General features: G+C 37.5%; 1 protein-coding gene and 2 long non-coding RNA genes across 3 annotated transcripts; all 3 read left to right on the forward strand.

Moving 5' to 3' along the window:
- Window positions 1-11951: 11951 nt before the first annotated feature.
- On the forward strand, window positions 11952-26222 carry LOC134665835 (netrin receptor unc-5-like). Its single transcript, XM_063522854.1, has 10 exons — window positions 11952-12293; window positions 13011-13463; window positions 16441-16619; window positions 17475-17553; window positions 18247-18417; window positions 20195-20347; window positions 20573-20707; window positions 21340-21463; window positions 21999-22114; window positions 23261-26222. Exons 1-10 carry the CDS (start codon window positions 12218-12220, stop codon window positions 23419-23421), a joined length of 1647 nt encoding a protein of 548 aa, XP_063378924.1. The 5' UTR covers window positions 11952-12217; the 3' UTR covers window positions 23422-26222.
- Window positions 26223-67183: 40961 nt separating this feature from the next.
- LOC134666303 (uncharacterized) lies at window positions 67184-68378 on the forward strand. The gene is made up of 2 exons (XR_010098476.1): window positions 67184-67833; window positions 67920-68378. It is a non-coding gene; the product is annotated as an uncharacterized LOC134666303 (long non-coding RNA).
- Window positions 68379-70649: 2271 nt separating this feature from the next.
- Window positions 70650-71537, forward strand: LOC134666304 (uncharacterized). Its single transcript, XR_010098477.1, has 2 exons — window positions 70650-70992; window positions 71079-71537. It is a non-coding gene; the product is annotated as an uncharacterized LOC134666304 (long non-coding RNA).
- Window positions 71538-72089: the final 552 nt, after the last annotated feature.

Here is a 72089-nt window from a genome sequence, read left to right on the forward strand (position 1 = left end):
ACCAAATCTATTTAGTTGTTTCTGTGTCGAACATTCATATTTATAGTGAAGGTTATTAAGATGAAACTTGCTGCTGTTATACAACTGAAGCCACGGGAGGCTCGATAGTTTTCTCTATTCTCCGAAGCGGGCTCCTAAGGCAGCTAAGAATATGCCGGCCAAAGCACGGCAGCGGGAGATAGCGTGCCAATCCGCCGGGAAGATGGCCGCGAGAAAAATAAAGACGTGCCGTTCGTCTTTATTAATATTGGTTGGGTGTTGGGTTCTCCTTAGGTGACGTTTGTGGTAGATTAGGGGGTTAGGTACCTAACGATATGTTACGGGTTCAGTTTGGACACGTGACGTTAGTTCCCTCGAATGAAAGGTTACTTTGATGAGCTTTGAGGATTTATTTCAAGTCGTTGTTTGTTACTAGAAGAGATCTACGAGTATACCTACATTCCGTGCTGACAAACAGAACTACGGATGGAAAGCGGAGACTTTTCGTACCGTTTGGGTACGGAAGCCTAAAAATGAGGGGTGTTAGTTTATGCGGACATACTTACCAATAGTATTGTCTTGTAACATTAACCTTTTAAACGCCACAGACGGCAATTGACGTCAACGCAAAATCGTGACAACAACGTCAAAGACGGCATTTGACGTCGACCGTTTTTAGGGTTCCGTACCCAAAGGGTAAAACGGGACCCTATTACTAAGACTTCGTTGTCCGTCCGTCCGTCCGTCCGTCCGTCCGTCTGTCACCAGGCTGTATCTCACGAACCGTGATAGCTAGAGAGTTGAAATTTTCACAGATGATGTATTTCTGTTGCCGCTATAACAACAAATACTAAAAACAGAATAAAATAAAGATTTAATTGGGGCTCCCATACAACAAACGTGATTTTTGACCAAAGTTAAGCAACGTCGGGAGAGGTCAGTACTTGGATGGGTGGTGACCGTTTTCTTTTTTGCTTTTTTTTGTTTTTTTTTTGAGTTATGGTACGGAACCCTTCGTGCGCGAGTCCGACTCGCACTTGCCCGGTTTTTTGATGAGAATGTACCTACTGAAAAACACCCCACTTTTAGGTTGGCATTATTTATTCACAAAACAAAATTTTTCCCCCGTGCATGGCGTCAGTGGCACGGCCAATGGATGCGCCGTTTGGCGTTCAAAAGGTTAAGTATTTTGTTGATGTTTCTCTAAAGTTAAAGGCCAAACCACACCGGATGCGTGTGCGTGACGTGCGCGTGCACGTACGCGTCCCGCTGCGTTGTAGAATATGAAAACTCATAAGAGAGGACACACCGCTTGCGTGACGTGTGCGTGACGTGCGCGTACGCGTGACTTGCACGCAACGCAGCTCCGACGAGACAAACCGGCTGCGTGCTGCGTGCACGCGTCCACGCAGCGGAGCGGCAACGTCGCTTCGTTGCGTGCAGTGATGACGTTGTGTTTAACTGCGTTCCCTATGAGAGGGCGAACCGAGCAGGTTCGGACACGCACAGCTCGGTGCTGCATAGGTGCTGTGCGTGTACACGCGCAGCCACTTGTATTTATTTACAACTCGGCCGGTGCGCGTGCTGGTTTTTAATACGGATTCAGTGATAAAAGAAAAACTAATTAAAATATATCGTTAAAATGAATGTATATTTACAATATAGCACAAAGATTACCACAAATACGTCTTAAAAAAAATAATTTGGCCTGTGGGAAAGAATCGATTTTAGGTATTAACGATACTATTGGAAAACAAGGTTGTTGTATTGTGAACTATTTGGCGTCGGTGAACAATATTATGTACTCTCAACTATCTCGATTCAAATATGAGACATTTTTTTCTTCTAATTGCAATGGCGGCATTAGGTGAGCAGCTTCCATTTGCAACGGGAGTTATAATAACATGATGTAGGTACTGTCGCAGGAGTATTTTATTTTACTGCTCGCATGACTGAGCTGCAGCGTGCGCCTGCGTGGCGTGTGCAGCACGTTGCGTGGCGTGCGCTGCGTGACGTGCGCGTCACCCGGTGTGACAGGGGTGCTGCGCACGTCACGCAGCGCACGCCACGCAACGTGCTGCACACGCAGCCGGTGTGGCTCGGCCTTAAGACTTATCAGAAATACTCAGACCCAATTAGTTATTAAATTTGACATGCCTGGATCACTTGGAACAGTTATTACTTTACGTAAAGTATCCATTTTAAACGTTCCGTATCGTAACTATTTTAAATGTTTGCCCAGCTTCATTTCAATCCGATTCCCAATAACAAGTAGGAACAGCAATCACACCGTTCCCACAATCCGATTGGTATTAATTTCAAAATGCCTCGCTGCCGCACTCAACTCAATTTCAAGTGTGCTTGCTGCCGCGTTCCTGCCATTAATGTTTTTGATAACCACTTATACCCCCAGGCACAGTTATATTTTCACATATGACATACGAAAACCTCTTTTATTTATAGCCCTGTAGGGTGCAACTCTTTTGTTTACGATTTTGTTTAAAGTTGGTAAAGCTCTTGACGTTGGCGATGAAAATATAATAAAGAAATAAATTAATTGTTGTAATAGACACCGCCTCGGTGGGTTTTTAAGCGTTTTCCTTTGTTTTTGGGCGGTTTTTCGCCATGTGTCTGGTGGTAGGGTGTAAGAGCAGTTCTTTCCTATGAGAATATTGGATTCGAGTGGTTTTTGATTCTTAAAAATGTGGTTCGTATTATTAAATAAGTGGTTAGTCAAATTTATTATTTTTATATGGTTTAACTAGGTTCTCGTCGTACCTAGATTGTGTTTTTACATGAAAATCAACAAATCGACCAAATGAAAGGTAGGATTGCAAACAATGTGTGCATTTAATATTAATGTAATTAATTTATTATAAGGAAGATGGTAAGGTATTAAATATATATAAAAAATTAAATACCAAAAAATGGTTTCATTAAATTCGAAGAATTCAGCTAATTTTAATAATAAGTTCTGCACGTTACACACTTGTTAGAGTTGCAGTGCAAAGATGAGCAAAATGCACAAAGATGGCTGTCATCGATGCAAAATATTCGTTTTCCAATGACACGTCCATGCAATTCTCTTTCATGTGTCGACCATTATACAACTTTATAAGATTTAGGATATTTTAAGGCTATTCTCGTTCCACTTAAAGTCCGTGTCCCCGGACACAGTATTTCAATCAGAAATCAATCAGCACCGGCGGCGCGGACCCAATATTTCCCGGCGACCGACAGCTAAAAACCCGATACGGTATTGCTATCACAGCGAAGTGGCTTGGTTAGAAATTGTGTGGATAAGCTCTAATGAAAATGGTAACTTAAGAGCCTACCAACGTGCAGACTAGCGCCACTGCTAAATAATCGTGATTATTTAAAAACCAACCAAATACAAAACCACCTGAATCTGTCACTGAACGACCTGACTTTAACCTACATTCTTTGATCATGTAATGTTTTCATCTACCCTCAACTGGCTTAAGAAGCCATTTTGTTTGCTCTTTTTTAAATACCTAAAGATACAGATTATAAGTACATCGCTGATAGTACAAGTGGGGTAGGTTACACTGGAAAGTCCATCTGTAAATTCGCCAACACCACGTCGCATCCCGCCTACTCCCCCGACTGCTGGGTCAGCGCCGCGTAACGAGTTTAACAGAATATGATTTGCCGAATGAGAGACGTTTTAGCGACGCTTTTTATCCCCGAGAGGATGCGCAGACGGCCGCGAATATGGAAGGGTTGGGTTACGACGTTCTGTTGCTGGATGTGTGGGAGTTAAGGATGACTCACGTTAGACGAGGCCGTGTCCGGACCGGAGCTTCCGACGCATCGTTTTCTATGGAAAGCATCACGTGCCTGTCATGTCATAGAGAAGTAAGCGCCCGAAGCTACGGCCCGGACAGGCGGACACGGCCCGGTGTAATGTGAGTCATCCTTTATGGCTTTCTCTGATATACACTGTATCTCTAGGTATTTAAATAAAAGTAAACAAAATCTACACTCAAATGGCACCTTAAGGCTAGATTCATACGGTGTAAATTTTTCCCGTATACCATATACGGGATTTTATCGAATACCGTAGTGACAGCAAAATTTGTATAGAGACGTTCAAAATCATTCAGACGGCTAGACGGCTTTCCCGCATAGACGCCGTGTGAACGACTTTGATCGTTTCCTTACATATTTGGCTGTCACTACGGTATTCGATAAAATCCCGTATGCAGTATACGGGAAAAAAATTACGCCGTGTGAACCTAGCCTAAGCCATTATTAATTAAAGTAATGTAAGTTAAAGGGGGAGGCCTATGTTCAGCAGTGGACGTCTTATGGCTGAGATGATGATGATGATGAATTAAAGTCAGGTCGTTCAGTTGACAGATCCAGGAGGTTTTGTATTTGGTTGGTTAACGAATAAATCTTATATCTACCCGAAAATGTAAAAAAATGTTTTTTTGATTTTATTTAAATACCTAAATATACAGACTAATAATATGTGAAATTGTAAAGTATACAGTTTCTCATTCGTTTTCCTTTCTTTCAGCTGGTGATGAAATAATAAATATTTCCCACAAGTAGGTACAAGCCTCTATACCGGGTGTGGGCTGTAATATGAGCAAAAAATTAAACTGTAGGCTGTACTCCTCATACTGACCAACATTTCTTCAGCGACTTTTAAAAATAACTTGTAGTTTGATTTTTAATACACTTTAAAGTTTATTCTAAGACGCAATGTATTGCGAATTTTGATATGTTAAGGACGTGACAAGCAACGTCAATCACAATGATATGGCATGGCGATGGCGTCCATTGAATAATATTTATTTTGTATAAAAAATAGGGAGTCTAAAAACTTCATAATTTTTAAAAGTTGTTGAACAAAAGTGCCACCGTTTGAGGAGTACAATCTATGTTTTGATTATTTGCTCGTGTTACAGGCCACACCCGGTATATTATGTTCGAACCTCCAGTTTGGAACTCGCATGCCTAACCGCTAAATTACCAGCGATTTGATAAAAAAGGTATGAAATTTAAATGCTACGTTAATATTATAATGTTGCCATGAAAAAATCGCATTGTTAATTAAACGTTGAAAGGCAATTTAAAGTTTGCTTAGATAGTAAAGTTTGTTCTGTAATATAAATGTTAGAGGTGTAAGTACTGTACTCGTAAGTAGAGCAAACTACTCGCAGGGTGTTGGCACTATCGATTCGAGCGGACGGCGACAGGATAAGTCAATTATAGCGGGGGCCGTTTGATGAACTGGTAAAAAAATCCACTTCAATAAACTAAATAGGTCGCCAGTTTCAGTTGTGAGGCAGTAGGGTGACTTTCACCCTTATTATGGTTGCTATGCTCAACCACATGTGTATTTTAACTAGGTACGAAAATAAGCAGCTACATGGTGTGTAGGTACAACTGTAACAACTCGCTTATACCCGTCTTGTAACCTCAACGAACTCTTTCGGTGTGAAGTTACTCATAGTCTCCTCCCTCTTAGATGATCAGCATAGCGTAGATGTTTAAAACCATATTAAAACACGCCTTCATCCGAAACTGTTCATTTAAAATTTTCGCTAAACCCCAGAACACACTTAAAGCGATTATCGCAGCGCAATATCATAACACGGAGGACGTCCTAAGCCGTGTTAATTCGTCGGGCAGCGTCAAATACAATTTTACGGCACGGTGGACACTGAGCCGATTGTGGGCGACGCGAGACAAGCCTGCCGGGGGCGCAGGGATGCATGATCTGTGGATAAGGTACAACACTATCCTAAGTTGTACCATGTAGCCAGGGGTTAATCTTGTGTAGGCCCATCTTAAACTATGATAGGGCCCTTGGGCACATAAGAATTTGGGGCCCTTTTGGTAAGTAAAGAAAGCGGCTTTAACTAACATTTTTCTACTATAATCTTCTATTTATTATGGGTAATCAAATATTTGTTACTGTGTGTCCTTCGGGGCCCCCTGAGGATGGGGCCCTGGGCACGGACCCTGTGACGGTACTGACTTGTGGCTAGGACGCCAGATTAGCATAGTTTGAGCCAATAAAGGAACAATCGTGCCAAGCGGCGTCGCCTGAGTCCTGAGACTAAAGTGTAAATTGTTCCGACTTCCGTACATTTCTGTTACTAGTACATACCTATAGTGCTCCCAGTAAGAAGAAACTAGTTTTAAACTAAATTAAAGGTAACCTATAACCGGAAGTGAATTGAAAGTTAGTAAATGAAATAAATAGGATGTTAATTTACTATAAAGTGCAGGGCGGCAATTTAGACTGCGGGGTAATTTAAACTAATCGAAATATTTTCCATGTTTTACATTATTAACTAGAGTCGCACATAATACACACAACACATCGTTTTAGCTATCTGGACATAAATGACACTATAGTTCATAATGTAAAATAAGGAAGATCTTTCGATTAGTTTAAATTATCCCGCAGTCTAAATTGCCCCCTGCACCTTACCTATACATATGTAATTTTTTTGACCTTACTGTAACCAGGCGTGTCTTACTCCGCGATTTCGTCGCTTTGCTATAGGCAGCAAAAAGAGTGCATCCGTTCGGCCCCAATTTTGGGGTTTGCCATAAGCCATCGCCACCTAGCGGCCATATCTGTGCTGATCGTAACAGACGCGTTTTGTTAGAGAGTGAGTCTTCTGTACTTAGTACTATTATTTATTCTGTGCTGTAACAAAGAATTTAAAGACTTGTAAAATCAATTATTTCGTACTTATATTAAACCATTGATTTACCATCATAAGTTGACATTGTAAGAGATATAATGCCGTATCCATGTCCTCATTGATCTAATGGCAGCGGTCACGTATTGGTTAAAGTGTAGGCGAATGTTCGCAGATTATACCGTGGCCGTACTATCACTGCATCGCGAAATTTACGCTGTTCTGAATTCAAATTTAACGCTTATGTCTTAGCTGAAATTTAATTAGCGACCTCTGCTGGAGAGTTAAATAAAAATATATTTGGGTTTGGAATCTACTTAGTCTTCGACGTCTGAGTGTCGCTAACTATCCTTAGTCTTGGGGACAATGGAGATCAAAAATTTTCTTTTCATAATTTACGAACACGTAAGGAAGCTATATATTGTAACGTAGATGCAATTGTAAAATATTACACAGATACAGTGGCATTTGTAACCATTTTTGTGTAAACATTTTAGAAGACACTAGTACCTAACTCATTAATTTGCTTATTGACATCATGCAATCAAAATTTTGAATGATATCTCAAGTGAATAACTTGGAAGCATTCAGCTTATTCAATCAAATATGTTAGTTAACATTGTTTAGTTGGCACTGCATTTTTATATACATATTAATTAAATAGTATATAAAAAGTAACAATATCGTAAAAACTTCATACAAACCCACTTACCGTGAAACCGCATCAGCTTACATAGCAAATAAATTACTTTATACATTTTATCGGTTCGATAAAAGATAATCAGATTGTTTTAATTCCTCGGTAAAAAATAAATGCTGGGAATCGTTGCACTTGTGTTTTGTGAGAAAGAGAGGTGATTCTTTATTTATTGGCAGGAGTGAGAGAGATAGCGAATATTAAACAACAAGTGTCGTCATATTCTGAACTACAGACAGTGCATATTAATAATATTGCATTATACTCAACTATTGGCCTGCTGACTGAATGTTTTTTTTTAAATATATGCAAATTGATCAATTTTGAATTAAGAATATACGTATTATGTTCTTATGAACTTACACAATAAAAAAAAGAATTTGGGATATTAATTAAATAATTACAAATATATTATTTTGGTAGCAAATTAATTGATTTAATCAATAAAAACAAAAAATATGTATTACTGTAACGTAAAATAAATGCATTGTTAATGTGTATATATACTTTGTGTAGATAAGTTACTTACACTGAAGTATTTTTAGCAATGATTTAATTTCTATTATGATAATAATACTGCTAGGCATACAACTTGACAAACGGATTATTTTATCATCTATGTGGGACACAAAAATCGGTACTTAAGAAATTGCGTATCACAACAATAAACTAAATATTTCCCCAATAATCTCCCCAAACTGTCCACTTAGTTGTCCCTAAGCCCTAATCAGCAAAAGGCGTAAGCGGGTTAGTGGCAGCCCTGGCCGAGTTAGTCCCCAAGATTCGAACAATTGAGGGGCAGTGAGACGCGCTGTAGTTCGTGCTACGTGCTAGGGTTAGCGATGCGGCACGTGAGGACTTTTAGATTTAAAAGTATTTGATAAGACATTTTAGGTTTTATTAATTGTTAGCATTGATTTTTTTAAATCTGTGACAAGACAAAAAATGGATATACGAAAAACAAAACATACCAACGTATAATTAAAACGGCCACATATTCGATAATATTTTTACCAAACTTGTTGTAACAGAAACGCTTCATTCTACCCTTATATATATTTAAAAAACCGGTCAAGTGCAACTCGGACTCATGCACCATTATTACACAAATAACGACAAAAAATCACGTTCGTTGTATGGGAGCGCCACTTAGATATTTATTTTATTATGTTTTTAGTATTTGTTGGTATAACGGCAACAAAAATACACCATATGTGAAAATTTTAACTGTCTTAGCTCTCACGGTTCATGAGATACAGCCTGGTGACACACAGACGGACGGACAGACGGAAGGACGGACAGACGGACAGGCGGACAGACGGACAAGCAGACGGACAGAGGAGTCTTAGTAATAGGGTCCCGTTTTTACCCTTTGGGTATGGAACCATAAAAATTAACTGTCATAGGGACCATCAATCGACGCGAGAGGTAGTAGAGTTAAGTCAAAAGTAATATTAATTAGAATCCTTCCATACAATTAAAAATGGTGAAATACTCGTCGTCGTTTTTGTCGTAGGAACCTAACTACATGGTTATTCACTCGCTTCGCTTACGCGGCTCGTGCGTGTTTTGATCGTCGTATCGGTCGTATGATGTAAATGTCTTCAAATCACTCGTGGACTCGACCGGCGTACCTTACTGGAGTGCTCACAATTTGTCCACCCGCGCCCACTGCCCACGAAATAAGGATTAACTTAAGTTTTACTTGTCTCCTTTAGCGGATTTCTTCCCAAGCAACCGTTTCTGAGTGGTTTACTTGGTGGAGTTGTATTGGACTGTTTGTTTGGCAACTCATCTTAATTGCTCGACAATGGATAAGTAGTACGGCTTAGCTATTGAGAGTTTTATGTGCTATATAAAATATCAATTAAGCCCCCTCAGTCGACCTATTACAGCGATATTCGGTGCTAAGCTAATATGTATAATATAATAACGCTTCGCCATAGACAGTAGAAATGCTCTGAACATAAGTATTACCTATATGTTATATTATGGCCTTACTTTCGTTTATCTAAATACAGATAAACTGAAATGAATATAACTTTTGGAAGTAGAAACAGGTACCTAAAATAAAAATTAAGGGTTGGAACCTTCCATAATAAATATGTATAATTTACTTGTGGCAGAAGGCCTCGCACTTCAGGTGACCACTGACAAGCCTTCCAACAGTCCTAATAACGTGGCTGCAATCCAAAATCGGTCCATGAATGTCAAAAACGTACATTTAATATTAGGATGCCGTCCATTTGGATGAATCCATTGTACTTAACGGCATCCATTTGAAAGACTCGTCAGTGGCCTGCTTAAGTATCTGAAAGGCTACAACCAATTTCTAATTTATTATATTATGGATTTAACTGTCATCATAATAATATAAAGTAATTTAAATTAAATTAAGTGTGTATTTATATTGCATAATGAAATTTTAGAAGTAAAATATTGCCCTTAGAATAGTTTGCAGGAATATTCAACTAAACGTCAAAGCTTTGCTATTTATAGGCAAATCGCTCCAAATTGCCGTGGTCGAAGCAAACTCGGAAAAATACTGGCTTCTCAAAACATCCACCTTTGATATTCCTATTGATTGCTCAACCTTTTAAAGGCTCATTATACTTGAAAATCCAGCGGAAAGGCTCGCCAACCCGCCAAATTTGAATTTCCGCACCTTGATGAGAAAGAGATGGCTGCACTTGTATTAAGAAAGAAGAATAGAGACGGAAAATGTTATTCTGAATACGAAAATGTGACTGGAGTAGCTACTTACATGTTTTACACCTTCAAAAGGATACCGGTGGAATAAATTCGAATAGAGAATACGCTTTGCCGTCCAACGCCTTTTGTGCAATCAATAGTCAATGTTGGCAACTGAACGCGAGGTACGTTTGAATTTGGAATCAATCATTTGGAATTTCAAATTTCGAACACAGTAAGTAAATGCGAAAAACAATTTGCGGGAGAAAAATGTGCATATTTGAGTTAGTGAGGAAGAAAATTACAGACGATGGTAATTTTAATACGACATTTTTTTAAGGAACTTTCAAGCTTCAAATAAATAGCAAAAACTGTAAGGGCCGCTTGCACCATTCCACTAACCCGGGGTTAACCGGTTAAACCTTAAGTTACCATGGTTAACAGTACAAATTGATACTGGGACAACGTTAGTCGGATGGTGCAAGTGGCCGTAAATAGGTATTATTTTGGGTACAGAAAACCGCCTAGGTGGTTGGTCTGTGTTTTGGGTCCATAACTACGTAAACTATAAAAAAAGCTAAGATCTTACCAAGTAAGTTTTCAGTTATTTAGGGCTAACCCAAATTATTGAAAATGTATATATTTGGTAAAATCGCATGAAAATCCGTTCAGTACTTTTTGAGTTTATCGCGAACATACATACAGACAGACGCAGCGGGGTATTTTGTTTTATAAGGTGTACGTACTGATATAATTATGTGCCAGCATTTAAATCATACACGACCATGACCAAAGACAATTGCTAAATATAGAAACACTTTACTTGACGTTATTGTGTGCAGGAAATAATTATTATTTGGCCTAATTAGAAATGATGATTTGATACAGAAATAATGTGCGTGATATCTAGCAAGCGGCATTCGAACTTTAAAAATACTACCTTGATTTAATATTTCTTTACTATTAACCTCAGAGTGCGTAGTTTTTAAACTAGGACCTGGGGGCCGATTTTTGAATTACGATCACTCGATTTCGTCACTCGAATATCGGCGGAAAACGGCGAAATGCTAATTTTTGAAATACGAACGATCGAAATTTGGAATCTATTGGTATTGGCCACTCGATTTAAATTCTATTAGTAGAATTTAAACGCCTAGTAGTGGAGATATCATTTAACGAAATACACGAAATCGAGTGGTCGAATTTCAAAAATCGGCCCCCAGTTTGTTTCTCTTGTTTATTTTAATAGTATTTTACATACGAGCGCCATCTCTCGGGGGGTTGTTGCGACAAAAACTGCACATTTATTCGTTAAGTGACGAGTAATTCCTAGTACCTAAGTACCGAACAGATCTACTGCCATCTACCTACTGGTTATAGAAATAACTCTCTGTTAAACAGACTTACCTCTGAAAATGATGCTAATGGCGACACAGGCGACATCTACCCGAAAGCATTAAAACTAAGTTCAGTTATCTTGTGACACATGAAGGGAGAGAAGTTCTCAGAGAACAGTGAAAGCTTACCCTGCTTTTACAACGCAGCGACAGATGGCGCTAGTGGTTCTAAAATTCAAATTCAAACCATATCGATTATAGCGGGCTTGTTTGCGAAGTAAAAATTAAAACAAAGTATTATCTATCTATTTACCTTATTAATGCACCAGTTTCATGGGGTGTTGGTTTCGATATCTTGTTATGATACTCAATTACGTTCTCACGGTTTTATTGCTTTGAACGAAACAAACAAAAGTTTACACCACCAATGAGTCTTCATAATTTATAATTAAATTGATAGATAACATCAGTAAACCTGCACATGGCAATTAAAGGCGGTTAAAAGTTTAATAACATACTTACGCAGGTTGATCGTAAGGCGTTCGATGTATATTTAGTAAGCCAGAAGCTCCCGCAGAGAGTACACGCGTCCCGTACCCCCATGTAACCGAACACGTGCTTTTACGAAAAAAAAAATAGACAAATAATGACGAGAAACGTCGAAAAATGTACAATAAATTAAAGAGTTAGCAAGATAAAACCAAATGACGTGCTTCCAATTTTAAAAGTGGAATGAAATTGAAGCGTTTTGTAAATGAAGTGTGCTGTTTAATAATATTTTTTAATATTATTTTTGTGGTTGTTACTGTGAAGTGTTAGTAATGTGTTTGGAAAGATATGTTGTGTGTTTCCTATTATTATTTATTGTGATGTCCGTTGGAAAGGAAAAAAATGGAGGTAATTTTTTATGATGGGAGACTAAGGCAGTAGAATCCGTCTAAGCTAAAATCTGCGCCAATTTTTATACAACGAAGTGGCAAGGTGGAAGGGGGTGGCATTATTCATTTCGTTTTTTAGGGCTGTACCTCAAAAGGAAAAAACGGAAGCCTTATAGGATCACTCATGCGTCTGTCACTCATTGTGAGAATCTCAAATATATAAGTATATTTATTTTATAATTTTTGAATAAGCAGTACTGATAGGTGAAACCCCATGAAAATCCGTTTTGCAGCTTTTGAGTTTTTTGCTAACATACATACCTACACACATAGAGACAGACGCGGCGGAGACTTTGTTTAATTTATAAGGTGTAGTAATATATATATCGGGAAACATCGTCAGTAAAATATTATACTGAATATAAAATCCCATTTGCTTAAATTCCTTCTTTCAGTCACAAATCCCCCCTTTCATCCCCCAAATGATGGAATTTATGGCAACGGGACCCGGTGCCATCACTCCCTAAATCATACTTTATATTTCCTGTCGGAAACAAGAAAACGTCTCAATGAATTATTATGCATTGCGTTATCGTTTCGAGGTAAACAAGGAAAGTTATAAAAATATTATTAAGATGTTTTTTGCACTTGGTATTAGGAGGGCTTCAATGAAATAATTCGAATCGGAGTGCAATAATGGTCTCGAATTAGTGAAAGATATGTAATGTTGTTTCAGACATTCAACACACAACAGAAAAGGAAACCCGACCGGAATACATACACCCAGATGGCCTTTTAACCTTTGACCCTTACCTATCAGACATAAAACCAGAAGCCGAGGACGATGACTACATACCACTGCCTGAAAACGACGAAACAATTGACGGTCTACCCATATTTTTAATAGAACCAAAGAACGCATATGTCATGAGAGCAAAACCAGCCAGTCTCCTATGTAGAGCCGCTAATGCTTTGGAAGTATTTTTCAAATGCAATGACGCTAGAAGTGACAAAGCAGTGCAGTTTGAACACGTCGATCCTCAGAACGGTGTGAGGGTGGTTGAAGCTGAGTTGAATGTGACCAAGAATGAGATTGACGATTACTACGGCGGCAAATTCGGATGCGAATGCCTTGCTTGGAATAGTAAAGGAAGAATTAGAAGTCAGGCGGTGTTCATTGAATATGCATGTAAGTGTTCTTGTTTTATCATATGTTGTATACCTACACTGCAGGAGGTATCGTTTAAGTTAAAAAGCTTAAAAAACAATTTGTATTAAGTCAAGTATCCTTAAAACATGGACAGATAGTATACATTTCATCCTAATTAGTTCACTAATTTAGTATCTACCTCAAAGATAAGTAAAGGAATTTTAATAGTCGCTTAGATTTATTGCTCTGTTGATAGATAGTTTTTAACTCTAGTTCGAAACTAAAATGCAAGCACCTACCATTAAATCCATTAAAGTAATAAACTTTATTAATAGTCAAATTCTCTACCAAGCAGTAAAATTTATAGCTGCTACCTTTCGTTACGCTCAAATTTTGGGCCATTCTAAATTTCCTTGCAGATGAATAATTATGTAAATTTTGTCATTAGGGCCGGGATTTAATATCCATGTTTATATGCATCAACCAATCAAAATATTGCGGAGTGAATTTTAATGTGTCTCGCACTCGATTTTGGGTCTTCGGGCAAAAAAGCTGCCGGAGAATTCAAACCAGGATTTTTACAAATCGATTATAATTTTGCATTTAAACTATACAACAAAAAAAAGATAAAAATGTAGTTATTGTTTTGTGTATTAGATACACAGGTACTTATATGGATTTAGTGCAGTAGAAATATTTAATTATACATTTCATTAAAAATAACATGCTTGTGATACCTAATTAAATCAGCTCAAACGTGTCTGCAAAAGTACTTCTTTAATGTACTATATAAAAAAATATTTAGCGATGTGACAGAAAGAGAATGTAACATCTGATGTGACAGAAAGAGAGTTCCATTTTACCTTTTTGGTGCGGAACCCTAAAACTCAGATTTCCTACAGTAATATTTTCTGGAACCATAATCAACAGAAACGCTAACGTTTCAATGACAATACCTGGAAAATAAAAGGTATTGTAAACAATGAGTATTGTCTAGGTTTGTGGGAAAGGAAATAATTCCGCGAATACGTATAATACAAACTATGGTCTCAGTAAGGATGAAGGTATACACATTACACACCTAAGAAAATACTAAACTAGCACCCAAGCAAATGAAGGTTTATTCGTTGTACGCACACTACGCACAGTAAGATTCGTCAGTTTGAACAGCAGAAGTTTCCCGATGATATCCCGAACCAAGTTTGTCTCTCTCGTCGTAATTCTAAAACTATTCCTGATCTAAAGCTAAGAAACTCAGACATCAGCCAGATGAATCTTTACACTATAACGACTCTCATTTTTGTTGAATTTAGAGAGGTACCTAGCAGATAGCAGTGCAATATCTTATTTTATTACATCTTGTTCTATTATTTTATATAAAAGGTAGCTACAGATACATCAAGCTGCAAAAGTACATGGCCACCTTTATGAATGAATTCCATTCATAATGTATCCAATCCATTCAATTTTGCATCTCGCTGTACATATTTTTATAACTGCAAATACTATTCAGGGCAAAAGCCTATTGCAATGAAGTTCATTAAAAAACCGCCAACTGGAGAAATATGTAGGATAAACATTTCAACACAACCGCCTCAACAGAGACAAAGTTAAATATACACTAAACCGTCAACACCCTCAACATAACTTGCGGCACAACTCAAGCGTGACGCCTCCCATCTAGTAGCACTGTCACCCGACTCCCGTCATCGGAGTCATCACTGTCACACTATGACGCGCTGACAGTACGACGAAACAGTTTATTAACCAACAGTCTGAAGTGACGTGTTTGAATTAATGTCTGCGACGTTTTGCGTATATTGGAAATGAGATTGGTTTCCTGATTTTCGGAGTGCTTGGAATTACTGAAAGAGAAAAAATATACGAAGAAGACAGATATCAATATTTTTATCGTATGTCGTAGGTATAGCAAGGCAGCAGTTATTTAGTTCCTCGTAGATGATTTAAGCGTATTAAATAAGTGTTCCGTTAACAAAGTTTTGTACGGAACACTAAAAAATGTGGTAACTACGGAGAGTTTACTCTGATTCTGATAATATCGAGTTTAAAAGGCTCATGATCGTGATCCCTTGATGACAGTTTTTAAAAACATTATGTTTCTAAGAAACTTTTAGGATTTATAGTACCTATTATACGTATATTATTATTAGTAATGTACCACGTTAAATTTAATTTTTCTCTTCATGGCACTTGGATACCGCAAACTCTCCGCTACCCATCAATTTTGATTCTAGTGAGCTTAGCACAAAAAAGCTTCAAAACCCAGTGCAACTTAAAATAAGTGACACTCTCAATTCTGGAATAGTTTCATTTATAACATCCCTCAAGGCACGAGGGGTGAGCACCATTACTGGGAGGAAGCATTTCCGCTCGTTAACTTGAGCACTTTGCTGTTTGATACAATGCTCACTAGCCCTTATTCTGGGGTGCAAATCGTTAATGGGTTATGGTCGAGAATAATCGTAAATATTAAAGAGACTGTGCGAGACAGAAAAACAAGAATAAGAAATCTAATGTGGCTGTTATGGAGACCCCTGTTTGCGAGATAATCTTGTTTGTTTCTAATATGTAGATAACAATATTAAGAAAGCATTTTGTATTTGTAAGTTCCTTTTAGCAATAACTTGACACAATTAAGGCATATAATTAAAAGATGAATCAATCTTTATCGATCCACTTGTTGAAGAGTTTTCTACGATATCGCAGAAATCAAACATCTAAATTTCATAACTAACATGTCTCTTGCCAGTGAGGGTAGTAAAAACAAAAGCAAAGCGTATCGGAGAAACTTGTGATACAATCCGTATAACATAATATCTCATACGATGTTTCTTGTCCCCCTAAAGATATCAAGAAGCAGTTTGTCCAACTTCCCCAATCAAAATACTACTCAATACGTTGCGTAGGGGGTTAACAATACAAACAGGGATGCAATCGATAAAGTAAACAAAGAAAACTTTGTCTTACGGCGTGATGCTTGCTTGTGTGCCTGCAGACATCAAGAGGCAGTTTGTCCAACATCCACAATCAGCGACCATCGAGGCGGGTCAGAGTGTGACGCTGCGTTGCGTGCCACCGCAAGCGGCGCCGCCGGTGGAACTCAAGTGGACAAGGAACGGAGTACCGTTGGACGTTAAGGAGAATATGCTACAGCTAACAAATATTGGGTTACAGGTGCGTACAGCAAATTTTAGGAACTTAGAATATTAGTAAACAGAAACCGCATACTAAAACCTTACAAACTGCTTGCCAATAATTTAGTTTCTTGCCGGTTTAACGTAAATTATCACACTGGATCGTATTCATAGCCTGATAAATTACCCTCGTTAATTAATTCTCATATATCACAGATATAACTAAACAAAATTAAAAAGTCCTTACCTAGGTAGGTACTGTATTTTATTTTATTTTGTTTGAAGAGTAAAATCCTCTTATTTAAGTTCCTCAGCTAAATGTTATGAAACAAATATATTACAAGTACGCCACCCGTCACCACTCTACACAAAAATACTTTTAATGACATTTATGCCAAATAAGGGCACTCAGACACATCTGTCTGTAACCGTCGGGGGTCACCTGTTACATTTTTAGTCCAAACCCCACCCGGTGCCTATCCCCTTTTTGTTCCGAAACATGCCTTTCTTCAAATAGTAACCTGATGTACCCGTTTCGTTAATTTATGTACCCCTGTTCAGTCACCGTGGGCAATCAGTGAGGCCTGCCGATCCACCTGAACGACTGCTGGCGATGATCGTGTGGCTTAATCTGTATAAATGGAAATTAAAGCTGATCTAGTTGATTAAGAATAATTAAACGAAAGCCTTTCATTTAAACGCTAAATACCTCATGTTAATGGTTGTTGAGATATGTTGAAAATCATGGAAGGATAAAGGTGACAGTCCATTTCCAACGACAGCTGCACTACTGTTCATTTTACAATGGAATTTGACAATAACACCGACGCGTTCAGTACCAGTAGTGCAGCTGCGGTCAGCAATGGCATGTTACCCTAAATTTGAAATTGTACAGGATATGGCCAACTATACATGCGTTGCTGAGAACATTGCCGGCCGCCGGGAGTCTGATGTTGCTGTCATATCAGTATATGGTAAGTTATTTACAAGACAAATATGTTTGTCTACTATATCTTTCAACTTGTTATTAAGTACTCCTTTTTCAATGCGTTATACAATTGTTTCTATTTTTTCATTTTCATACAAAACTTTGTTCACGGAACACTTATTTTTATTTCATCCTTGCAAGAGGTGAAGTCATCCCGAATCACGGTATCTGGTAGACATTATCTATTGTTTGTAGATGATACCTACTAAGGTCAGCATACGAATATGATCGTTAAAGTTTGAGGTACTATTAAAACAACTACGCAACAGTCGTTACCTACTTACTTACAGCTTAAAAGGATATTGCGTTTGCTGTACCGAGCATCTCACTAAAGGTTTCTTCCTTATTATACCGTATCCTGTCACGCGAAATTTCTACCGTTTGTGAAATTAAGGTCCATGACTACATATGGACCTACGTACAATAAGTAATTGCACAATGCTTCATGTTTGCAATCCTTTAGCTGATTTAGGTTTTGCGTTTCTTTGATTTTAAATAATTTATTATGTCGGATGTGCAATGTAAAATGCAAATATTACTACTACTATTACTACCTATAGGATTACATACTTCCCGATCGGAACGATAAGTGCAAAGCGGAAATAGAAAGTTTTGCTCTGTAATAGGTAAAGCTAGTGTTGCGAGTTCGGTAAGAGTTACAATTGTTTTTTGAAATTAGTGAATGGCGGCTGGTCAGACTGGTCGCCTTGGCTTCCGTGCCGATGCGGTACCGCTACCAGCGGCCGCCGCCGCACCAGGACCTGCACCGAGCCTGCTCCAGCCAATGGTGGGGCACCCTGCAGAGGTCAACAGTCCCAGAATGATGAGGACTGCCTGAGCTGTCAAAATGGTAAGATTAATAATGAGATTAACCAAAGTTGTCAAAAAAATGATAACTTGCGTGACTACTGTTAATGTTACAAAAAAATAAGACAACAAAAAAACCGTCAATGCGTCAGTTTCACCTTAATCTTAGTGCCAATTGCACCATCCGCACTTGACAGACTGATCAACGTCACCTGGCGTGCTGCGGCGGTTTACTATGAAAGTTCCATACAATTAAATTTAGTGAACTCTTTAACGCTGGATGCGGGTGGCGCAATACCGGTCATTGTGGCACTCTTTGGGGGAGGCCTATGTCCTCTGGCTGATAAATAAATAAATAAATAATAAATACATATTATAGGACATTCTTACACAGATTGACTAAGTCCCACAGTAAGCCCAAGAAGGCTTGTGTTGTGGGCACTCAGACAACAAATATCTGTATCATCATACAAATAAATGCCCTTACTGGGATTCGAACCCATGACCATCGGCTTCGCAGGCAGGGTCACTACCCACTAGGCCAGACCGGTCGTCTGATATGATGATGATGAACTCTTTAACGATAACAAACATTTTGATGCGACCGACCCACAGTGTTTCGTCTAGAACAAGCTAGGTGGACAAAATTATTTTTTTGTGTTTTTGGGTAGTATTATGGTTAGTATTGTTTAATTAAATATAATTTACTAAAAATTTTAAAATACCATGAAAAAAACGTAAAAAAATTGAAATAAAATATATATTTAAATTAATTATATATTTTTTTGCAAATAATTTATCAACAAAATAATAAACAAAATTTACAGTTCGTTAGATACATTATTTTCATACTATTTACTTAAAAATATACAAAAAAATAGAAATATAATATAGAAAATTAATTAAAATTTAAGTTTTTTTTTTTTTTTTTTTGGAATTCACGGGCCTACAAATCCCGGTCTTTTGATAGGCTTGCGTGGGGATATAGATCCAACACGTAGAGGCCCCTTGGAGAGCTTTAATGTCATGTAGAACGCCTGCTGGAACCCGTTCACAGGTGCAACAATAGACACCCATGAACCGGTCTCAGCAGGCATTGGGACTATTACGCATTTTCTATTAAATCGAAGTGGCTATTACCGTATGTATGCACTAGAGTGCAGGAAGTAACAGCTTTCATTAAGGAATCAGGTCCCTATTAAAGCGGCACGCTGAGTCTTTTATAATAATTAGATTATTCAAGTTCTAAACGGATGCATTTAATGGCTGTGAGAAGCTTCAGGTTCGCTACTTAATTTGTACCAGTACACTTCAAATGTTCTGTGATCATATGACACACACTATCAACCGGACGTTCGCTTTTTGTCTTTAAACGAATAAGCGCCACTTGCACCACCCGACTAACCCGGGGTTAACCGGATAAACCGTCAACCCAGCGTTAAATTGTACTGGTAATCATGGTAACTCCAGGTTTAACCGGTTAACCCCGGGGCAGTTGAATGGTGCAAGTGGGCCTAAGGGTATCACCAGATATATCGATGCGGAATCGGCAAAAGCCGATAGGAAAAAACTTTATGTCTGCGCAAAAAGAGCGAAAAAATCGTCGTTCGGCTCGCATCGGCCGACGCGCGTCGACGGCTTTTTCGCTCTTATTGTGAAGACATAAGGGTTTTTACTAACGGCTTTTGCCGATTTCGCGTTGATATATCTGGGGGGACCCTAACTACTCAAGGAATTGCAAATTATTGCTGTAAAACCTATAATAACCTTCTGAACCTTTAAATTGGAGGTCCGATCCTAAACCAAAAATGGTTTTACAGGAGCTTGGTCTGCCTGGGGCGGCTGGTCGTCTTGCAGTGAGGACTGCATGAGGGTTCGGCGGCGGCAGTGCATCAGTGGACTTGTCTCGACTTGTTCGGGCACGAGTCTGCAGCACGCCGCCTGTGTTGATGGACTGTGTTCTACTGGGATGAGTAAGTAACATGTTTTATTTGCAACTTGGTATATTGATAAATGATGCAAAGGGGCCCACAGATTACCAGTTCGCCGGACGATATCAGCCTGTCAGTTGTTCGGAACTGTCAAAATTGTCAAATCTTGCGTTTAACTGACAGGCCGATATCGTCCGGCGGACTGGTAATCAGTGGGCCCCTTTAGAGTTTAAATTTAAATGCTTTAAAAAATCATGGATTTGACAGGGCTAAGTAAGAACAACCTTGCCCTCTACATCGGCATTGGCATGACTGTTGTCATTTTGGTGGTGGCGGCGGCCATCTTCTACGTTTGGTGTAGATACAGAAACTCAAGGCCTGGCTATATTGCTGCGAGGTCAGGTAAGAACAAAAAACATTGTAAAACTTACTTAATTGAATATCAAAAACTACGAAACAAGATCCACGTAAAACTGACGGACTGTTATAAAAAGTTCATAATTGCCGGGAAAGGTCAATTGACTATTGATACTTAACACAATGAATATTACAATTATCTGGTACTAGCGACCCGCCCCGGCTTCGCACGGGTTAAGAAATTATACATCTAAACCTTCTTCAAGAATCACTCTACATATTGGTAAGTGAAAACCGCATGAAAATCCGTTCAGCAGTTTTCGAGTTTATCGCGAACATACAAACACACAAACGGACAGACGCGGCGGGGGACTTTGTTTCATAAGGTGTAGTTATAAACAAAATTTCATGCCACTAAAGGTATTTTCTTCTGAGCACACAATTTTCCTTGTTACAAAATATTTTGCACATTAGCATTAAATTAAGTAGGTCGAATTTAAGCTGTTGTGAGACATACTAACATTGAAAAATTCCAACGTGCGACGCGGCGAGCCGCAGTACGCGATACACGGCCGTCGTGAATGCTGCTCGCACTGTTAGTGCTTGAGAAAGGAGACCTAGGCTCTCCGAAACATGTCGCGCGAGTGACTAAAAACAAGTATAAATATTCGGTACAGGTATCCCAAAGACGTATCCCACCCGGGACAAAGCTGTTTCCGGGCCAGATGTGACCAGGTCCTGCAACGAGTACTGGATGCAGGGCCCTGACAACCATTATGATATGCCGCATGTGCGAGACAGGTACCTACTGTAATTATTAAATAATGATTTCTGATTGTAACCACATTAATTAATGAGTCATTTTTCAATAAGACGGCCATAAAGTTTTAACGAGAATAAAATAGAAATTTGACATCTGGGTCTTCAAAATTAAATGTTCCAACCAACACTATAGTAGAGAATTGAACTGAAATTAAATTGGAGCTACAAACTATAAGTTTTCCTTATAGGTTTTCCACCACTTCATTCTTAGATTTTTAGCTATGTCTTGTTATACATTTCTGTAAGGATATGATGGTCGTTCTTGTCTACGGGACAGCGTGATAAAACGGTGTCCGTCACTTTCAATCCCACGGTGTTAAAAAGTGACAGTTATTTTATCACGTGGATAAAGATGGATAAAACCATCGATAATAGGCCGGCTGATCACGTTTGAAACGTGACCCTGTATTAATTTAACAAATGTTGATAGGCAATATGTCCTTCCCTTTATTTATCGTGTAAAACAAATTGCCGGTTATCGATCTTCGTTTATCAATATTGCTCCCTTCGCTAGCTACTCCTCGCCCTTCGGCAACCGGACCCGGCAACCCTCGTCGGCCGGCAGCAACCACTACGAGATGAAACCCTACAGCCCTTCCGGCGACTCTGCGTCTAGTTGTTACACTAACTGTAAGTATACTTTAGTACCTACTTACTGAAGAATTAGTGTCAATGTAGATAAGTTAGGTACATGAGATTGGGGCAGTATGCAATGAAAAAAAAAACATGATTTTTTTTACAAGCAGAAACGTCTGCGTGTGATGCTATTCGATGTTATTTGTTTATTTATTTGCTGGCTATGGATGAGGTCTCGGTGGCTCAGATGGCAGAGCGCTGGAGTATCGATCCAGAGGCCGTGAGTTCCAAGTCTCACCCAAGACAGTAATTTTTCCACTTTTAAATTTATTCTATGTTTAAAAAAATTTGACAGATTAATGACATTGACTATGAAGCATGACATTAAATATTTAATTCTTTTGTAATATCGAGTGGCGGACACATTTCACCTCGAAATAGCCACTCCAAAAATACAAAAATATACACAAACGAGTTCAGTGATGTTCACCCCTTTGGGTAACCTGACACTGATAGATCTAATGTGACGTGCCGGGGTGAGGTGTCATATACCCCATTACCCCGGGGTTATAAAAGTGTTACACGCCGCAACGCGTATCCGCGCGTATTTTATTTTTAGCCAGTCAGGTTCGATATTAAGTCGATATTGGCTTAGAGAAATGAAATTATTGATAAAAACGAGATAAAAATTTCAAACTAAAAGAACCTTGTTGCATTTACATAACAACATTAAAACAGTGTCCATTATTTATTCGTTCAAGGTGTACTAGTAGACCTTATGACCTTAATTAATATACAAATTTATGCACCTGTTTTACACCAAAAGTAATGAAAACGTGACACTTTATATGCATTATTCTAAAAAAAAGTGTCTTAGGTGTAGACTGTACGTGTAACATATTAAAGCGTGCACACGTAGGTACAGGTATACTTAAATTATGTGTATTTTTTGCTTTCATGATTTATCACAGCCTAAAATAACTTACATCAACTATATATAGGTACTTACTTAAATCACTTGTTAGGCGCTGTACTACTAACTTATACTTATATTTAAAAGCGAAATTGTTTATCGATAAACCTGTCTGAAAGTATTTCAGTGTAGTGTACATTTCGTGTACCTTGTTATTTATTGTTTTTATTTTAAAGTGCAAAACAGTATGTATTGTTATGTATATTACATAAAATCAATTGCTGCAGCCAGAACAATGACGTCACGCTCCAGCGAGTGCTCCTCCCAGCTCGCGGAGCTGGTGACGTCATCACCCAGCTCCGCGAAAGTCGACGTCGCCGTCACGCTACCCGCAATACCTCTGGACTCCAGTTACAGGGAGAAGATATGCCTTACTGTTGTCAAATAGACTGTTGTTACGTAATCAGGGTAAAAAAAATGTAATTAATGTAACAGCTGTATTTGGTTCGATCCCGAGCAAAGCCTGCTTGGATAACAGTCGGCCGTTAATAAATACCTATTGCTAATTATTTCATTCGCCTAACCTAACCCTTCTCATGTCGTCCGGTTAAGGTGACAGTCCATTTCCAACGACAGCAGCACTACCACTCATTTCACTATGCAAACTGACAATAACACCGACGCGTTTGCACTAGTAGTGCAGCTTCGGTCAGAAATGGAATGTTACCCTTATCGACAAAGGTGCTTAAACCGACTATGTTTAAAAATAAAGACATGTTATCGTCTCACTTACAGGTAGCAACGTCGATCGGATACTCAGAATGTAAGACCGTCTGTTAACAAACTAAACATTTGGTTAGCTCGGCAAATTGTTACAGCTATTACGTTACGATACAATTAGTGTCGGTATTTGTTAAATATGTATTATGCATCTTCTTTTGTATTGTAATAAAGTGTATGTTACAGGATTGACATAAATACGTAATTGGCCTAAGTACGTTGAAGTTTAGTTTCTTATAAACTTTGTGTTTTGATATAAACACGTTTAAATAAATGTATGCTTATTTTCAGCACTAAATACTTTAAATTTGTAACAAGCGAATAATAATATTTTTACTAAACAGACAAACTATAACTTTTCCGACTAGTTAATAACCATTGGTCATTTATAAAATAATAGGAAACATTATACCTATGTAATTACTGCACTGATAACTCAACGCAATGACGGCGCGTCCAGCAAATTGCCATTTTCGTTATTTGGGGTCCAGAGAGAGTAACAGCCCTTTTGCAATAGACTAATTGGAAAAGGCCGGATGCTTGCGGGTAATAACTTCCGCGATAAACTGTCTGCCGTATTCGAACTTCAAGATATTCACAAGAGACGACACGTATTACATCCATTCTAGATACGTTATAGTTTAATATCAACTAGTTCTCTTTTGCAGCGCAATTCGGGCAACCAATGTCACTTTTACGTTAGATAGAGCAAGACATCTATTAGATGTGAATTGGATCTCTAAGTCATATCCTGTGGAAATCGTTCAAGAGTATCTCCAGAATCGCGCAAATGTCAAATTTGACAGGTCAGATCTTAAACATATCGTTATCGTATCTTGGTGATGTCTAAAAGCTATCTAATAGATGTCTATTTCTAAATCCGAATCGGGCCCTGTGTCTAACTAGGGCCGCTACTAGACATGCGCCGAAGCCATAGTAATTGGCGATTATATTTCTAGCGACGCTTCTCGTCACGGGATTGAAGACAGACGGTACTTATAATAAGTTATTGACGCTATTAAAATTACTTCAGTACGTGTCTAATACGTACAAACATAACTTAAAATGTATTTGTATTTCTTCTATGTATCTACTTTTTACAAAGAATTGCAGATAAAATAGTTGTACTAAAGCAATGACTGAGTTCCTTAACATTAAATAAACGAATTATAACTCTCTTTAATCGTACTTATACATGCCTGTAGAATATCTTTAATTTTTCAATTGCGGCCAAATATTGCAACTAATTTTATTTATAGCAATGTGCAGTGTGATCTGTTTATAGACTTTGCTGAAAATAATAAAACATGTTAAGTAATTGTGCGTCGAGTACCAAGTTTAAAAACACTATTTTATTAATTTATTCTTGTAAGTGGAAGGTTTTGTACAATGCCGATCTGCATCCCTGGCTAAAGAATTTGTTATATATTCCTGAATTTAGTAACTAACGATAGGGACGCAGCTATACGTTAGGCACTTTTCGCACAAGCATTGCTGCGTTCGCCAGTTACTTGTACATATTATTATTACTATTGCCCCGACTCTCAGATGGTAATGGCCCGACAATAAGTAGGTACTTGTACAAGAAGAGTAGGGGAGACCGAGGTGAGTTGAAACAGAAGTAAGTTGAAACAACGTGAATTTTGCGGTATTTATAATCGTCTTGAGGCAAGGACTCATATTGAGGAACCAGCGGGCTACTAGGACGCGGCTAAACATCGTTTTTTCCACCACGATATCAGTTATATATGTCTCAAAAATTACGTTGTTTCAACTTACCTCTGTTTTAAGTAATCTCGGTCTCCCCTATCAAGCGCTTTGTTTGATAGTGTAAGTATTTATTTATTTGCACCCTTATTATTAGTTATTATTTCTTAGTTATACGTACTCGTAATATCGGTTTGTTATAAGTAGTTATTGTTTGTATTTGCACTTTTATCTATTTATTTGCAAATATTTGAATTGTTCCACATTAAATAAAAATAAATAGCTATTATAACCAATGACACGCAATGTATACGTTTATTTTCTTAGTGTCAAATTTAGTTAAAAAGACTGTAAATTATATCGATGCATTTTTTTTAATAACCTCTCATGTCTATTCTATTCAGATTAATTATAACTCAATATAACTCCAGATATCTCTGTAACTTAATGAAGAACATTGGAGAGCGATTCTGATTTTATTTTCAAGAAATTAAAATTAAATTCGTTATTTTCTGGATTTAACCTTTAATTCCATAAAATACATTTTTATGTCCTCAAATATCTATGTGCAATTAAATTTAAAAACACCTGTTTGTACGAAAAATAAAATTGTGTGTGTAATTATCACTTTTTAATTTAGTAATTAGGTTTGAATTGTTTTTAATGTATTTTGATAAACACAATGCATTTATTTGTAAACGAAATTGTATATAGTATTCGAATAAACTGTGATATTTAATAAAAAAATTTAAGAAGCTGTAATGTTGGTTTCTACTTGCATTTTATCGACCTGAGTGATATAAAACAGAAGGATATTTAATTTAGTGCGCCATTAAAGCTATATCCGACCACCCACTAAAAGTGATATATCAAAACCTTTTAAGATCGTATAAGAGCCAGGCGCGGCGTATTTATAGTATTCGACTTATGACCGACGTCTGTTCTTTGCGTTCAAGTAAGATAGTAAGTAAGATACAGCTAAAATAAAGATAATGTTTTCGATGTTTTGAATTGAAATGTTAAATGAATCTAATAATACCGTATTACAATAGGAAAGGTAATTTTTAGTTAGACGAATGTAGGTCCAGTGCAGCAAGTACAGAGAAGCCTTTTGAAATTGACCATGCTAATTAGGTACTGGATTGTATAACTTATGACAGTTATGACATATTTTCGGATTTTATCGGATTTTAAATCAGAAAAGTTTGTAAGCTTTTAAAACAAAGTTGGTCAACCAAATTATAACAAATAAAACTAATAATTAATTGCCTCTTTCTCGCAGGGGATGGATGTCAAAACACAAATTTTATGAAAATCGAGCCAGTTAGTCATAAGTAATGTAACCTTGTAGTTACTTTGGTATTACAATAATATTGCGGATCGTGTCGCAATCGGATCGTGCATTCTAAACGTGATTTATTTGAAATAACAAATTAGAGTTATTTCTGTATCAGGCCATTAGTCAAACTCGAGAGTAAATCACGAGTTCAAAGATGGCGGCTCGCGTTTGTCACTCGAGATCCGTTAATTGGGACTTGTTTGGGATGTAACAAGGAACGGGTTGTCTGTGTGAGCTTTAATAGCATAAGTGGGGATTAGTATTAGTTAAATAAGTGGAGCCCTCAGACTAGATGGAGCGATGAACTTCGCAAGGCGGCTGGCAAGAGCTGGATCAGAGTTGCCGCAAATTGTGCTCAATGGCATGCAATAGGAGAGGCCTATGTCCAACAGTGGACGAGAGTAGGCTGATGATGATGATGATGATGAAATAAGTGGCAAAACGCACACCTATGAATACAGTTTTTGCTCGTCTAAATTACAATTACATCATAGCTTTTTTATCCAACTAACGAAATAGAAAGCTTTTTTTATAAATATGGAGGCAAACCATACAGAGACGGCCTAACAGAGTAAGATGCATTCAACCGTGGAAATAACTAATTTCTTTTTTTACTTGTAACTACAGTAATTTTCGGGTAAGCGGATACTGAAGTTTATAAGCTCTTGCAACTCTTGTTACAAGTAATTTCTGTTTTATTAGACGTACGTCTGCATGATAGTTTCACTGAGTGGATATATTATTAACGGATTAGAAACGAACGAACTCAACATCACGAAGTATACCTTACACGAGGTTTTTGTAAAACAGGGGTACTCACCTCCATTTTTTCAAATTAGACCGTTCCTAAATATGAGTATGATGACATTTCACTGTGCCCTACCTCTCTAAAGTCTCTAATAAGGTGATAAGATAATGATTCTCCGTCCGCGTTGCCGTGGCTCGTACGCTCATAAATTTGCGCCTTGTGCGATGCGATAAGACATGCTATTACACAACTGTGCAAGCTCAAACATGGCACAGTATGGTAACGAGATAAACGGACATTGCATTATCTAAACATAATTTTGGTACTTAAGCTTTCGGAGATAGGTACATTTCCGGAAAGCAACTTTTTTAGAGGTCTCTTCTTCCCGGGTGATTTTACTCAACACCTGTTGTTCATATAAGTATTTATCGTGTTGAATTTTGATAAATCAGAATATGTAGGCACGTAGTATGCGTATAGAAAACTTTTTAGTTAATGGTGAAAGAAATTGGGAAATATCTAACCTGGGCCTGTAGTTGAACACTACGGATATGATGGACGTTTTTGTCTACGTGACAGCGTGATAAAACGGTGTCCGTCTCTGTCTATCCCGCAGGGTTAATTAAATAGTGACAGTTATTTTATCACGTAGATAAATGTGGATAAAGCGATCCATAATACGCCTGCAGGACTCATTTAATCATAAAGGACGGAAGTTACCAATCAATTAAAGTGGTTAAGTGATTATTGTTATAAATAACATAACTTTAGTTACTTGTTGAGGAATAAATAGAGTTTTAATAATGCCATAACGAACTTTCAAATTGTCCATCAGAGACTTCAGAGTACCTAGTTGAATTTAGTCATGCAGATTAGAGGATTAAGTTATGTATTATAGGCTGATATAAACAATAATCTTGGCTCTTGGGAGCCGGGGGTCCGCTTGACAACTACAGTAGAATCCGCTTATAATGACATCGAAGGGAAATGACAAACATGTCATACTAAGCGGATGTCATATAAAGCGTAGTTGATTAACTTCTTATTTTTGTTAATTTTTCCAAATTAATCTCAAATTCCTTTGTGAGAGATGAGTTTTTATCTTGAGATTTGTTTTTATGAGCAACTATCAACTTGTCATTGGGCATCAAAACTAAAACAACTTACATGCCACGTACGCCCCAAACATCCTCGAAGGGAAAGACGCGGGGACGGTCACGAAAACCAGCGAATGTGTCAGTATAACCGGACATAATTTCATGAAAACAGTATTTATAGGTCATAGTAAGCGGTTTGTCACTATAAGCGAAGTCATATTATCCGACTTTGCCACAAAGAATTTTATATGAAAACCAAACTTCGCACAGTAATTACGTCCTAGTAAGCGGTTGGTCAGTATAAGCGGAGTCATAATAAACGGATTCCACTGTAATTCCATGATCCCACGGGCTGAAATTAACATTTTTTTAAAATTTAAAGATGCTCATGGGCTTTCACTAGATTCTGTTATCGTTCCGTATCGTTAGAGACGTTTGTTTCCTAGTATCATATCGATTCACCAATTCTCCACAAATACTTGGAAAGTATGACATACATTTCAGAAATATCATAAGACCGACAGCGAAAAGGAAGCAAACAAGATCTATGCAGGTGGAGGTATTGTATTGTGGAGGTGTAAAAAAAAAAATTGCATTTTTCAACATAACGATAAACGCAGCAATCAAAATGTACCGTCCCACGGGTAAAGGTACCTTATAGCGGTTGGCGCTTACGCTATTATTAACTCAGCTCCAATAGTATTGCGGTGATCTGCGACGTAAGCGCCAGCCGCCATATAAGGTGCCTTTTCCAGTGGAACGTCACAAATAATCCCTAAATGAATTCACATTGAAATGCTACACGCTTAAAAAATATGCAACACGCAAAGATAATTAAGCTTCTTATATAAAGTTATTACACTAATGACTTCAGTTCCATTAGTTTCTTTTAGAATTGTTTTTACTCGTAATCATAATCTTCTTTATTCTTTATTCTTTATTTATTCATAACAATAAAATTATTGTGTTGAACATAAGCTTAAAATTAAAAATTAACACTACATTAAATTAAATTACATTAAATTAAAGCTCAATTAAGTGATCCCAAGCTGGTGATATTAATGAAAGTATATATATTAAAATTCAAATTGTTTTAATTAAAATTGTATCAGGTCAAGGAATAAAATGTAAATAAAAATAAATATATTTATAATTTAAAATTACTAACTAAGATATGAGCAAATTAAATAATATCATCACTTTGGTATCGTCTTAGAAAATAAGTCACATTAAAACATAAAATCAATGAAAAATATGTATATCAGTATAACAAACTACTATTAACAGCTATCGGCTATAAAGTCAGTTATACAATAGTACGACTTTTTTAATAGATAATTTTTGAGTCTTGCATTGAAAATTTTACTGTTGCTAATTGTTTTAAACTCAGTTGGTAATTTATTGTAGAGAAAAACGGCCTGATAACTTGTGGCGTGCTTCATAACGTTAAGCCTCGGGACTACAGAATTTTTAATGTCTTTTCGCCTAGTAGACAGCCTGGTTTCCCTCTCGGTCGTGCTCTCATACTTGTGTAGGTGTTTTACTAAGTCCGTTAAAAGTACAAGAATGTAAAGACACGGTGCGGTAAGGATTCTGAGTTTGATGAAATGGTCTCTGCAAGAAGCCATTTGAGGTATGCGTACAATCGTTCTGATTGCCCTTTTTTGTAATATAAAGGCAGCATTTACATTATAGTTATAGCTGTTGCCCCATAATTTGATGCTATAACGAAGCTTTGCTTCTATAAGAGCGTGATATACCATTTTTAGTTGTGGGATATTTATAGAGTCTCGCAGACAGCGTAAGGCATAACAAGAGGAACTAATGGTATTGCTCAGTGCCTGTATTTCGTGCTTCCAGTTAAGTTGTGCGTCAATATAGACCCCCAACAATTTAACAACATCAGCTTGCATAATTTTGTTACCGTTTAAACTTATTTCCAAACTATCCGATTTTTTTGCTGTCGCTGAAAATAGTATGACACTGGTTTTGTTGCTGTTTAGTCTTAGATTATTTATTGCGAACCACTCATTAAAAGCTAATACTGCAGCATTCCCCCTTTCATTTAACTGCATCATATTTTCAGCAGTTATAATAGCATTAGTGTCATCTGCGAAAACAGCTAACTTGGTATGAGGTTGTGAATTTATTATGTATGGTAAAAAAATAGAAGTGTGAGTAATGTAGAATGACTGTAGAAAACACAAATATTTTTTTTAATTAGACTGGCCTGAACGAGAATATTCGCGAAATGTATGGGCTATTACATTCCGCAACTCTTCTCTTTCCACACCTCTATATAATTTGATTTCTTCCCTAGTGAATTAAATAAAAAGTGATTCAAGTATCATATTTTTTAAGTAATTAAATTTTAGGGATGAGAATTAATTATTGTCTCTTTGGGACGCAACCTGTGCCGATACCCTAGCGCTGTCCCATCTCCACGGCACTGCAGTGAAGGCTGGCTCGGCTGCCAATTCGGCCGAGCTTCTCAAGCGGCGCAAGTATGTAACCATAAATAGTGGTTGCATATTTGAGCCGTTTGGGGTTGAGACTATGGGGCCTTGGGGGGAAAGCGCCCACAGAGTTTTCAACGAATGTAGCCGCAGGTTAGTCGAGTTGACACGTGACCAGAGGGCTGGGTCATATCTAGCGCAGCGGATCAGCATTGCCATACAACGTGGCAATGCTGCCAGCCTTCTGGGCACGCTGCCAATAGACGGCGATTTGGGGCAAATTTTCTATTTATAGTTTATAGTTTATTTTTAAGCTTAGTTTTTAATTTTAGTTTGTATTTTCTATTTTAAGGCTTTTTATTGTTTAATAAAGTAATCTGTTTTAACATTATTGTCCTTGCCTAAACATGATTTGAGAACACCAAAGAAATTGCGCACGGAGGGCGATATGTGGATTTTTAGTAGGTACCGGTAACGATCCCTGCCTTTAGCACTCTACATTGTCTACAAGTCTACATTGTGAGCACGGTACTGAAATTACTGAGAACTTTCCAATCAGTTTTCAGACACATTCGCCAGGTCAATAGACACAGCTGACGATTGTCGGCCTAAATGGACACTGTTAGATTAAAATATAGGGATACCTACACGAGCAAACATATTAATGGTCCTCATAGACAGTGGTCGCAAACATTTTCACGTAATTGTTCTTGGTATGGACAGACAGTGTTTGCCGAGCACACTGAGTGCCCGCATATTCATCACGTTAATTACGGCTGCGTTTGAAATTCATCAACTTAATTTGGGAGACCAAATGTTGACGGTGTCTGGAAGGGAAGTGTTATATTTGCTTGTGTTTCGTAATGAGTAGCGGAAAAGTAAAGTAGCACGCTGTTTACTTTAACAATTTTCGACGGATTATGATTTCTAGATTTTTCAAAATATGCATAAAAACTACTTTTTTGAAGACAATATACAGTGATCTTCTGTGTAAGCTTATAAAATAACAAGAATCTTATCAGCTAAAACATTTCGGTATGCTGAGTAGCGACCATTCTAGCTAAGGCATTTACTTATTAGGACATTTCTATTACCGTCTAAATATTAGCAGCCGAAAACTTGCATTCATTGTACAATTTGACGTACTTATTTGATTTAAGATATTTCCAAAATTCTCGTTCCGGTATGTCTGCTGCAGCGAGAAACGCGGCTGGGGACAGACTGTGGGTTGAACCGACTGCGAGGCTACAAAAACAAAATGCTGCTTTATCTCCGTTTTTAAAGAGTATAATCACGATTCTCTCTGTCTACTTACTTCAAGAACTTTCTGTCGTGAAGAATTTTCTGACTGAACCTAGCTTCTCCGGGTTTTTTAATATCCCGAGAAATTTATGTTACAGAAATTTTACCCTAAATATTTGCTGGTTCTCAAACCCAGAGCCAGACTATAGAGGAGCTGAAAGGAGCCAAAAAGCGAGATTAGCGGGAAGGAACGAGACACTCAGCTGCTGATAAGGACAATGTCACAGATTTCAGTATTTCTCTTCAGAAACCATATGTATTTCCAATTATTTTGTATTATTTTAAGTCTCAGACAGTTACCATGCAACAAGGAAATTTGATATTTTAGGATTGCATTTGTGTTGGTTAGCTGAAATGCCTATGTTGGGGCTTATATCGCGAAGGTGTGTCAATTTTCGCAGACCTAAATGCACTGATTCACATATATTATGCTCACGAGCATGTAAAGGACCAGGTTTACTAACTTGTGACTTTTGACGACAATAAGTTTAATTTTAAAAGGAGCTATCAAAAAGGATAGCTGACGCCACTGGTGACCGTAGATCTGGCAGTTTCCTCACACAAAGAATAAGTATTGCTATACAGCGAGGAAATCCTGCCAGCATCTACGGCACCATGCCGCAGGTGGAAATGTTGTTATCATTTATTTTAAGTTTAGTTTTATTTATTTTTAGATTATAGTTTAAGTTTTGTAGGTTACTTAGTTATTTAATTATGTTTTTTTAAGTATGTATATTAAGTTCGTATGCACGAATAAATCATACAATCCTTAAAAAAATAATTTCAGGTCAGTAAGGTGGATTTCGACTTCGATGCCCAGATAACGAACGAGATGTTGTTTTTCGTTAACATGGAAGATATTACGATTAGTTGAAATTTCCCGCAGTCGTAATTGCTCCTATGTACCTTAGTACCTTACTATATTTCTATTAAGAATACCAATTAATAATATACAACCATTTATGTAGACAAAGACATTTTTCAAAAGATCGACTTTCATAGAAGCGCCATTTTAAGGCTGAACCATGGAAGCGTCCACGTGGGAATGCTGAGACGCCGCGTCGCGCCATCAATTCGCAGCACTATATCACTCTAATTGTTAATTTATGGCACGTTTTGAATTATACCGATATAACATTTGAATTTCATGTTTATGTGTAGTTGTTTTGTTTTATATTTTATGTTTTTTTATTTAAATTATTTTACACAGGTACCTAAGCAGAAATTTATCTTTGACACGGCCTAATTTGAACTTTAGGATATTATACGTCAAATATTTGCTAAAGATACGATATGGACATATCCCAGTGTTTTCAGTGACGGTTTTAATTGAAGAAACGTCACTTTTGACACTGACATACCCGATCCATGTCGGGTCTATAGCAATTTTTTGACGTATCTTAAAATATCAGGCCGTATGTTTAAAACATGTTGCATTGGACACCTGAATCTATACTTACCTACAGTCACTTATTTTCGCTTCAATTTGCTGGAATGTAATCTTATAGACGTTCAGGTATCGACGCGGAACGTCTCTATCCCCCAACAATGCAGCTTGTCTCAGACGGTGCCATTGATTGAATCTAAACGCGCGTATGCAATATTCGGACTCCGCCGGATATTCGAAAGGGAATTTCAAATGCAATTGGAGAATAGAATAGGAATTATCTAGTAACATGTAGGTCCGTAGTTCTGTATCTGCAGGCGTATTATGGATAGCTTTATCCACGTGACAAAATAACTGTCACTTTTTAACACACTGCAATTGAAAGTGACGGGTACCGTTTTATCACGCTATCACGTAGACAAGAACAACAATGATATCCGTATTGAGGTAGGTATTTCTTCTACGTGATAAAAATTACTCGTAACTTGTAATTCGTGTAATTTCACCAAACCTACTGATGTGCAACTTTTTTTAATTCTCAAGTTATGTAGATACTTGATATTAGTATATCGGTCGATTATCTCTCAGTTTACATTAATTAGGTTCCTCAGTGCTTGTCAGACTTGTAATTAACACTCCTTTAAAACAATAGAGGAAACAATAAACTGTCTAATTACGGATATTGAATGCGATCCGGTCATAAACCGATACAGAACAGAAGGGAAACTCAAGTAGGGAGCGGTTCTAGCGTTATGCGCTACAAACTATCGGCGCGATTCAGGAAATGAATTAGAGATAGAGATGGGTTGCGGGTATTTACCCAATTTACCCACCCAGGTAAATACCCGGTAAATACCCATCTACCCGGTATTCACCCGTGTCTACCCAAATGGACGGGTAGATTCATTTCTTGTTGCACATGTCGATTTGTGTTAAAGTGGAGATATAAATCGAGTTAATGGTTGTAATTATTGTGTGTCATTTAAAATGAAATGGTTTAGTGAAACCTGTAGTTGTAACTAAGGAATTTTTAGTATAATTTCGATAAATAATAAAAAAACCTTCATAAGTGTATTTTTTTAAAGATTTGAGTAAATTATCATACTTATACGTTGATAATACACATTCGAACTTCGGTCGCGGGGGTGCGGTTGGGCCGGGGGTGGGGTAAAAGTAAACTTTTTCATATTTCTTAGAATCTGGCATTAATATCGAAAAGTGTTGTATGTATAAACTAAAGTAGACAGAATTTCCTACAAAAAAGGTTATATACATTTTTGTCCTAAAACTAACTGTATTTGACTTATGAGCTTCCCAAGTACTGCACAATTTTTTTTTCATTATCATTCGTAAGTAGTATTTATTTTCATCTTTCTAATGTATATTAAAAGCATTTCAAAACATTTCCGGAAGCCAGGGTATGATTTTACAGGATTTTCATAATTGTACTGATATGTTAAAATCGAACTTCACCTCATAGCAACCTTTTCGTAATTAGTTTGAACATACATTTTATGAACACTATAAAAAAATACATAAATTAATCTTATTTATAATCACATACCATTAAACACATCAAATTTAGAAGAAAAACGAAAATACCCGCGTATTTACCCGCGGGTAGGTAAATATCGGGTATTTAGCGGGTAAATACCCGCTCTCGACCCGGGTAGTTACCCATCTCTAATCTAGACACGTGGCAGCGTGTCAAGCCAAGTTCAAGCAAAGGAACTGGCTAGCCAGCGCCGAGTGTAATATTACACGAACCACTTGGTGCCACTTTTGACCCTTCTATAACTCAAAACATCTTCGACGTAAACACATAAAACTACGTGTGTTTAATTATATCCATAAGGATATCTAGAAGCCCAAATTTCATGAAGCTAGCTCAAACGGTTATAAAGGTATGAAGGTCAAAAAGTCGTAAATTTTAAGACTGACTTATGACTTATAGTACCTAAACCTAACCTACTTCCAGATGACCTAGAAGGATGAAATTTGGAATCCAGCTTGGTTATTGTGTGTAACCGTAGGGAAAAATCTAAAAATAAAATAAAGTTAAAAAATAGGGGGGGTCCCCATACAAAAAAAACACTTTTTATTGGGACTGACATATAAGTACCTAAACCTAACCTACTTCCAGATGACCTAGAAGGATGAAATTTGGAATCCAGCTCGGTTATTGTGTGTAACCGTAGGAAAAAATCTAAAAATAAAATAAAGTTAAAAAATAGGGGGGGTCCCCATACAAAAAACCACTTTTTATTGGGACTGACATATAAGTACCTAAACCTAACCTACTTCCAGATGACCTAGAAGGATGAAATTTGGAATCCAGCTCGGTTATTGTGTGTAACCGTAGGAAAAAATCTAAAAATAAAATAAAGTTTAAAAATAGGGGGGGTCCCCATACAAAAAAACCATTTTTTATTGGCACTGACATATAAGTACCTAAACCTAACCTACTTCCAGATGACCTAGAAGGATGAAATTTGGAATCCAGCTCGGTTATTGTGTGTAAGCGTAGGAAAAAATCTAAAAATAAAAAAAAGTTAATAAATAGGGGGGGTCCCCATACAAAAAAAATATTTTTTTATTGTAGCGTTGGAACCGTTACAAGCAGATATTTGAAACTACCCCAATATATGTATTATTATATTTGCTATATTAAAATAAAGTTTAGTCAAAAAATAAGTGGTGTCCCCATACAAAAAACTTGTAATACGCTCTAAACAACCGGCCAACGGTGTGTCGTCGGCGGCGCGCGGCACCACATAATTATACAAAGAACAGAAGTAAAAACCATACAGCGGAAACACAAGAAAAAACAATAAATCTCAATACCTGCCTAGCCTGCCTGTCAGGTTTTATCAGAATTACAATATAAATAAAATGATTGGTATAATGAAAACTGGCCAAGTCAAATCTAACCTACTTTAAGATCTCAATTTTTTTTAAATAACAGCAATTGTTATAGGTATCCAATGAAGCAAAGAAATAGAGTTTAATACTTGTTTATAATGTTATTTTGTTCCTATAAATACATATTTGGATTTTGCATAGAATTTGGCAGTGGCACTCATTTAGATCTCCATTCTTTTTGCGGCGAGCCCCACAGCCAAGCATAATTTTTGTATTGAACTTGGCTCTCCTTTTTTACATTTATGTTTTTGGTGGGATTTATATATTACATATATCGTTGTCTGGGTACCCACAACACAAGCCTTCTTGAGCTTACTGTGGGGCTTAGTCAATTTGTGTAAAAATGTCCTATAATATTTATTTATTTATTTTATTTATTTATTTATCCATATTTTAAGTACGGTTTTTATTAACTGAGTGATAAACGATTAGAAATAAAGTTTTTGTGTTTGTGTAATGAGTATGTCTATTTTGTTACGAGTATGTCCATTTTTTAATACGAGCTTGATAGATTTTGACGTGTGCAGTGTTGTTAAATACGCCCCGGTAAAAGTTTCTACAAGTATAAAATATCTACAGGGTTACCAACAAATATACTTATAGTACCTATACAAGCATGTGATCTGCTATCTGCGGCGGCTTTTTAAGGATCGTATGTTATAGTACACAATTAATCTCAAGCTATAGGTTAAGTTGAAAGGTAAAGTAGTTATCTACATGGCCGTTCATCAAATTCTACTATAGTGCCGTCTTATCTATATATAATCAAGCTTTGTATCTATTGATGATTAATAGCAGTAGTGTTAAGAAATTTATTTCTTAGGTGAGTACTACATTAGTACACAAGTACGAGTTGGACTCGCGCACGAAAAGCGTCGTTTTTTGCGTAATGGCGGGAAACCCTTTGGGTATGGAACCCTAAAAAGCAATACTTATTTTTATATTAATTTGTCAGTATAATAGCAATACTTATTCTTATATGAATTTGTGTTACTTAACAATAGACAATAGGATTAGCCGTCGAGCTCTATTTGAAAGCTACACACTATACAGTAGAATTAGGAGTAGGTAAACCTTCTGTACGCAATGATATTGCGGCTCACTGGACCGCGCAAACACTTCATCACGTTTTGAAACGTCGCGTACACTGAATATGTCATATCATTCATACCAATGGCACCTAATGATCTGTAGCTCGTTAATTAGAAGTCATTTCATGCATCGAGAGCGGTGAAAATTGTGATAGTGGGATTCAATATGGTTCTGTTATTATACTATTGTTACCTGTTTGCTTTTTAATTAAGAATCTATATAGGTACCTACATAATAGCTTAGTAGGTAGGTACACAGGTATTTATAGTTATCGTATTGGATTGTCTTATTCAATTTTCTAGTACTTCATATTTCGCCTGGTGCTATATTCGTCCATCGTTCTTTATTCGTCTTGTCGTCGTCGCTATTCATCACTGACTTCTTTGGTCAAATTATTTGTCCCTGTCTTAATAAGAATAATAAAGTCTTATTAGTTTTTCGCCACGGTCTTCCTTATCTGTAACTATCCCTTCATTTTTTTCTTGTGTACATAGTTATATATATATACTCGTAAATTTATATATTCATCATTCGTTCCTCTTAAATCCCTCTGTCTAAATTGCAAAACCTTTGCCTTTTAATAGTACACAAGCTCTGGCAAATATAACTTCACAAAGGCTTAATAAATAACGGTTTCCAATGCGACAATAACTCATATTTGAGCTGTAAACGCATTTGATATTCGAACATTGGATATTCCACGTCCGAAATTGGTTCGTAACCGTTCTCTAGAATAACTTTCGCATGATCCTATCTGCTTTGATAAGTAATTGCCAAATACGACTCTGTTCTCTTTAAATATGGTTCAAAGTTCAACAAAGTATTGATGCGTGATTGGAGCATCGAAATGCCTTTTCTGTTTGTTTCGATTGGGATCAACAGACGAACGTTGACACATGGTGTTTGCAATTGGTTTCCTATTTACGCTCAAATGCGAATATCTGCGGGAGATGATAGCAATAATTGTTAATATTTCATTAGCTCTTTTCTAATTGTTAAGTTCTGTTAAGTTTACCAAACAACCTGAAATAAATATACAGCCATTGGAATTCAGTGATGATTCTTATATAATCGATAAAAATAACTAAAGATCAAGATAATAGAGCCCGCATTGTTAAAAATTGGTTGTATGTAATATTTTATGTATGTAGCACTAAACATATACATCACCATGTCTGAAATAAATATATGTATATTCATTCATTCAAATATACTGACAAAGCCATTACATCTTGGACACTGGACACCAGCTATCCTCCAGTGCATCGTGAAGGCCTATCACCGTACATCATACATTAATACTTTATATTATGAAATATTTTTCTTGTGATATATATTACTGTATTTTGGCAAAGGCCCACGAGGCTGCCACTTCCCCAATAAACAAACAGTCTATGTCATCTTTTCAGATCTTCTACGATTTTTATTTATCATCTCTCATTATTGCATCTATCAGTGGAAAATTGAAATCATATTGGTTTTTACCAAATAAAAGTTTAATAAAACCTCAACCTCATTATTGTGGGCATTTAAATATTATGCAGTCAAGTTCGCTGAATAACTTCATAAAATCGCAATAAAAAGTTAATATACGACGTCGTTTTCAAACACACCGCGTGTTATTGTCGTCGTAAACGGTTAATAGTTGGTGGCGGACAATACCTGCCGCCTGATTTATGATGTCCGGAGTAAACATGGCTTGTAAAAACCTGGCATTAGAGGTGTTGGCAGCGCAAGCGCGGCTGCTGACGGTACCATTAGTACCTACAGTCAGCAACAGAAATGACGAAGCGGCTAGCCCGCTAGGTGTTCAAATTGATGGGCGCAAGCTTTTATGCTGGTAATGACAAGTTACTAGGTTGACTTCCGAATCATTTAGAACACCCCGCTAGCTTAGTTAATTCTGTTCTGTAATCTCTGTATATACTAATATTAGCTCTTAGTCGAGGTCGAGTGGTTTAGGCTTTCAAACTGGAAACTTCCTATATAGTTTTATTAATAATTAAGTAAATACTCGTACAGAAATTATTGAGCAAATTCCTTGTTTAAACTCAAAACATTAACTTTTATGTTCGACTGCATCTTATTTTGCACACTTATCAATTATTCAAATTCTTTGATGTACTTATGTTTATTGTTATGGAGTTCATAACCTTCCTTAGAACGTGGGTCAATTTAAAACTTATAGGTAACCTCGAAAGTATATTTGGATTCCCATTTTACCTAGGTAGTTTGGCGTTAGGCAAATACGCATTCAACAATCAGTACCAACCTATATTTAAATCACATAAATCCATAAAGAGCTGAAAGTAATTACTGACAGAAGCTTTTGATTACTACATCAATTATCCTATTAACAGCTAACAGATCCATTAACCGCGTAATTTTACAAATCGCCACAACGCAAAAACAACCGTGTTGAGAACAATATAAAGTTGATTTAAAAAAAACAGATTACATTTAGATGCGAGGTACTTGAATTCAGTCAATCCACTCATCCCTCTCCCCATACTAATTAATGACTGCTCAAGCCGCAAGATTAAACCTATATTTTCTTCCCCTTTAATCAGTCCATAATCCCTAGACGTCAATGGTGGCTGATTGCAAGACCACTTTTCAAAGGAGGGGGGACTTTTAAAATTATCGAGCATTGAAGCAATTTTCCATGTTTGCTGGAAAACTTGGGGTTAGCAAAGTATGGGATGTAATTTTTGACACGTGATTGCCTATTCATAATAAAGTTTCTGATTATGGTGTAAATTTGCGGTTTGGTTAGTATTAGCTGACGTTTTAAGAGGATTGAGTGGGTTCTTTTGTATTGAAATAATCTTGCATTTTCCACCGCCTTTGGTCTTTCTTTTAGACTTTTCGAAGTTAACGCTGTAAAAAGTTCAAAGCGTCAGAATGTGTTTAAACTTTTTAAATATTATATTTATTACTAGGTTTTTATTTTATTTTACGAAAGTGTTGTTACAATGGCGTGTAATGGTGCACACAGGCGAAAAATCAATAAAAGTTGGACAAAACCTAAACATTCAGGATTATTATAGAAATCGTATTAATGCAGGTTTCCCAACTAATAAAAACAAAATTACAATTATATTATGACATTTTATTAAATTTTGATCATAATATCTTCTTCTAAAAGATTTAAAACATTTTGGCATATGGGAAGCGACTTTTTACCACCCAATTTTCTTAGTCCTGTTATATAAGGATCGGAAGACACTAAAAGTCTTTTGAAAGTGTCTTCCATAGCCATTTGCCTAAAAAAAAATGTCGCTTAGTCACATTTTTGATTAAACTAGTCATCGATTAAAATGAAAATTTTGTTAAAATGTCGCGTAAGGTCGCATAAAATAATGGTTGTATGTTAAAACCCAAGTTCTGTAGTTTCTAAAATTGATAATATCAAAACCGGATCTATCAGGAAGTTGTACTTTTCTCCTTGGTGAAGTTGAACAATGTGCAAAAAATACAAGACATTACACTTATTTTTTTTTATAATAAACAAGCAAGCATATCTATCAAAAGTAACTATTAGTAATTAGGTTATTACCTCCTGGAAGGGTATCCATCATTAAATCACAACTTTCTGAAAGCAAACGATAAATAAGTAAGCACATAAGTAACACTCGCAGAGCACTAAAATATTCGCCTTTGAACAAGTCGAACTTTGGAATGAGAACGTGTCGCGTAGATGACTCTAACATGAAAATGATTATGCGACTTTCATTTTTATTGGACTACCTGCTAAGATTGGTTTTTGCCTGTTGGGGCTACTTAGAAGTTTTTTGGTTTTGTCCGACTTTTATTGATTTTTCGCCTGTGTGTGGTGTGTTAATGTTGTTTTTCATAAGTATTTACTATCACTGCAACATTTGATTATCTCGACGATCTTAAGGCGTCAGTTTTCCGACCTACAGACATAGGTATTGGTAGTTCGTCAAACAAGGAGTCGTCAAGAAATCTAAAGATAATGCAAACGTATGACAAACATGTCGTACGTCACCTTTCTATGATTAATGTGCTATAATACTAAACAGTAAATTCTTGTATAAACTCTAGTAAGCAAATGTATTATCTTCCATTTATCGGTTATTCTAAGCGGAGGCATTCGTTCCACAAATTCAGTAAGTACTTTGCATTAATTGGCTCTGTCACTATGCAAGTGCATGTGAAAAGCCAAGTGAATTAAGACATTGCACGTCACCTAGAATTATTAACCAAGCGCCACCAGCGCCGAGCTTGCCAACTAGATTAAATGTGACGAAAATCAAGAACGCCATTTGATATACGTTTGGTTACAAATATTAGTCGTGACGTTAGAAATGGGGCGAGTTGGTGCCAAGATTGCCGTCTGTTGTAGTTTAGCTGTGACGAGATCAAGACAACTGGTACGAGTAGGATCCTGGTAACTATTGTGTAGAAATAACACTTAAATTAGATAGTCGAATTTTGGGTGACTTGGAGAATCTTGACAATATACGTAGTATAATGAAAATTAGTTTTGCTTGTAAATCAATTTTAGTTTTACCGAATTATTAATTAGAGTAATATAAACTAGTATTGATCATCTCTCTAGGAATTGCTCTTAACACCTCGATTAGGTACTAGAAAATATACCGTATGTATCCAGCCAGCTTATCTTGTAACGGTATTGACGGTATTGAGCTTAGCAGACTTAAATACTAGATAACATAACAAATTGAAAACAAAACTCCACGTTTCACGTAAGAAAAAACTAGCTACGATGCTACGAGTAAGTCATGTATCTAAAGAACCTGTCCGACACCTTGCTGGTGGGCAAATAACTAGTACGGCAACGGAGCTATGGTGGCTAATAAAACACTATTTCTTCCTTTTTAGGAGCCTATCCAGTGAGCAGCCAAGCGATGAAAGTAAAACAAGAAATAAACGTATTCTTGTAGAAATACGAAGTATGTAGTAGATATTATGCTATATTAGTCATTAAGAATGACTCACATTAGACCAGGCCGACCGAGCCGTGTCCGGGCCGGAGCTTCCGGCGCTTACTTTTCTATGATAGATGACATCAGATGATCACGTGATCTTTTCCATAGAAAACGATGCTCCGGAAGCTCCGGCCCGGACACGGCCCGGTCTAACGTGAGTCATCCTTTATGTATCGTGACGGAGAACGAGAGGTTTATTCAAACATAGAATTATTTTATAGGAACTCCAACAACAATTTATTTAAAAAAGTAGAGACTAAAGTTTCCGATGGTGACATAAAAGGTGCCGCCCGCTTGCTGTTTTCTGACGATGCAGTAGCCCCAACTAACTCTGACACCCTCACAGCTCTACACAGCAAGCATCCACCTCCAGCTACAAACCTTTGCCTGCCTGATCCCCCACTGCCTGGTGATCCAAACCTTATTGCTACCACACAGGATGTCCTAGGAGCCGTAATGTCTTTCCCCAATGGCTCTGCGGGAGGTCTGGATGGCCTGACTCCTCAGCACCTGAAAGATCTCCTGTGCAGCGGTTGTGGTGACACTGGAGAAATTCTCTTAAAAGACCTGACGTGTCTTGTGAATATCATGCTGGCCAGTCAGGTCCCGGAGGATATCAGGGACGTCCTGTATGGAGCTAACCTTTGTGCCTTAACAAAAAAAGATGGAGGCATCCGTCCCATTGCAGTTGGCACCACGCTCCGACGTCTTGCCGCCAAAATTGCCTGCCGCTCCATCCTTTCCAAGCTCACCCCAGAACTTCAGCCTATCCAACTGGGGTTTGGCTCAAAAAGTGGATGTGAAGCCGCCGTGCATGCTGTGAGAACATTTCTTGAGCATAATGCAGGAGAGGTCCTGCTGAAGGTGGATGTTTGCAATGCCTTCAATTCCGTGGACCGGGGCGCCTTGGTGGCCCAAATAAAAGACAAAATTCCTTTGATATATAAATTCCTTTGGCAATGCTATAGTTCGCCCTCAAAATTATTATATAAAACTAACGTTCTGGCATCCTCCGTAGGCTGTCAACAAGGCGACCCACTCGGCCCGGCAATTTTTAGCCTCGCTATATACCCCATAATTAAGACACTAAATTCAAAATTGAATATATGGTATTTAGATGACGGGACCCTCGGCGGCGAAGCGATTTCCGTCCTCGAAGATTTAAAAAAAATTAACATAGACCTGAAAGAAATTGGCCTCTCACTCAATTTTTCCAAATGCGAACTTTTTATTACAGATTCCTGTCCGGACAAGGACAATACAATCAACCTTTTTAGACAACTCGCCCCTGGCATCAAAATTGTAAACAAAGAATCGCTTCACCTCCTTGGCTGTCCCGTCTTAGACCAATCCTTTGAAAATTTCGTAGACTCAAAAATTCAAAATTTTACAGCGACATCACACCGCCTGGCCAAAATTAATCTACATTCAGCCTATTCGATCGTTAAGCATTGTCTTTTCGTTCCAAAATTCACGTATATTCTTCGCGGAACCCATCTTTGGAAACACCCCAATTTGGTCTCAAAATTAGATACATTGGTAGTTGAAACACTCACATCCATCTTTAACATCTCTTTTGACGAAAGGTCTTGGACCCAGGCTAGCCTACCCATTAGGTTTGGTGGCCTGGGCATCTGCAAAATTTCTTGTGTATCCTTACCTGCGTTCTTGTCCTCGGTGCATGGTGCTCAAAGCCTTATAGGGAAAATACTAGGTCCTTCTATTGGATCTATAGAGGCCGCACACTGCTCCGAGGCCAAGAACGTCTGGTCTATAACCTGTCCCAACACAGACCTGCCTGAAAATCCCTGCTCGCAGAGGCAGTGGGACGAGCCGCTCTGTCAACTAGTACGGAAAAACCTTTTAGATACGTCACCTAGTTCGACAGACCGAGCTCGTCTCCTTGCGACTGCAGAGTGGGAGTCAGGTCTGTGGCTGCAGGCGCTACCCTCTCCAAACATTGGGACTTTTCTAGACAACACTACCTTCCGCCTAGCAGCTAGCTTACGTTTAGGGGCATCTACCAATCAGCCACATCGCTGTCAATGTGGCACCACGGTGGACATTCTTGGCCACCATGGCCTCTCATGTGCTCGAAGCGCTGGCAGGATCCCCCGCCATGCCAGTATAAATGATGTCCTCCGTCGGGCTCTTGTTAGTGCCAAAGTACCTGCAGTCCTCGAGCCCAGCGGTCTGGCCAGGGATGACGGCAAGAGACCCGACGGAATGACACTGGTGCCTTGGAGCATGGGTCGGCCGCTAGTTTGGGACGCTACTTGCGTTGATACCCTGGCACCGTCCCATGTTCCAAGCACCAAAGACTCTGCTGGCGCTGCGGCTTCCTCAGCCGAAAGCCTCAAGCGCCGCAAATATGCCGCTCTGGGAAGCAGCTACATATTTGCGGCGTTTGGTGTCGAAACTTTGGGGCCGTGGGGGCCAAGTGCGCGTCGACTGTACAAAGACTTGTCGGCGCGCTTAATAGAGGCTTCTGGTGACCAGAGGGCTGGCCACTATTTCGCCCAGCGTATTAGCATCGCTATACAGCGGGGAAATACGGCGACCTGGGGCAAATTTTTTATCTTTAGTTTTGTAAGTTTTATTATGTTTGTTTATTCCTTTCTTTGTTTTTATAGGTATTGGCAGCTCACATAATACTGTAACTAAGTATATACCTATATGTACTGTACATAACCGACGATAACAAGAAAGTACCTGATGGAAAGTAATGTGTAAATGTTCGTCGTTGTAGTGGAGCTGATAGTTACCAAAGCGATGCAAAATGAATGCTAGTAAATTAAGACAAATAATTGTTTTAGTTTACTTTTTCAGTTACAGTTTTCTACATTAAAATGCTGCCCCTACTGGTAAACAAGCTTAACGTGTAGTCGCAGACGAAACAGGAAATTAACTTTCGTCGGCTCGCGTGACAACTTTATTAAGAATACTTTTGTTCTTTTGTGCCTTCTAAACCAGAATTCTAACGATTTAGACTTTAATCGACATACTCACGATAGAGTATCCGCTACGAAGGCAGAAATAAAGTGCCTTATATAGGGTTTGCACGACGGATCCGAAATGTATGGGAAGATCCGCGGATCCGGATCCAGATCCGGATAATTTCATACATTTCGGATCCGGATTGCAAACCCTAGCCTTATAGCACATAAAGTCCGGCTTTTGTGCACGCTTTCCTTTTTACCTTAACATACGTCTGGAGTTTTAATTGTCAAAACTGGTTAGTATTAATTCGGTTAATCATTCAAACATAGACATACCATCAAATCATGTGTATTATCCTACCTACTTATATTTCTATGTAAATTAATATTGTTTATCAAACATCCTGTATTTTCAGTACATAAATATCTATTCCGAATAATTTTTTTTTATTAGTGGTCTGCAAACACTACCAGTGGCCTATTTTATAAAGCTACAAGTTACAATTTACAAGTTGAAGTCTCGTTCTAACACATAGGGTTAGAAAGAGACTTCCACTTGTAAATTGTAACTTGTAGCTTTATAAAATAGGCCACAGGACAGGTATAGAACGCTATCAACTCATAGAGCCATGCCATCTGTATTACGTACAAGTAGGTATATGCAATTATGCATATGCACGTAATAAATTCAACAGTAGCTAATGCCAGGCATGGCTCACTCCGCGATTTCATCGCTTTGCTACAGGTAGTTAAAAGTATATCCGTTCCACACCAATTTTGGTGGCTAGCCTTAAGCCGTAGGTGGCGCTGTCACCACTTAGCGGCCATATTTGTCCTGATCGTAACATACGCGTTTTGTTAGAGAGTGACTGCCCGATTCGAACTTTAAGATACGTCAGTTAATAGATCGAGAAACGATATGGATTAGATATGTCAGTGTCAAAAGTGACATTTTTGTTTGAAGAAACGTCATATTTGACACTGACATATCTAATATATCGTTTCTCGATCTATTAACTTGCATATCTTAAAGATCAAATCGGGCCGTGAGTCTTCTGCACCTAGTACATTACTATTATTTCGTCGGGTGACAAGCAAAATCACTATATACTATTAAAAAATTAAAGTAACAATGCACTTTATTACACTTGTAACACGGTTTATCGTCCAATAATTTCAATGGTGATAGTTAGTGACTTTTGCTTGTCACCCGACGATTTATTCTGTGCTTATGCTAACATTTGAATCCGGAACATAAAATAAAAGCCATTTTAATTATAAAACTGACTCTTTTCTGGGAAGACTGACATGCGTGCAAATAACGTAAACGGCATAATACTGCGATATTTGCCTTTACATTTCTTAGTATTGTAAAAGAGACATAAACTGTTTACGACTAGGAAGCAGACGGTTCAAGTAACTACTTAAAACGCAGTAATTAATGTTAAGTTCTAAGAAGCGTATTTAAGGTGCTTTATGCGACATTTTTTATTAGAAATACTACCTATATAATATTAATGACTTATAGGAATAATTTAAGAAAATGTGCAAAGGATACTGCTAGAGTCGGACCAGGCTAACTCGGCACGGACTTTGGATGTGGAAATATCAATATAATTATTTGTTAAATTTCTATGAAAATATAGCGTAACACTATAGTGTCGAAACTGGTCGACGATAATGCAGTCTGTAATCAAATAAAATATTTTGCTAACGATATAATTATTATTTGATTTGTCCTTAATTAGGGTTCCGTACCCAAAGGGTAAAACGGGACCCTATTACTAAGACTTCGCCGTCCGTCCGTCCGTCCGTCCGTCCGTATAACGATATAATTATTATTTGATTAGTAAGATATCTAAGTATATCTGATAAAAACGTAGATAACCCGGTTGTGACGAAGGTTAGGTATACTTATGAAATGCTTACGAAGAAGTATGTAAGTAAAGTAAAACATATATATGTGTAATATCTAGAACATTTAAATTTTTGTTAAATATTTCTTATGTAAGTATCTTCAGCGGAGTGAGGAGGATTAGATACCTGAACACACTTAGCCTGTATCGCCATAAAATAAATCCAGGGCAGACATTTCTTATAATCGCCATTACCGTAACAACAAATCACGCATCTTCGCCCATTCGCCGTGCTCCTCCCAGCGTGTCGTAAAGGTAGAAGCGCTTTTGCAACCACAGACACTGTATGCACAGTCTTACCACTTAAATCAGATGGTTCACAAAAAATAATATTTTATAAAAAAATAAATCATACTTAATTGGTAAGTTCTTCTTCTTCTCTGTCGTATCGCTCTCGACAAACCCATACGTGTGGGTTTTTAAAATCATTTTTTTTTTAACTGAATAGTTTGCGCGAGAGACACTTCCAAAGTGGTAAAATGTGTGTCCCCCCTCCTGTAACTTCTAAAATAAGAGAATGATAAAACAAAAAAGATATATATGATGTACATTACCATGCAAACTTCTACCGAAAATTTGTTTGAACGAGATCTAGTAAGTAGTTTTTTTTAATACGTTATAAATCATAAACCGCAATTTTATTATGTTACTCGCTGGTACGGAACCCTTCATGGGCGAGTCCGACTCGCACTTGGCCGCTTTTTTTTATCTTGTGTTAATCATTCTTTAGGTACCTACCTATCTTCTAACTGTACTAGCTGCACGAGTACTCTGTGGGAAAGTCAACGACTTTGACAATGTATAAGTCGTAAAAATACGCAGGCAATGCGTTTTACGATCCACAAAATGCCTGCGCCAAAGACAATGATCATTCAATACTGCAATGTTGTGTAAAGGTGCTGATGCAAAATTGTAAGTGGGTAACATTTTCATATTATTTGAGGTAAAATTAGGCACTAATGTATTTCTACTTTATACTTTCCCCGAATGCAAGAGTACTTAGCTATTAACTGCACCAATATATTTTTAGGCCTCGAGAGAATAAGATTACATTTAGTGGAATTCTTATTTTTCATTTCCATAATAATTCAATTCATTTTTAAGAACCAAACAAAACAAGCAGAGAGGGAGCTAGGTACTGATAAGGTATTAGTTATGTCTTCTTTATACATAATACCTACTTTTGTCCTTAGGTATTATGTCTGATAGGCAACAGAAAATCCTCCCATTTTTCGCAGTCTCTTGATTGAAATAAAACGACGCCATCTTTTCTCATTACCCTTCTTTGGGAATCTAATCGTCATGGGCTCACGGAAGTAATTTAATTAGTAAAATGAAGTAAATACCTACCTACTTTTGTTTCATGGCGATCGAAACATAATTTTTAGAGGCAAATTATATACCTACAGTAGGTATCCAGTTGAAGTCGATTTAGAAATATGTATGCTTACATATTAGTAACACGTCGATAATCATTTCAGTCGCAACTTTAAAACAGGATTTTTAAACTTTATCCCGTACAGTTTTGCGTATTTTTGGGTAAACACTTTCGCTGTCCTTAACACTCCGAGACTCGCGATGTGTCATTGTCAAAAGTGAAGTTTTTGTATGAAGAAACAAATCGTTAACAAATCCATATCGTTTCTAGATCTATTAATTGACGTATTTTAAAGTTCGAATCGGGCAGTATGACAAATCCGTTTGTATAACAGCGCAGTATAATTAACAAAAAACAAACCATGCTAACAACAGCGATCAATCAAGCTTGCACTAAGAAGCCATACATTTAGACCGGTGACAGCAAAAACATAAAGTTCTATAGAACTTTATGACGTTACTAATAAGCAGCGGTGGCGGCGGCAGGCTTCAAGCCGCAGGTCGTGAGTTCGACTCCTGGTTTTTGTATCAATTGAACTCAACTATGGAGTATTTATTGATGTTTACTTAATATATTTAGCCAATCCTTTCCTACATCAGAGAAGACTATTATGAAAAATGTCGGTTCTAGAAAGTTTCTTTAAGTATTTAAAGAAATTAAGCAATTGTAAGGGCGATTGCACCATTCACTGACCCGGGGTTAACCGGTTAAACCCGGAGTGGCGCTAAGTCGGATTTCAAAACAAAAGAGCCTCAACGAAAGCGCACCACGAAAAAACATTACAACGTGACCAATCAATTAACGAATTAACTTTCAGTACCAATTGGACCATTTAGTGGTGCTTTAATTTACCACACACGTCGAGAACTGGGGCGAAATAACTCTTAGTTAAACAAAATTAACCGGTACAATTATAGCTAGTTAAAAAACAAAATTATTTTGTGCTATATTCTGCTTAACGATGCTAAAAGCCCAAGAAGTCTAAAAATACTGGTATGCATGGTCATCGTCAAATATACATTTTATCTTAAACCTGGGGTCAGGGGGCCGATTTTTTAATTCCGATCGCTCTATTTCGGCACTCGAAAACCTGTGGAAAAACGGAGATGTGCTAATTTTTGAAATACGAGCGATAGAAATTTTGAATCGAGTGGTATTGCCCACTCGTTTTCAATTCTATTAGTAGATTTTAAATGCCTAGTAGTGGAGATATTTTTGAACGAAATATATGAAACCGAAATATATGAGCGGCCGAAATTCAAAAATCGGGCCCCAGGCCGGAGCTTCCGGCGCTTTGTTTTGTATGGAAAACCGTCCATAGAAAATGACATGTCGGACGCCTCGGTCCGGGCCCGATCCGGTCTAGCATGAGTCATCTTTAACCCGTCGAGCGCCCCAGAATTACCGTAGTATGGAACTCCTATACTAGTTACCAGGTGGTTACCAGCACACGTGTGAAAATAGGGCGCTCCATTATGTGTAGAGTTAAAGGTGACTCAGCTCAGGTAAGAAAGCACATCAAATTGTATGAAAGCATCTCATAACAATCAGTCAGATTCATATAATATGTATTCTCATTTCTTTTATTGATTTTAATTTCTTTTCCTTTTGTAAGATTTGATATGTTTTCTGAAAGAGCTACGTATTTGTGATTTCATGTACATATATGTTTATTTTTTATATCAAATTCTATAAAGTTATGTACTCACTGAGTATAATTGCATGAATTGTATAGTAATTTAAATTGTATTTTTCTTAATTACTCGTAATGCATGTTAATTATAAGATGTAATATGTTTTGAAAAGATGTGTCCCGCCGAGTTTGTTGCCGGTCCCATATTGGGATACCCTCCTTCAATTGAGGGGGGATTTAAATCTTCTCGGGGCAGAGGTGTACGGTTGGAGCCGGTAAAGGTTTATTTGACGTTCATAAGCGCATTGTAATATGCCTACTTGAATAAACTATTTTTTATCTTTTATCTTTTATCTTATCTTTATCCAGGGGTTAATTGTATGTAACACATAATTTGACGGATCATCAGAAATAATCCAGCATAGATCTCGCGTCAATCATTGACTTTGAATTGGCAAACGACTAAACGAACAGGAATACGTACTTTAAGCATTATTTGTAAAGCTATGGAAATATCTCTTTTCCGCTCGTTTTTGCTAATTTGGGAAATTCTCCCCAATAAGTACGGTTTGCACGTAAAGTGCAGGCGTTGGCAACAAAAAGGCCTGTGGCCATGAGTAAACCCATGCATAATAAAAAAAAAAAAAAAAAAGGCTGGGGGAGAGCGGGCAAATAGTGCGCGGTGCGGGTAATTTACTCATTTATCCGCTCAGACCTGGAAAGTGGATGCGAAAACTTAGAACACGGCTCATATTTTATGCGATTTCTTCGAAGTGTAGTAAATTCAAACGTGTCGTTTATGTGAGAATGCGTAGGTAGTTTTGTGTTCAGGATAGACTACCATTTTATAACACTTTTCTTAGTTACTCAAATTAGCACTTTGGCTTCTTAGTTAATTTCCTCGTATAGAAGACAATAGTTTAACTTTAGATACATAAATGGACTGAATATTAATGTTTTTAAATAGCAGAAAACGTAAGAGTAGAGTTAAGTCTGCAGCGATTTTGATAGCCCTCGCAGTGCCAGTTTTATTTATACGTCATAATTTCATAGAAGTTTGACGATTAAAATAATACATACTTGGTCTGACAATTTTTTTTTGGAAAATTAGACTGGTTTAGAAAATACGCTGGTACTTATTATAATATTTAGGTATGTAATACTACAGGAAGTACAAGGAGACTAAAGCATGATTCGTATGACATGATCAGTCAGTCCTTTGGACGAAGTCTACAGTGTGCGTGGTCAAACCAAACAGATGGATTGGCAAACAGAATAACGCTGTCGACGCATCTCGAGAGCACTCATCCGGCGAATCCGTGGAAATTAAAAACCGAAATAAATGGTAGGATCCATTACACGTATCGTTACTTGTAATTTTAGTTTCTAATTAGCTAGCGATCACTAGACTGGTGACAGACAGACAGACGTACAGCGGAGGCTTATTAATAGGGTCCCGTTTTTACCCTTTGGGTAAGGAACCCTAAAAATAAATTGTATCTCAATCTTTTTATTTCTTGGTACAAATCAATCAGAAGAAAGTAAAATACGTTATCAGCCTATCGGACAAATTCGTAGATCATCAGGTAGAGCTAAACCACGAAAAGTCTGCAGCGATTTTTATAGCCCACGTAGTGCAAGTGTTATTTGTACGTCATAATGTCATAGAAGTTTGATGTTTAAAATAACACTTGCACTGCGTGTGCTATCAAAATCGTTGCAGACTTTTCTTGGTCCAACTCTAGCGTTCAATAATCACTGAAACTAGAGACAATTGTTTACAGCCTCTCTCGCGGAAATAAACAGAGCGTTATTCAATCTACCCTCGTTCTGTTAGCGATCGCTGGCGGAGGCTGGCGGTGGCGGGCCAGGAAACACACTCGTTCTGTTAGCGATCGCTGGCGGAGGCTGGCGGTGGCGGGCCAGGAAACACAGATAATCACGCCGATAAGAAATGATGCCAGTCGGCTGGAACTGCCTTATAGTTGTGATTTAAAAACAAATACCTGTACTGGCGTGGTTCCTGTTCCTAGTGCTAGTCGTCTAGAGTTAGAACAAGATGATTCTGCAGCGATTTTGATCGCACGGACTGTGAAAAGTCATATTTTCTTAGAAGTTTGACGTTTAAAATAACTAATATCGCTGTAGAGTTATCTTGGTCTAACTTTATCTCACCTCATTTAAGATAAGTCGCTTAGGGATTATTTTAAAAACCAACTACGAAATAGCAGTAAAAATTTTGCTTATTTTATCAATTTTGGCTGATCAGATGTCGATGTTTTCTATGAAAAAAAAAATGCTAAACTCATTATTTTTACGATACGGCCCTGAGCAGGTTACATGTTCTAAATGCTATTTTCCTGGCCCGATCCTCCCCTGTCTCCTCACCACGCGACGTGACAGTTCACGACTGACATACCCGAAATCACTGCGACATTCTTCCTAAACGTCTTCCCAAACAATGCATCGAGGGTAGGTACCTTCATCGACCACCTTGATTATACTGCTTAAACAAACCCTATAGGCTCAATATTAGGGTCCGTTTTTGTACAGCCATATATAAAATATATTTGGTAATTCGATAAGTGGAAATAAATTCAATTACCGTTCTTATCTCGTTAGTGTTTTGGTTGACTATTGCTTGGCGTATTCAGGTCGGAACAGGGAATCCTGAAAGTTTTAGATTTGCAGTAAAGTGACGGATTTCATTTTAAATTGTTTATTGTTAGTCACCCTTGTTTGGGGGATGTTTCGGTTTGTTGATTTTCGGTATAGCTGTGTAGGTATGGGTTCCTATGGGATCAAATTACTTTTATTGTGTTTGGTTGCAGCACACAGAGCGTGAAATATTTATCAGCAATGAAAATTTAACAACAAAACGACGTCGTTATATTAATAAGTCAATATGGAAATGTATAAGGGGAGATATGAAGTAAACGAGCACAAACTTCTATCATCATCATCATCATCATCATTTCAGCCTATATACGTCCCACTGCTGAGCATACATGCGCGAGAGGGCTTGGGCTATAGCTATCTAAAATTCATGTGACGGATAATTCCACTAAATATGCCACTCAATAGACATTAAACAGTTACATGGCGGTATTCAAATACCTGAATTAAATGCAAAAACCGCCATAAATAAGTGAGGCCCGCCACAAAAAACAAACGCCCAGAGGGTTGAAAACAAAAAGCCTGTACATGGAAACCGCCTTAATGACGTCCATTCATGGACTTGAGCAAATCTGCATTTCTATCTCTACGTATTCTATATAGGTAGTCAAGTGTAGCTGAATTTAAAACCCCTCCGTAGGGTGACAGCCCTGGGTCTGACAAGTAGAGTGTGCAATGCAGTCTGAAAAGATACTTAAAATTTGGCGTAGGGTTGTCGCCTTACTCGATTGAATTGCATATGGGAGTCTGGAGGGCCTTTATCTTGCTAAAATGATTTTCGGCGGCGTTGAGGTGGTTTTTACTAAACCTGCATAATACTATATCAATCCACAATAACCTAAAATGGGTGATATACTTTTACAATTACATACAATACATAGTTTAAAGATGCTGATATTACGATCATTGGCAAATATCGAAATCAATGAAATGCTATTTACATAGAGTACCTTTTAGATCATCATCATCATCATCATCATATCAGCCACAGGTCGTCTACTGCTGGACATAGGCCTTCCCCAAAGAGTGCCACAATGACCGGTCTTGCGCCACCCGCATCCAGCGGACTCCCGCGACCTTCACCAGGTCATCAGTCCACCTTGTGGGGGGTCTACCCACGCTGCGCCTTCCGGTACGTGGTCCTTTTAGATATTTTAACAATAATAAACGCATAGGTTAAACAAATCTACACCATAAAACATATACATATTGCGCATAAACTATTACCGTGAGGGGCTCTCGCACTTCAGTTTTGCAGTGCAGTCACCAAACGTCAGTAAGAGGGTCTTATTTATAAGTGTTCTTGTAGGGGTAAAAAATAATATACACTCGCTAAACTAATGTGCGACTTTTATACATAAAAGTTTTTTTTTATACATATTTGGATAGAGAATACCTCAAGGCATTGAGTCCACTTTTTGTACCGGAAGGTTTTCTTTTGTGCAGTAAAGGTTTAATAAATAAATTAACTAAGAGAGCAGTATCCATATTTCATTAACTAAGTATCCTGGGTTTCCGAACATCTGACAGGGTGAGGAAGACATAGCTTCGCTCCAAAACCCGAGACGTTGATGTTGGTGTGAAAACCGCCATGATAAAGTGGGACTGGGCTGGACATGTCTGCCGGATGCATGATGACAAATGGGCCAAAATAGCCACTAGCTGGCATTCCCAGGGTAGTCGTGGCAGAGGTAGACCGAGAAAGAGATGGCGGGACGACTTGGATACATTCCAGCGGGATTGGAGGGATCTTGATCAGCACAGGGAGGATTGGAAAGAGAGACGGGAGGGCTTTGCCCAGCAGCTAAGTAACTAATGTGGCTCAGTGACCCAAAGATGGTCTTGGTCTTCAAAATATTATTTTATAAACTAAAATACAAATTAATGTTCGTGCTCCATTATTAAATTTAATCGCCTATACATATAATATAAGTACATAACGTTTGAAGCCTTCAAAGAACCAAAATTAAACGCTCACTTTTTAAGGTTGAATGCACTGTACTCTCCACTACAAAACAAAGTGCACATTTTAAACTGTTGCACTTGAGTGCATGCGAATGGCTGCATTCAATCGAACGAATGCAAACCTACGTGTTTACAGTCGTTTTAATGGACCGGTTCGACTTCCGAAGGTCCATCGGGCATAGAACCTGACAAGATCATAAATAAATGAGCAAAGTTTTACTTATTTCGAAGAAATAAGGTGCAAAATAGATTACATTTTTATAACCTCGTCTGGACAATTGACATTGTATCTTCTGGTCTGGATCTCTCTTTTAGTGGAAATAAAGCTACAGTTTGTATGAGATTGGTGAATGGCAAATCGGCCAGTTACTTTTAGGCTACTTAACTCTCAAAAGATTTTCAATGTCTGTGCCTATTCATTCAGAAGTGATTAGTTTTGTTCACAGAATGTTTACTAGTAAGAAACTTTAAATAATTTCGATATGTGTGTAAAAAACTGAGTTATTTCCGAATTTTTTGGGACAAATTTAGACGCCGTTTTCCAACTATTGCCTAAATACTTTTTATACTTTACATGGATAAAACCGTACAACCGACATACACACGTCCACTGTACCTAGTCTGGTAAAAAGACTCGTATAACATTCAATATACAAGATAGCCAACAGGCGATTACCGTCAATTGGCAAATTGTCTGCCTGAGCTAATTAACATTTCACTGCATCAGACGCTAGTGGGGCCACTAAAACTGTTATTTATCAGTTTATACTGCTTTTTCATAGTTTCTCATACTGTAAAATCAGGTAACTATAGTCCTTAAGTCCAACTATGGTCCAGTTTTAACGTTGCTTCTTAACGAGCCTTTAGGATTTGTAGGTAGGTACTCATTACATTTATTTATATACATAGTATAGGTATATGTCGGCGGCCGATCGTAAGATCAGGCAGATCGTAGTGTTCCTGTGTATTGTTTTGAGGATAGTCACATTAAACCAATATATAGGTAAGATAGGTTCATTAGGTTGCTTCAGATGTCCGAAGGGCAAACTGCCCAGAAATAGGAGCCCCGCGTAATAGCGGGGCTCCGTCGACTCAGGGAACGAGTCAAAGATTTTCACGTTTCACGATATGCCTAGGAATTTCACGATATGCCTGATCTTACGATCGGCCGCCGACATATACTCAACACGCATAAATTGAAAAATACTTATACATATTTTACTGGAACTTGAATTTGTGCCATAGTTATAAGTTGTGGACTAAAGTCACCTGATTTTAAGGTAGGTACGGTACGCTACGGTACGGTTAGTTGAGAAGTCGTACTTATGCCACATTTGCTGAAACGTCAGCTTTGTGCGCAACTAATATCCGTTGAAACTTGAAACCTGTGTCGAAACGTCAGAATGAACGGTAACAAATTAATCGGAGTTGCATAAATCCTGTTGCATAACTATTATGTGAATTAAGAGTAGGTGTAAAGTAAGTCGAAGCCGATGGGGTCGAAAAGTGCTCGAATGGAGACCACGGACTAGCAAGCGCAGCGTAGGACGTCCACCCACAAGATGGACGAACGACCTTGTTAAGGCCGCCGGAAAACGCTGGATGCGGGTCGCTTCCAACCGGTACGAATGGAGGTCTTTATCGAGCGGTAAGTCTACAATTGAGTGCAGTGCTTGATCACAGGACTCGAGAGGAATAACTAAATACGGATCTAGTAAAATAAAGAATGCCATTACAAATCAAAATACCTGTGACTGATGAAATTTTGACCTCATGTTCTCATTTTCTAAATTACTTTTGATTTTTTCCGCTGATTGCAAGGCCCACTAAACTAGATCTAGCAGTAATTGATAGCTCCCGGAGTCCGGCCGACATTCTTAGACCATCGCCATTCTGCGTTGACAGCCGACAGTATCCTTGACAGGTAATTATTACGTTTTAAAATAACATAGTAGCGTGTCAGGTAGGTTAACGTTTACATGTCGTGTTTGTGCAACTTATATGTTTTTGGTTCGTTGATGGAAAAGCAATTATAGTAACGGGTGAAGAATGACAGTTTCGGTTGCATGGTTCTAGATTAATAATAGGTATTAAAGTCTTGTCCGGCCATGTGCACATTTTTAAAGGTTAACCTGGGGAACAAAAAATGTATAGAATAAAAGTTTTAATACAAGACAGCCTATATATATCTTGTTTCTCATTTCAATTGTTAGAATGTCGCATTTAACAGAGGTAAATCCTAATCCTAAAATAAGGTTTTATTTTGTATTTATGAAATCATCTTTATAGTTGCCTATATTCTTTATACTTTTCTTAATTTGTGTGTATCTTTTTTGTAAATATTTAATTATAAATATTTATTTACATACGTGAAAGGTATCAGTGATACCTTTATCACAATCAAATCAGATTTCTTGTATACATAAATATATTGTAGCAACAAACTCTATTCTGTAGAAATACTTTACTTTAGTTTTCAATTACATACCTACCTATACATATATTTTCTCTATTTCCAAACATGATTTTCTAACATTTCTTGTTAAGCCTTCTTTTCACTTTCTGTCCGACGGGGTGTATCGTCCAGAATGCTAAAAAAGAAACTGCCCACAGCAAAACTATTGCTCCAAAGGCATTCGAGACAGACCTGCAAATCGCCTAAATTCCGTCGTCCAACTCCAATTTGGGCGAAATCACTGCGAAACGGAATTTGGAAACAGAACAAACGTCGCCCCCCTAATCCGACAGAGGGCGGTAATCCGTTAATTGACGCTCAGAGCTCAGTGCGCTCAGTGACGTTTGATTACATGACGGTAAAAACACATTAGTGTTAAAGCTTTTTTATACTTTAACGCATGGGATTTGCAATGACAATTTTCGGCGTAGCAAAGTAGGATGTTTTTTTTTTGCATGTGCTTAAATAAATGGAATTGCATGTGGTGTAAGAGCAGCACACAAATGTCCAGAATATATGGAAACCGAAATGAAAATGGATGTCTAAGTATAAATTTAGTAACCAAGCCCACACAGTGGTCGAAGCCGAAATCGGACCACCAAGAAAAACCAAAACAAAAGATATTGCTAGTTCTAGAATTTAGTTTAGTATTTTACAAAATTGGCACAAGTTTTCCATTTTTTTTGTTCGAAAATTTTTTTGTCTTCATTGTTTCTTAAAAAAGATTCCTGAAAACTTGAGGTTTCGAAAAGAACATGTTTTATTGTAGTTTCTGCAAATGTACAGACGGGCAAACAATCCCTACTTCACAGATTGAGGGATTTATGGCGAGCTCCGAGATAACACAAACTGGAGAGAAATAAGTGCAGATATTTCAATCTAAGGGACCTTGCACGATGTTGGGATTATTAATACATACATATTTACAAAATAAGTAAAGTGGCCTTTATTAATTGTTTTAACTATGCAACCAGCATTTTTTTATCTTTTGTAATGATTTATTATAACAGTATCTTTTTGCATTAGACGAGTTTTACTTAGATTAAGTCATTCCTTATTTGTTATAAGTACGAAAGTCTATTATAATTATATGTAGATACTAACTTCTGCTTGCTACTTCGTCTGCGTTGAATGATGACGATAAGTACGATGACTGATAAAAAGTATATACCCACCCTAATGCAAGGGCAATGAAGGCCTCGGGCCTCATACCATATTAATTTCATCTATAAATAAATAAATACTATGGGACATTTTTACACAAATTGGCTAAGCCCCACGGTAAACTCAAGAAGGCTTGTGTTGTGGGTACTCAGACAACGATATATACAATATATAAATACTTAAATACATAGAAAACAACCATGACTCAGGAACAAATATCTGTATCATAATACAAACAAATGCCCTTACCAGGATTCGAACCCGAATAAATACTATGGGACATTTTTACACAAATTGACTAAGCCCCACGGTAAACTCAAGAAGGCTTGTGTTGTGGGTACTCAGACAACGATACAATATATAAATACTTAAATACATAGAAAACAACCATGACTCAGGAACAAATATCTGTATCATAATACAAACAAATGCCCTTACCAGGATTCGAACCCGGGACCATCGGCTTCATAGGCAGGGTCACTACCCACTAGGCCAGACCGGTCGTCAATAATACGGACAGTCTTAGTATAGAGTGTCGTTTTAATCCTTTGGGTACAGAACCCTAAAAAACAGTAAATTGGTGTTTTAAACAAATGTAACTAAGTACTTATTATGTAGGTATTGTAACATCCAGTGTGCAATCTCTCCAACGCTCTAGTGGGACGCGCGCAATTCAGTGTGTTTGTTCACCCGCGATTTATTCTCATAACACTCAGATTAAATATAAAATAGTTTGCAGTAATGGCGACGCTTTGCTGCTAAACCCTTTGGGGGTTTGTGGTGCTTTTAAATCAGTTATAACTTGTGTGGCGTATTCTGTTATAAGATTGCACACTTGTACAGTCACCAGCAGATATATCGAAGCGGCTGAGGTGCTCAAAAATATCTGAACACGCACTCTAACGCCATGACAATAGATATTTGTGAGCACCTTGCCCGCTCAGATGTATCTGATGGCGACTGTACAGAGCGAGCACTATTGTGTGAAGCGAGTCTATATCGGGTGGAACAAAACCAGGGACTTTCATTCAAACGGGGAATTATTAATTACGTTAATAGATTTAACCGTTTTTGAGATACAGTTAAAAATCTGTATGTTTCAACCCTAGCAAGTAGATCCTATGACTGACATGACATGTGTCAATTTAAAATATTTTCGTGCCGTAGGAAGATTGATCTGAAATTTAAAATGTCTGCTTATTTAAGTTTATTATGTGATATTACCTAATTTCATCATTATCATCATCATCTCAGCCATAAGACGTCCACTGCTGAACATAGGCCTCCCCCTGGACCTCTACTCGTACCGGTTGGAAGCGACCCGCATCCAGCGTCTTCCGGCGGCCTTAACAAAGTCGTCCGTCCATCTTGTGGGTGCAATTAAAAATAATAGCGATTAAAAAGTACATTAACTACACAACAATTATTAATTTATTTCATTTGAAAACTACTGCGATGCCCACCACAAAGTTAAATGGTAAATTGGTTTGTAATTTATCCATTTTTGCATTGTCTGCTGTGGATGTTAGTATACATTGCCATGGTTATTGTAGTTAAAAAACAAATGAAATGCCCGGCGGAAAAGAATCCAGCGAAAACAAAACTCAATTGCAGAAATACAGTACCGGAAAATATTTGCATTAAAATCGTTCTGCGTTTCAAACATTTCCTATTCCAGATGCATAACAATCATAATCGCTTAAACCTTTAGCAAATAAAAAATATCATCTAATATTCGTTACCATGGAAACGTCACGGACGAAAAACAGAAATTGATTTGCAAAGCAATGTCTCTTAAAACGTTGCAATTGAGTTAGAAATTGGAAATTCAAAGTGCAAAGTAAACTTTGTTTTGTGCAACAATGTGGATCTGAAGTGGACAGCGGCGTAAAACTGTTTGCTTCAATTTCGAGGGGGACTTAAGGGCTATTAGGAATGTCTACGAGCTACGAGTAGCTGGTGCATGGTTTGTTCTTTGCTCTAGCTCTGAGCAGCTGTTTGCTGAGATTTGATGAGAAATTGCCTTTCAAGAAAGTACGATTAACTCTGAAGACTAGACTCTTCGACATTCTATTATTAAAGTGACTTCAATTTGTTCTTGTTAAATTATTAATGACATTTGTCAAGTTTTCAATCAACCGAGGTAGGTGCAGCTACATCCCTGAACCAGTAAAAAAATATTTAAAGGAAAACATATTTAAAACTGATTAACGATATAAACTTTTATCGCCGATTGTTTTTTTAGATAGCCTTCTACTAGCACTACTAAGTTATTTTTTGTAGTCATAAGTTAAAGTATTTAAAAATACGTTGCTTTAAAAAGTTCTGTTTTAATTCTTGTGAAAGGGAAAAGCACATTAAAAAAACACAACTTTCTACAAAACAGACGAAACTTACTTTTTAATTGCCGAAAGAAAGATGGCTAAAACTCGTCGCATGAGTGATACGGATTTAATTAATTTAATTAAGGAGTGCGGGGCTGGTCTAGGGATGCTCCGTTACCGAAATCGAATTTGGAGTAAGTATCATAATTTCAACAAGAGTTGACTCAATTGCATGAAAGATAAAATACTCGTAAATATGTATGTAACTAATGCATTTGTAGGCTTAAGGTGCAGGCGGGCAATTTAGACTGCGGGGTAATTTAAACTAATCAAAATATATTCCATGTTTTACAGTGATAACTAGAGTCACACACAACACACACAAAACATATTTTTCGCTATCTGGACATTATACCGGGTGTGGCCTGTAACACGAGCAAATAATGAAAACATAGATTGGACTCCTCAAACGGTGACACTTTTGTTCAACAACTTTTAAAAATTATGAAATATTTAAACTCCCAATTTTTCATACAAAATAAATATTGTCTTCAATGGACGCCATCGCCACGCCATATCATTTTGATTGACGTTGCTTGTCACGCCTTAAACATAACAAAATTCGCAATACATTGCGTCTTGGAATAAACTTTAAAGTGTATTAAAAATCAAGCCACAAGTTATTTTTAAAAGTCGCTGAACAAATGTTGGTCAGTATGAGGAGTACAGCCTACAGTTAAATTTTTTGCTCATATTACAGGCCACACCCGGTATACTCTAGTCTAGTTACTCAAGTTGATAATGGAAAATATTTCCATTAAGTACTGCTAATTAACTATCAAGAAAACTTCTGCAGACAATGAGTCTATTTCTAGTGAGCTATTGCCAGCGTATGACGACTGACAATAGTGACATTTGGAAATATTTTGGTTTCCTCTTAAAGTGCGCAGGAGTGCCAATTAGGAGGGGCGAGTGACAAATGCGAGTGACACACGGCAAGAAGTACAGTCAGTCGAATATAATTTAACGGAAATCATAGTTTGTTACCCTTATAGGTACAGTTTATTTTTTGGGTCGGAGTACTATAAATAGGTATATTATTTTATTCGTCCGCTTGTATATTGTAATTTATTCCTTATACTTAAATAAAAGTATTACTGATTATAATACTGAGTGCAATTTCCATAACTAAATAGTTAATAAAAATAGCGCTATAAGTAGCGCTATTCGATGAGTAGCAACTGGTATTTTAAACGTGAGCATGTAACAACAACATTTACAAGAAAATAATAATATCCTGAACCTTATGCGGTAAATAAATGACGAGCGGTGCCATCTACTTCAGTTGTCCAATTCAGGTTTAATATTTTGCCCTAATTTACGCGTCTTACCTAGTATTAAGCTTAGAATAAATTTTAAAGTGGAAAAATTACGTCCTTGCGTGAGACTTGAACTCACGGTCTCTGGATCGATACTCCAGCGCTCTGCCAACTGAGCCACCAAGTCATCCATAACCAGCAAATCTTTCCACCATGTGGGTCTAAGGGATCCTAGCGACATCTACCGTATATATATGACTTTTGAGAAAAATAGGTAATTAGAAGACAATCCAATATACACTATTTTGCACTAATTTACGCGTCTTACCTAGTATTGCTTAGAATAAATTTAACAGTGGAAAAATTACTGCCTTGCGTGGGATTTGAATCTTTTGTGGCCACGACCCCTTCAAAGCGAGCAGCTTTTTATGCCAACTGTACATGCGTTAACGCATCGCGCAACGTTTAGTTTGACTAATGGCGGAATACAGTCGTACTCCGCCTTTTGTAAACGCAAATAACTGCAGTGAACGCGACATTTACTTTTAATTTAACATCCTTTACTGGTAAAGCGTCTTAATCAATCATTCAATGTGTTTGCCGCGGAGGTTGAGATTAGTGAAACATTGAAATGGTGTCCTGTTTCATTAACATTTTGTATACCTATTTGGTTCGTTTTGTCAGTTTTGTTGTTTTCAACTGATTTGATTCAGTACAAACGACATACATTTTAAATATTTTAATGAAAAAGTACTCAATTAATAATAATAACTAAATAAAGTTGAGTTGTTGTGTAACAGTAACACATGCAGCGTGCGTCAAATTAAACACACGACCGAATATAACTATGTATATACCTATGTGTACAATGCAAAAGTGTAGATATAAAGGGTCCGCTATTGAAAATGACAGGCTTCAATTATCGGCACCTAAATTGTCAAGTTTTCTAACGCACGCACCTATTTATAAAAAAAAAGGTAGGTATGTAAAGTTCTCGTAAAAAACCTACGCGTGTAAATCTGCAAATAAAACAAAATGGTTAAATAACCAGACGAACCGCCTCAGGGTTATTAAAACAAAGGATACAAAAAGGATTAAATAGGAAAAACTTCAATCGACGGCTTCAAATAACGCCCTCATAGACAAAAAAACAACCGAAAGTAGAAACGTGATATGTCTGAAATCCGAAACTGCAGTGACAAGCTTGAAACTAACGGATATAAGCCCGCATATATTTACTCGTGCACACGGCCGTGAACGGTTAAACAATATAGTATTGAATCGACTAATTTAACCCCTAAAAAGGCATACCTACTACCGTATTCGAACTTCAAGATATACACAAGAGACGACACGTACTAGATCCATTCTAGATACGTTATAGTTTAGATATCAACTAGTTCTCTTTTGCAGCGCAATTCGGGCAACCAATGTCACTTTTACGTTAGAGTAAGATATCTATTAGATGTGAATTGGATCTCTAAGTCATATCCTGTGGAAATCGTTCAAGAGTGTCTCCAGAATCGCGCAAATGTCAAATTTGACAGGTTAGATGTTAAACATACGTTATCGTATCTTGGTGATGTCTAAAAGATGTCTATTTCAAAATCTGAATCGGGCCTATATGTTTTAAAGCACTACTAGTGATGATAATACCAGCTATAGGTATAGGTATATACAGGTATAAGCAAAGGTGAATGATTATATGACCTAAATGTTTATTGTTTTCAATTTCAGCGACTTGTTCTCATTTAAATAAAACAATTGAAACGGTTAACTACACGGACGCAGAGTTACTAGGTAGCATTCCCATTCTAATAACAGAGTATTTTAGCCAAAAGAGAGTTTACTACGACCTTTTACGTACTTAACTTTGCACCAATAATTTTAAAATAGCAATACTTAAAGTTGTTATAGGAAGAATAACTCCTAACCTAACTAATATCGTAATCAAACACTTAGCCTTTCCCACGTCGCCGAAGGTTTATGCGTCAAATATTTTGCCACGAGTATTATGGTAATAGAAAAAGAAATTCTTGGCTGCTTTGCATAATCCACAAATTGACAACTTGACATTAAGTTGTCTCTTTCTATTTGTACAAGTTTATAAAATCTTTAAGAATTAAACAGAGCCTTATTGCAACGTCTTAAGGTATATGACGTTGGTAGATGTATGTTTGTAGCTGTGTAACTGTCAGGCGCTATTATGACGGTGCGAAGCGAGTGATTTGTTTGCGTTTATTTTTTTATTGAATTGTGAGTTGTTGTGTTTTGCCCGTGGGCCTTTTATGTTTATAGCTGCAAATTAAATAATTTGTATGAATACTACCGTACGTTGTTTGTGTCGTGTGTTTATTTATCATTGAATGAGGTTTTATACATTTAAAACATTCATATTCGAACATTTATTAAATAAAAATGTGCGTGTAAGTTATCAATGTTATCATACTACATGTGTTCGACAAAGTAGTCAGAAGTAAAAACGTCACTTGCGCAAATAATACATTGAAATATAAAACAATACAAAAGGTCCATATCCCGGTCGATATGAATCATTCATAATATTATAATTTAAATAATGACATGCAAATCAAATAATATTTAACTACAGGACAAGACCCAAGACAAAGTTACAAAAATATAAAAGGTAGTATCAGTTAATTTTATTTGATGTAATTACTGTAGGTATAAAGACATGATTTCCATAAAAATATGACCCGTTTTCATAACTTTATAAGTGCTGGAACCCAAGAGTAACAAAATAACTCAAAACGCATAATTGAACATTGAATACAAAATACATTATTTCGTAAAGTGACAGAGATATCCCCCTAAATAGACTGAGCATCCCCTGAGAGTCACGCCTATCCTGCCAGAAAACCTTCTTTGAGCTTTATTTCAATAGAAAATACGGTCAAGTGTGAGTCGGAGCGAAATGCAGAGGGTGCCGTGCCCTTTAATTTAACAGGTAGGTATGAACTACTTATAAATAAACTTTCCATATCACAATATAGGTAATCAAAGTCTAAGATAACAATGCTACCAATTTTATTTTTTAACATGACGTACCTATCCGTGTATGCAGTACACGACCTTATTTCATAATATGTTCATAATATATTTTATGGTAAATTAAATAGTTAATAGCTGAGACAAATAGACATTCATCGATAGCCTAGATAGTTTAATTGCATTTTCTAATGGTACGAGTAACTTTGTAAAAATTGCCTAAAGTCGTCGACCATACCAAATACATACTTCGAGTAGTTTTGATATTTTGTCTTGTATCAAAGGCTCCAGGATTACCTGGATTACAGGTAGTGTTAAGAAAATGGAAACGGGGAGGGGAGGTAGGAATCAGGATCATATAATACATGTGTTCCTACTACATAATTAGTATAGTTACTTTACCAACGGCCAACGGACCCCTAACTCCTAAACTTAATTTTGTCATACAATATCTTTTTATACCGGAACATCAAACGCCGTGAATTTAATAATGCATCAGTTTATTACCGAAAAGCTATTTATTATCTAAAGAAAGTTTGCCTAATACCTCGACTGCCTGAAACGGGGGATGAAGGCAATTTTCTTGGAAAAACAAGGGGTTGGGAGGAAATAACATAAATGTTTAATGTCACAGTCGTGACTTTTTATTCGCTTATCGATTTGGAGGCGGAAATTTGGATCTTGAATGTATTTTTTTTTGTAGAATTTGCAACGAGACAGGAAAAACAAAAACAAATAACAAAATGTCTTTAGGTGCTCATTGAACCGCGGAGATCACTCCGCTCCTCGACCACCAAATTCAAACAGAGGCCGTTTCAAATTTACCAATTTAATTATTTTATAGTTTTGATCTTATTACGAGTATTATACGGTCTGTTATTATATTGCTGTATCAAAACAAGATCAATATCTTAAGAAAGTAGTGCTGGCTCGTTCCTCGCCCAACGGATTGGCATAGCCATCCAAAGGGGAAAAGCAGCTAGCCTCATGGGAACCCTTCCACAGGGATCGGACCTGGGTGATCTAGCCTAATATATACATATTGGGCTAGGTGCCCCATGCTATCCCATACAACCATTTCCAGTCGCCGTTACGACGCGGTGTAGACACATCTTGTGTCGACACCGTCTGTTTCGGTCACAATTCCAGTCGCAGAGTCGTCGCCGTGTCGACACAGTTACCAGAAATGGGGAAGGGTCGACACATGACACAAAGTGACATAAAGTGTGGTCGCCGTGTGCACACATTGTTTCGGGTTTGCGACTACTTTATGCCAAAATCATTCGTTCATTCGTTCATTTTGTTCCTGTCAAATGGAAACTGTCAGATGGAAAAATAATTAAATAAAAATAAGTGACATTAATACGCCATCTCTAAAACGGATTACAAGACGTAATTATATATTGTTTGCATTTATATTACAATAGGACTTAAATTATTATGGGGAATTAAACTGCTCGAGTGATTTGATAAACTAAGTGTAATATAATCAACGCGCCACCACATTGTATTAGTTTAGCCGGAAATGAAATTGTTTACTTCTCAGTGCTTGTGTTCATAAATATATTATTTGATGCATTTTTAGTACTTCGATGCGTATACTATACTTAAATAACAGTGTAACAACAAAATTTTAATTCTTCATTTTTTTTTCAATATTGAACAGTATGTGACCCTGACCCATATTCGTTTGATACCCTTAACGCCATCTAGCGAGCTCAGTCGATAACAACATGGTCCGGGTTGCTAGATTAAAAATAATTTCGGTGCCTTCCTACATTTTTGGTTTTTTTAATCGCAGGTCGTTGTAAATTAAAATTGTCTTCAAATATTTTTTTTATTCGTCGGCGCGTTGTATTCAATATTATTCTAAGCAAACTAAATAGGAAAGAAAGCGTTTTTTTTTGTCAAGTCATGTGGTGTTCGGCCGAGCCCCGTTCGGACTCTGGTAACCCCGTCGTTTGATCTGTCACCGATGGCTCGCCACGTAGCTAGCCGTTCTTTTTGGATTTGGAAGAGATCGTAGCAAGGTGGTTCGTTTCCTTTGCCCAGCGGCCTGGTGCTGTCTGATGGCTTCTACCTATATCGCGGTTTAAGCCGCCTAATCGTAAGTAGCTAGTCGATTCCTTAATTGTTTTGGATGGATTTGTTAGTGCAGTGCTGATTGTTTTTATATTATTGCAGCTCGTTGGATGTGAATCGTCCTGGAAATTGAAGCCCCGGGTGCATTGAAATTATGCAAGTCCTTTCCTACGCCCGCTTATTGTCTGCCCCGGGTAAGCAGCGACCTACTCGCAGTCCAGTATATTTATTCGATTCTGTGAATGTCTGTTCCGTTACTTAGTAGTTTTATAAATTTCAGGGTTTCAAGATTTACCGTCTTTATTACAAGTTTACGGGGTGGCCTCAAGATGCCAGCTTCTACAAGCCGAGCTACCAGTGGCAAGGAGCTGTGCCTGGCGTTTCCATACTTCCACGCAGAGGTTCCTGACCAACGTGGCGGTTGTATTGTTTACGGTCTTTCGAAGTTTTGGAGGTTAGATCGACCCTTTATCTAATATGTATTACTGAACCAGAGATGCTGGTTCTGGCGCCCTCATACCCTTAGTAACTTTTAAGTTTGTCCGTCAGTAGGCCGCTTCTACCAAAACATTTTAAAAAAGAGTTCGCTATACCCATAACTGTTCCCTCAACACTTAAATAAGAGTCTGATGCTCATGTTATTTAGATAAGAGCTAGTTTACCTTAAGTTCCTGTCATTAAGGCCCTTAAGGCTCTCCGGGTTAGTTTTGAAATTATTTAAATAAATGTTTTATTCATATTGTCTAGTTTCCTTAATTAATTAAGAAAATATTCCATATTAGTACCCCTAAATAATAGTTGTTTCAGCGGCAGCCCACGTGGGGCAATGTTAGCGAACCTCTTTGGTCACAGTGTGTTAGCTAAAGGGAGTTTTATTTTTGGTAGAAACGGTGCTGCTTCTATTCTTGTATTGTGTTCAGGATAACCGATTATTACCTTTTTTTCATTTAAAATTTAACTATATTACATAACCGTGTAAGTTAATACTGTTACCACATGTGAGCATACTTTTATAGGTTAGGTCATGTACAGGTGTGTGGAGTTACTTATCTATTACTTGCGTTGTACTGTTTAGTACTGTGTAAAGATTATTAATTAAATTGCAACTAGTGGAATAGTGTGTGGAATGTTAAACGTAAGTTAACTTTTACTTTAATTTAAAAAAAATACAAAGGTGTAATGTTAGTGGACAGTTCTGTACCAAGCTGTAAGACTTGTGTTCTTTCAATTTAAGTTTTTTATTCTTCCTCGGTGGGAGGTTACTGTATTTGTACTTAGTTGACGGTACACCTGTTTAAAATGTAACGAAATTTTATTAATTATAAATGTGGAGTTGTAAAAAGTTTGAGGGAGCAAATTTGGAAGTTATAGTGAAGTACAGTCAGCAGGTGTTTTCAATTATTAAATTTATTACGGGATGTTTGGAGTTGAAGTTAAAAGTTGAAGTTTAAAATAAATAAAATTAATATTAAATAGTTTCTTGACGTGGTTGGGTACAGTCAGTCACAATTATTGTTGTTGACTTACGTTTTTTTTTTAAATAACTTACCGATATTCAAATAGCCGTTTACCTTTAAGGTCGAATCTTATTGTAGTAGTTTCCACAATTGTTTCGTACGGGAGTTATGTTTATTACCTACTTTTCCTTATCTATTGTCTCGACTTAAATCGAGTTTTTTCCTTATTGTTGTTATTTTAGGTGAAGTAAATATTTACTTATTAGTTAATTATCGGTGATTGCGCGTTTTTTTTGTTGATGTTCGGTAGGAGTTTTTTTTATGGTTGCGTGCAGGAGTTTTGTTTACGTATTACTTACTTTCTTTCGATCGTGTCTGAGCAAACGTAACTCAGGCACGTGGTTTGTTTGTTGTTGGGGGGCGAAGAGGACGATTTAAAGACTCTTCGCGTGTTTTACCGGGGTGCTGGCGTTTTAAACCAGTATTCCAATCGGCACTGGCTGGTCGGGTTCTGGCGGACTTTAAACCGTCAGGCTCTTAATAGCAGTGCCATCTTCTTTGTTAACGCTTTGCGGTATGACTTAAATCATATGCGTGAACGTTAATGTTGATGTTAGGGGGTTGTTATGTGGTACACGCCTTAAAGCGTTGTCCGCAAACATCGGATTTTTTTTGTCAGACTGACAGACTTGCATTGCCTGAAATGGAGCCTGTACAGTCGACTTCCTTGTGTGTCTCGTGTTGTTTCGAACGTTACCGTCTGCCTGTCGTTTAGACACAGCTGGTCAATGTATCATGTGTTGTGTTATTGTCTGATTTCCGCGTTCAGACCTGTGACGTCTGACAGTCACGGCCTGATATGCGCGCTAGGTATATTTGAATTAGTTGTATTAGTTGTAGTAGCAGTCACCGATCTTAGTTAGTAAATTTCACTTGGCTATATGCCGTCTTCCGCTGTATCTCTTGGACGCATAACCCGCGGCTTGGGCCGTTCGTTATGCCACCAAGAAATATACGCGATGCGACGTTTCGTGGTAATGTAGCTTAGAGCTTTACTTGCGTACGTCAAGTCTTTATAAAGTAGGTCTTGTTTAGTGCGTGGGTTCGATTTTTTTTTGTTAGTTAGTTTTTTTTTACCGGTAGGTAATTGTCTAGGTACTTTCCGCGGGTGGTTTTGCGAGCTGGGGACCAGCTCAAAATTTTGCCGTAGTCAAAATTTTCTTCGGGAAGGGGAGCACTGTAACAACAAAATTTTAATTCTTCATTTTTTTTTCAATATTGAACAGTATGTGACCCTGACCCATATTCGTTTGATACCCTTAACGCCATCTAGCGAGCTCAGTCGATAACAACATGGTCCGGGTTGCTAGATTAAAAATAATTTCGGTGCCTTCCTACATTTTTGGTTTTTTTAATCGCAGGTCGTTGTAAATTAAAATTGTCTTCAAATATTTTTTTTATTCGTCGGCGCGTTGTATTCAATATTATTCTAAGCAAACTAAATAGGAAAGAAAGCGTTTTTTTTTGTCAAGTCATGTGGCGTTCGGCCGAGCCCCGTTCGGACTCTGGTAACCCCGTCGTTTGATCTGTCACCGATGGCTCGCCACGTAGCTAGCCGTTCTTTTTGGATTTGGAAGAGATCGTAGCAAGGTGGTTCGTTTCCTTTGCCCAGCGGCCTGGTGCTGTCTGATGGCTTCTACCTATATCGCGGTTTAAGCCGCCTAATCGTAAGTAGCTAGTCGATTCCTTAATTGTTTTGGATGGATTTGTTAGTGCAGTGCTGATTGTTTTTATATTATTGCAGCTCGTTGGATGTGAATCGTCCTGGAAATTGAAGCCCCGGGTGCATTGAAATTATGCAAGTCCTTTCCTACGCCCGCTTATTGTCTGCCCCGGGTAAGCAGCGACCTACTCGCAGTCCAGTATATTTATTCGATTCTGTGAATGTCTGTTCCGTTACTTAGTAGTTTTATAAATTTCAGGGTTTCAAGATTTACCGTCTTTATTACAAGTTTACGGGGTGGCCTCAAGATGCCAGCTTCTACAAGCCGAGCTACCAGTGGCAAGGAGCTGTGCCTGGCGTTTCCATACTTCCACGCAGAGGTTCCTGACCAACGTGGCGGTTGTATTGTTTACGGTCTTTCGAAGTTTTGGAGGTTAGATCGACCCTTTATCTAATATGTATTACTGAACCAGAGATGCTGGTTCTGGCGCCCTCATACCCTTAGTAACTTTTAAGTTTGTCCGTCAGTAGGCCGCTTCTACCAAAACATTTTAAAAAAGAGTTCGCTATACCCATAACTGTTCCCTCAACACTTAAATAAGAGTCTGATGCTCATGTTATTTAGATAAGAGCTAGTTTACCTTAAGTTCCTGTCATTAAGGCCCTTAAGGCTCTCCGGGTTAGTTTTGAAATTATTTAAATAAATGTTTTATTCATATTGTCTAGTTTCCTTAATTAATTAAGAAAATATTCCATATTAGTACCCCTAAATAATAGTTGTTTCAACAGAAATAACGCTTTACATACTACGAAACTTGTTAATTATGATGTATAAATATGGTTTAAGGCTGAGAAATATTGCAGTCACAAAGTAGTCGCAAATGTTTCGACTTTGTGTCGACTCTGTGTAGACACATGACACGCGCTGTCAAAAGTAATAACAAAGTTACTGGATTTGCAAAATGGCTCCTTGTGTTCATTTGTTTTCAGATATTCTCAAAGTGTAAAAATGACGTGGTCAGAGATGGGACTTAATAGATTAACTGTTTATTCGACTAATTAATGGAATAAAAAAAGTTAATCCTCAAATTTCAATCACGATTAGTTTAGTCGACCTAACATAGATTAAAATTGAATTAATCTGAACATTAATCGAATAAATTATCGATTAAATCTCGGTTGGAAGTTGACAGGGGGCCATTTTTGTACGTAAAAATAATAGAAATGTCTTGCATGCAGATGGTAGCCAAACACTTTGTCATAAAAGTCG

The sequence above is a fragment of the Cydia fagiglandana genome, chromosome 7 (genome assembly GCF_963556715.1).
Source record: "Cydia fagiglandana chromosome 7, ilCydFagi1.1, whole genome shotgun sequence".
NCBI classification, from domain to species: domain Eukaryota; kingdom Metazoa; phylum Arthropoda; class Insecta; order Lepidoptera; family Tortricidae; genus Cydia; species Cydia fagiglandana.

Coding starts and splice junctions, on each gene's coding strand:
- LOC134665835 (XM_063522854.1), top strand. CDS start 12,218: ATGTGTTTGGAAAGATATGTTGTGTGTTTCCTATTATTATTTATTGTG. Junction 13,464..16,440: donor GGTGTTCATTGAATATGCAT/GTAAGTGTTCTT, acceptor GTGTGCCTGCAG/ACATCAAGAGGCAGTTTGTC. Junction 22,115..23,260: donor GTCTAGTTGTTACACTAACT/GTAAGTATACTT, acceptor CAATTGCTGCAG/CCAGAACAATGACGTCACGC.